Raw genomic sequence first — 72,089 nt, 5'->3', positions numbered from 1 at the left:
ATATACAAATAGAATAAGAACCAAATATTTTACAGATATAAATTTAAACTGAAATTATATTAGGTATTATATCATATCAATAAAAACATTATTTTTTTTATTTTAAATGATCTTCATTGTGTTATCATTATTATTTCTTCTATTCTTTTATCATCATAATTATATCTCATAAATATTTTATAAATTTAATGAAGAGGTATATATTTAATATATAATGCAATATTTTATTATATAATGTATTTTATTTGAATTTCAAGTGAATATTTTAGTATATATAAATAACAAACAAAAACTTTTGTATTTTATTTGCTTATTAAAGAATCAATTTGCACGTGATAATATTTATTGATTTTTAAAAATATACTTAAAAATTATTATCATATGTTAATTTTTAAATATTTAAAATAATTTGTAAACAATTCTGTTATCTAATCACATTACATATTTATAATACAAATAAAATATAATATAGTTATACTATGTAAATTAATATTTAGGACATTTAACAAATTAATGGAAAAATTATTATACTTTTTTCTACGCTACCCACGAGGTAAAATATATTAGCCCTTTTTTTTTTTAAAGTGGTATCCCCTGTAAGCCTATTCCACTTGTCCACTTAAAATATATTTACAAAGTATTTATTCAAATTTCAATTATAATTATTTTATAAATCCAGACGTTCGACAATTACCTTAATTCCATAAGATAAGTCGCTTATTAATTTTACAATGTCAATTTGTATTACCTTATTCTTTGTCTTTGCAGTCATTAGTTTTTTTTTATATTTTTTATCTTGATCTATTTTTCGTTTTTCTAACGAAATTTTGTCCATCGAATCGTGCGGTTGTTTTTTAGAAATTTTTGACGATAATGATTTTATACTATTTGTTGAGAGATATTGATTTTTTAATAAAATTTCATTACATACGTATGATAGCATTTTATTAGAGTTAGCGTACAAGTTCGCTTTTGACCGGGTTATTCGAACATATTTTAGATCTTCATTAGTGCATCTTATATCAATATTAGTTTTTAAAATCTCTTTCGTAATATATTGTATAATTGAGGTTTTATTTTCTATGGTATTAAATAATCTTCGAAGTGAGCGATAATTTGTAATTGTTTCAATGGATGTTACTTTATGATGTTCTAAAGGATTTTTAACTGAATTAATACAATTAAGAGTAAGAGTACAATTTAATATAATTATTTGCATTTGTTTAATACTATTAGTAGCCTCTTTAGAAACTCTGTCGGTTTGTTTATCCAAGCTTAATACAAAGTCCTTCTTATCATTGAGATTCGCCTCCACGCTAACATCATTAAAAGCTTTCTCGATGTCTTCTTCAATTGAGCTCAAACGTTTTGTACTCTTGAATAATTGAGACCAACAATGCTTTGTCTTGAAAGAGTCGATTTGCTTAGGAATTTGTTGCATATTTAACTTCTCTCTTTGTTTGATTATATCTCCAGTGCCATGTTCTATTTTGTTGGTTAATTCATTGAATTGTATGAAATTTTTCTTGAAATGAATGTTATATTTCTGTCTTGAAAGTTCAATACTCTCTTTTTTAGGTGTCATCATATTTTCGTATCTGTGATGATTTGAATGTAATAGACACTTATCATCACTCGCCACGATCTTTAGGTTGTCGAAAACGTTATTCATATTGACTTTCGTCATATGTTTGTAAATCGTTACCACATTCTTATCCTGTTTAATTATGAACATCAGACCTTCCATTATATGGTCTGTTATATTAGAATATGTCCCTTTTTTCCATTTAACGCCATTTTGATAAATAACATTATCGTTATTAGATGTTGCTTTAAGTAAATTCGTTTGCTTGATTCTACGGTTGTACGTCATAATTTTTAATGTTTTTATATTGCTGTTTTTTCACTTTATCAAACTCTTTGAAGTTATAAAATATAGCCTCCTGTTAGCCTTCTGCGACCGTAGAAGCTGAAATTATTTTCTGACTGAGCTTCTAGTTGTATTTATGACATGTGAAACATAGAGAAATTCTTATAATTCTAAACTTGATGGAATATTTTCTGAGAATTACAATTTATATCTATATTTAGCATCTAATTACGCATTTATTATTATAGATACAATTAAGTGCTATTTTGAAGCTTAAATTAAATTTATAGGAAGTATGGAATTATTTGTTGTATGAAGTGTTATTAAATTTATTGAATTCAGAATAGTAATTATTATTCATATTTCACTCAATACTAATTTTACTTCTATTTTTCTGTATTATATTTTATAAAATGAATATGAATGAACGTGAAATGCATATTTTGTCGTTAATAAGTATATTCAATTAATTTTATTGAAAATACGTTAAATTCAATAATTAAAAAATAATAAATAAAAATAAAAATAATTAATAATAATAAAAAAAAAAACAAAATTTATTTACAAATTAATTTAGAATTTTGTTAGTCCAAAAGGTCAATGTAACAAATTGTTAAAAATATAATTATATTTAGGATATCATTGTGTAAATAATTGTAATTTTTCATAGTTACAAATACAATTAGGCGACAGATTGCTTATTATATACATCGTTGTACAATTTTAAGTACTTCTTAAGCTCTCAAAAAGTTATAATTAAGATTTTGATTAATACAAATGCAACCAATATTAATATGTACGATATATTAATGCAAAATAGTCAGTAAATAATAGGAGCATATGCTCTAGTGAACAAATTTTCAACAGCTTTCCGAATTGGTTTCACATCCATTGAACAATTGTCGGTAAAACATGCATTTACCTGATAAAATAGTGAGAGGAATGCATAAATGCAAAATCAGTGATCGCTGTAAAAAGAGTAACTATTTCAAGTATAATTTTATAGTGTGGTGTGCGTAATTGTATGCGTTATGTTCAATTTTATTTAGGTTAGATATATGACTGTTATTGAAGCAATGTGTATATTGTTTAAATTAAAAAATCTTGTCATTATAAATATTATCAATATCATAACAATTATATTACAATTTAGTTATAATTAATTTCATTATATAATTATCTATGTATAAACAAACCACTGCAGATAAATTATATCAGTTTTTATTATTTAAATAAGAAAGCAATAAAGTTTAAAACATTCTTTTAGTTTTTAACATATTAAAAAATCATTAGTAATATTAAATTTAATTTTAAAAAGATTAGAAAATCTAAAGAAAAATCACATTAATGGTATAAAAAAGTTTAGGATTCGTAGCTTAATCGAAAAAAAAGAATTTACAGATTTAGCTTTTGATTAATGTTTTTGAAGATCTGTTGGTTTTATGCGATAATAATGACATTCATATAATTTATTATAATATATTTAATAATAAAATTAATTTTTCATACATTAATGTGCATAACTATTTAACTATATTAATATTTATCTTGTATATTCGTTTCTACAGGCAGGTATACATTATTCTTAATTCAGATATTAATAAAGATAAGCATTATTAAGGGTTATATTTACGCGCGCGCGCGCACGCAAAAATGCAAGCATATGCACACACACATGCAGATGAATGAATTTTACTGTCGTAAAATTAATAACGATAAAAGGTAAAGTTTTATTTCAATGTTTGAAAGATTTTTTCAACCAATATAATTGTCATTTATTTGATTTTAAAAGTACCGCTATGTGGCAATAGCAATCAGTAGATAATATTCAGTATGTAGTTATTGGATAGGATTTTTTGAAAAAGGTTATAAAGAATAATATAAAAGTACACGAAAGTTGAACATACGCTTAAGCTTTAATTTAGAAATTAGCCTTAATAACAATAAAGTTTAAATATGGCAGTAAATTTAAGATTATCGTTAATAAAAATGAAGCTTAGAAATAGTGCTATTTTCTCCACAATGTTTTTCCATTTAATGAAACTAAATATAATGAATTTGTAATAATTAAAGTAATATATGTTTATGAATTGTAGATAACCCAAAGGTCTATTCATGTTGGTGTATATTATTAAATATTTAATATTTATAAAAATGTATTCTTTGTACTTAAAAATTTGTAGCATATGAAATTAGTTAATTATGTAAATATTATGCTATGAAAAATATTTGTTGATATTTATAATACCTATGTATCTGGAAATAAATTTAATATAAACTAGATTAATTTTATTATTTAATCATTTGATTTATTCAAAATGTAAAAAAAATATCTTATCTGCACTGATAACATACATAATCTTATCTAAATTATAACTGTCAACTACAATTTATTGTGGGACAGATTTTATAGTTTTTTAATTAGATATCTACGATATATTTATTTAAAATTTTTAATTTATATTGTATTAAAATGACTAAGACAATTGCTGTAGTCGGTTCTTGTATGATTGATTCAATTGTGTAAGTTAAAAAGGATGGGTATATGTTATTTATATAAATTTAAAAAATTAAAGTATTAAAATTGATTATAGATATTCATCTCGTTTACCAAAGCCAGGTGAAACACTTTTAGGTAGTAAATATGAGCAAGGCTTTGGAGGCAAAGGTGCAAATCAATGTGTTACCGCTGCTAGGCTTGGTGCATCAACAATATTTATTACTTCAGTAAATAATTAAAAGTCTTCTTTTGGTTTATTTGTAAATTAATGATTAAATATTTCTACCATTGTAGTTAGGATCAGATAAAATTGGACAATCATATTTAGAAAAATTAAAACAAGAAAATATTGATATTTCGTATGCAAAAATCCAAAATAATAGCCATACAGGTGTTGCTCAAATTATAGTTACAGAGACAGGTAATAAGATTGTTAATTATTATTAAGAAGTTATTAACTTTTTATAAATTATATTCATAAAAACTCATAATTTAAAATTTTTTTTGTATTTATATTAGGAGAAAATTCAATTGTAATTGTTCAAGGTTCTAACGCATTATTATCTGTAAAGGACGTAATAGATGCAAGACAAAAAATTCAATCTGCATCTGTACTTCTCTGTCAGTTTGAAACATCATTAGAACCCATATTAGAAGCATTAACAATATATCAGGGACATGGTTTGTAAAAAAAATCTAATAAATATTATATAATTATATAAAATTAATTTTGATGAATACTTAACTCAATAGGAACATCAATCGTTAATGGTGCACCAGCTGTAAGCAATGTAGACCCAAATATTTTCAAATTATCCGATATATTTTGTGTCAATGAAACAGAAGTAAATCATGAAAACTTTAATTTTTATTTTGAATAAATTTTGACAAAAATTTGTAAATTTATTAACTTAAAAAATAGGCAGAAATTATGACTGGAATACAATGTATAACAATATCAAATGCACAGAAGGCTATAGATAAACTGTTTTCTCTGGGCTGCAATACTGTTATTATAACATTTGGAGCTGAAGGAGCAGTTCATGCTACTCAAAATAATAAAAAACTTGTACATACATCTACAGAAATTTTAAAAGCAGTGGATACTACGGTAAGAAATATTTTACAAGCCAGTTATAGAAAATTAAAAACATGAATTTTAATAAGTAATAATAACCAATTAACAGAGAATTAACAGAGAATTAAATCGCATTAAATAAGCCTACTATATCAAATTTTTTCGTTTATTATTAATCATCTATTAATGTTTTCTTTATTAAAGTGCAATGCAACTAATTGTTTACATCATTTTTATGAATTACATCCAAACATCATTATATATAATTAGGTTTCACAAATCTAAGAATTGAAAAATAAATTCATTAATGTCAGAAGTATAATTGAATTCTAAAAAAAAATTTTTTAGGGAGCTGGAGATGCTTTTTTAGGTGCTTTAGCTTATTATATAACATATCATTCAAATTTATCATTAGAAGAATGTATTAGAAGATCTAATAGAATTGCTGCCCAAAGCGTTTTAAAAGCCGGAACTCAAACAAGCTTACCATATAGAAAAGATTTACCAATTGAACTGTTCTAAATATATTGTAATAATTGAAAATCTTTAATTATCAGAATTACTTAAAAAAAGATTTTTCAATAAATAATTATTTGTATAATTTTACAATTCTATTTTAATTATTTTAATAACTCAAAGAAATTCAATATTTAATATATTAATATTATATATTAATATAATAGTGATATATCAACTTAATTTTTTTTTACAACTGGGATATATTTAATGTATTCTATAAGACTCATAGTTTATAGTATTATTAATAAGTAAATAATAGTGATATAATTAAAAATATGAAAATTGATGTAGAAAACTAATATTTTATTTGTACGTATTTTAAATATTAACAATTATAATTTCTTTTTATACATTTTTTATATATTTAATATTAAACTATCATATTATACTTTTAATCATTTTTATTTATCTACATTGTAAAAAATTTTAACTTAATATTTCTAGTTTGCAAATTCTATATTTTCGAGTTGTTGTATTTCTAGTAAGAACTATATTTGACTTTTCTTTTATAAGATTAAATACAGAAGAAAGAATAACATATCCTAATCCAATTCCTTTTGCTTCTTGATATGAAAATCCACCTTGTGTAACATATCCTATTACTTCCCTATCACAAGAATACCTTACTACTTTACAACAGTCTATGGATAACATATATTTAGTTTGATTTTCAATTCTATTTTTGTTCTCCTGCTTCAATTTTTTTCTAGCGAGCCGCTGAATTTTATTACGATTCAATTTTATTAATAAATTAAAGCTAGGTGATTTTAACTTTTTTCTCTTTTTCTTAGTTTTCTTTTTCATTTTTTTTGACTCTCTATTTTCACTTTTTAGTACTGATTGTACAGGTCCTGACCATGTTTTATCTTCGTTATACTTTATTAAGTCGTCTTTTGTTGGTATGCAAATGATTGAAAAATCTTTAGGTAAACCTTTGTTTTCATTTATTACTTTAATAGGTACAAAACAATCTTTATCTTTTATTAAATCATCTAAATCAATTGATGCATTATTTTTATCAATATTTTTATGAATATTTTTTCTTTTCTTTTCTAAACTCATGCAGATTTTTGTATTAAGAGTTGAGAGAATATGATTATCTCTTAAAATATAAAAATTGTCTACATTATTCCATTCCTTTATAAGTAAGCTCCATTCACAAAAGAATGGACTACTTATACCTAATTTTGTATAATTAACACGTTTATTTGAGGGAAGCTTATAATGCCTTTCAATTAACATAATTCTTTTTTTACTTGCTTCCACTTTGTAAGCATTAGTATCCGGATGATTTATATCTGGAACATTAAGATTTGGAGTTTCATATGCAATTGATTTTGATTCTCTTAACCCACCAACTCTTGCACATCTCAAAATAAGTGCTAACCAAAATGGCATTGACCAACCAGATGGCAGTATAATATCAATTCCAGCACCAAAATTAATATTATTATTATTTACATAATTTCCAGGCTTTTGAATAAAAATAATTGGTATTTTATGCATAATGTTTTCATTATAAAATTGATCGTTATGAACTCCAGGGACTAAAGATTGGCTTCTTAAATTATTAATGACACTTGTTGATACATAATTTTTAGTTACATAATTTCGTACGTTCGAGTCCCACAATGGACTTTCATTTGCTAATCTTGGAGGCACTAAGATACTTTCAGTTATCTGTGAATTTGATAAGGATTTAATTCTTTTTTCAGGTAAAAAAAAACGAGGATCTAGAACTGTTAGGGCTAGTATCATATTTGGTGGTAATTGACTTGGAAAATTTAAACCTACTAAATTATTAAACATATCATTTTGAACTTTAAATGTTTCTAAATTCTTTTCCGATTGATAGTAAATATTATACCATGTATTAGTTGAATATTTGGTTTTATCTTGATTTTTAATATCTATTTCACATAAATTTTGATTATCTTGAATATCCATTTTTTCAAAATTTTTATCTACTTCTACGCTCGATTGATTCATTACATCAAATTTTGAACGAATATGAGGTAGCTTGAATGCATCAGTCAATGTATTAAGAGTTAAGGGTCCAGATAGTCGAAATCTATTCAAGCAATTTCTCAAAATTGTTAATTGACATTCATTATTATTTGTATAGATAGGAACTTTAGTGGTACGAAAAATTTTTAATTCTGAAGACATTGTTTCTGCTTGTAGATCCTTAACTATATCTTGATCTTTCTCCACTATTGTATCAGAAGTATTGCTATTTGTTTCCAATACAAAATTAAAATTATTTATAATTTCTTCTAAGGTATCTTTATACAATGCAGGATGTACCCAAATCCAAATAGCCTTTGAACTACAACTATTAGCATTCCACATAAAATTTATATATCCAATAGGATGATATGGGTAACCATTTGCTTTATAAAACATTAATGTACCCTCCCTCTCTCCATTAATATAACATTTGGCACCGAATGTTAATTCATTTGGATTACAATGCATTTTTAATTTTTGCGTTAAAAATACTATAGGACCTGTAATTTCAATACATGTATAATAAGAGATATCTTGGATTAAGCAATGATTTATTACAGCTCGATAATTTGCTCTGAAACACCTATCATTTGAATAATTAGCCAACTTGAAGCCCCATTTTTCAATCATTTGAAAACGTTTAGCATGCCAAATGTGAGTTTCAAGCCAAAATTTATTTCTCTGCCTTCTGTTATATTCTAAAAGTAGATTGTATGGTCGTCTACGATACTTTCTTGATGGTCGTTTAGATTTTGGAGGTAGACCAGACTTATTCATTTGACTTAAATGACTTGCTCTCAATCTTCTAGGCATACGTTTAGCATTATGAGACATCACTCTACGTCTCATATGAACAGGTAACTTTTGAAATATCAATTTTGTCTGATGTGGATTTTCTATAATATAATACTTTGTTTAATAATTACCTTAGAATTATTATCATATACTTTTAAATGTATAATATGCAAGACTATCTTTAGAAAAATAATTTTTCAAATATTTCAATAATGAATTTATTAATTTACTATAATAAATATAATTTATTACAAATTACATATATTTATTTACATACCTAAAGAATAGGTCATTGCTGCAATTTCACTTGCTCTTGCCGAAGCAAGCTTAAGAATTTGGGCATTATCTGGTAATCTTTCGGAACCACCTAAATATTCATCAAATTGCTTTTTATCCGACATGTTGATAATTTCCTCTATAAAATGCAGATTATATAAATTTAATAAATAAGATATCTATTATTTACTTAAAAGAGGTTAGTATTTTCAAGTGCTAATAGGGCGACATCTGCATGGCGACCTATAAATATTCACTTACCCTATTTTACAAGAGATGATATTTGTATCTTTGAATTATTCTGAGATTTATTTATTAATCCAAATAAATAAATAAATAAATTTTTGTGTTTCTATCGGGAAAAAACGATCATTAAAGTAATTGATGAACTGAAATCAACATTATATTTTTAGTAAATTTACATATATTTTTTATAACATTTAATTGATAATTTCAAGTTATCATAAAGAAGAAACACAATTACTGACATCACTGTATGCTATTTTCAATGTAAGATAATTTTAAAGTCGGTAAATTTATTATTCTATTACAATTAAAATATATTGAAATTATATAAATTGAAATATTGTGAAAATGAACAATTTCTAATTTTTTTCTTCTTTTCTATAATTCTATCTTTTTTTTTTATTTATTATCTCATTATTACGGCATAATATTTTTATAATGTAATGATATTCTCTAGGTTGATCGGAACAACTTATACTATACGAACCTAAATTTGTACATGAATATACTTACTATCCTAAATCAATTCTATTTGTTTTTATTCATTTATTAATTTATAATTTCATTTACGTTTATTAGTATTTTACTTATATTATAATACTAATATAATATTTGATAAATATCCGCAATTAGTTTCACAATTTTTTAAAATGCTCCCCTATACTATAATTTATAAGAGTAATGATCAAACAAGTGTTTGATGTAGTTGGAAATAAAATGTTTCCCAACTGTATGAATTCAACTTGCATTACGAAATTTCATTTTAAATCTTACTTTTATTCTGAAAGTGCCGTCACACAAATTGTAATTGCTGATAAATTTGGTATTATTTTTCTATTTAAAAAGATAAAATAAAGATTTTATCGCAATATTTTCACTATAATAACTCATGTTCGTTTTTCTTTGGTATTTCAAATTTGTATTAAAGTCGTACACTTATCGTTGTTTAAGTAAAAATACTTTCTCCTTTTCTTTTATTTGTATTTTATTAATTTAAATTTATATATGTGAATTAAAGTATTCTAAATGAGCAATCATGTTCGCTTTATTTATATCATCGCTAAATTATTATGCTCTATACTGTTCAATTTTACAATCTTTAGTACTTTTCTGTTGGCATATTTTATGAAGAAGTACAAATAAGAAACAATTTATTCATGTGCACAGTGATAAGATGATTTTTTTATGCACTTAATAATAAGTTTATTTCTTTATGTACAAAGAAATAAGGTATATACGAACTTAAAATGGTATTGAAATATATATAATAATTATACTTATAGTCTATGAGAATCCGCTATACGTATAATTTAAGAAGAACAAAGTTAAAATTTAAACCGCAAACGAAGAACAAAGATCCGTTTCCTGTCTTTTAATTAAATTCCTCAACTTTATAGGTACCGGGGTTAGTTTAATAATTATATACAAAATTATACAAATCAAGAATATTATTTATTATTATTTATAGTTATTTGGAAGTATTGCTTATTATATATTTAAAGGTAAATTGACGCTATACATCTAATGTCAAGAATTGATAATTCATTCGGGCAGATATAATTCTATAATTTTAGTGATAATATATATACTACTGTTTTGTTGTAGATATATTTTTATTGCAAACTCGTTTAATGATGGAACTACTGTTCATAAGGCGTTCCTTGTATTTTGTTTTTGTCTCAAAATATGCGTAAATACTTATGCGACAAATATTTTTTTTTGCAAACAAGATTTTCGTTTTTACGTGTCAATGTTAAATCAATATTTAAAATTGTTATTCACAATAATTGTGTTTGAAACGTTTGATTTAGTAAATATATATTTAATATATTTTTAATATGATAATATTTAATATGCTTTTATATAACATTTTAGAATTTATCCTATTCTTTATTTAAAAATTCAATTATTTTAATTGTATAACTTATTAAAATTATTTCAAACTTATAATTAAATTAATGTTAATTCGATCGTGTTTTTGCAAAAGGTATAATTTTTCTGAAAGAGTTATGAGATCATATTTGAAATAACCTAAAATTCGAGTAATATAATTATATCTTTGCGCAGATAATAATATATATCAAAATAATAAAATCTTTTGGAGATAGACATAGTTATTCATTAGTTTATGCATTTATTCTGTCATTATTTGTATTTACTTAGTCCTATTATTATTATTGTTGTTGTTATTATTATTATTATTCTTATTGTTATTATTATTATTGTTCTTGAATTTTTATATATTAAAATTTAACTTTAAATTTTACTATTTAAAATTCGATTCAGATTAAAATATTTTTATTAATTAAACTATTATTAAATTTACCAACATGATAATATAAAGAAATTATTAACGTATTTTGGAATAGTACGTAAATGTAAATATTTCGATAGTAATTAAAGCATTAATATTATTAAAAATGATTCTATTAAAATTTTGACTATTATTTGTGGAATTCCATATGTACAACATAAATAAAGACAAAAAATTGACGTAAATATATATAATGCTTGAACCGAAGTTTTAAATTAAATATAATAAATTTCATAAAGTAATTTTTAAATTATAATTAGCATCAGATTTTTAATATTTAATAATAAATATGATAATACTTTAACTATTGAGTACTATATATGCCTTTAATTATCGTACTCATACATTATAGATATTCAGAAAATTCGATGAAACATAAATACCGCGTATATTATCAATATTGCAAAATGAATAAAATTGCATTAGTGAAGTTGAGCATGATCAGGTAACTAAAGTATTAAATTAAAAAAATTATATGAAGAATCTTTGTTGGACAGTTGAAAACAAATCATCTTTACACGGGATAAGATGAAAATCGGAGCATAATACAAAAACTTAAGATAAATTTAACATGAATAATTTAAAATTTTGATGCTGATTAATATAATATAAATAATGTTAAATATTCTGTTACTCGAACAATAATGGAAATTTTCAAAAACGTCGATTAAATAATTTATATTAATTAAAGATGCAAACCTGTATATTTTAAATAATTTATTTGTTTTTCAATTATTCCTACATGAATTATTAATTTTCTCGAAGTTTCCGAATTATACAACATAAAATATTTTGACAAAAATAAAGTTTACAAGTTATTTTGTTTTTACAAGTTATTTTATTTTCATTAATTGCAATTAGCATTGGATATATTTATAAAAAATAAAAGTAATAGAATTGTTGATATACCTGTGAGTATATTACCTTGAAAACATCTAAGTTTCTATTCAGATTTAACTGATATAAATATATTTACTCTGGGTCTTATATTAACATTTTAAATAATTTGAATAAAATTAATAAGTATATTTTTATTGTATAAGTTTAATTAAATATATTGGAAAAAGGTTTTATAAAATACATCAATATTTACCGATAAATCAATACTTATATATTGATTAAAAGTTTTCAATTTAATACTTTGTTCATTAATTATAATTGATTTTCTTTTTATATGGAATAATAGCTATATATAATGATTTTTTTATTACAGTGTTTGAATATTCAGTTTTTTAAAAGCATAATTGGCTTAAAATTCGAATTAACGTAATACAATAATTATGAAAATTGTTAAATACTTTATAAAATTGTGTTATATATTATTGATAATATAAATAATTATTTTATTATAATATTAAGTTTAGCATTATCAAAATATCCTGAGTGGAGCTGAATTATTCTTGTAAGTTTTTCAATACTTTGAAAATTAATAAAAATTTAAGGCTAAAACAATTTGTATCAGTTAAAGATAGACCCTTGGTTCCATCAAAGAAACCCTTTGCTTTTAATAAATAGTTCGAATGTAAATTCAGGAGTATTTTAAATATATATATTTTGATCAGACATTGTTGTATAGTTTCGAGATTTCAAATTATGTGACAACGGATTTTATAATACTATTACATCTATTTTATTTTGGTATAAGGTATAATTTAAATAATTGGGTTAATTTTTCAAATTGCAATAGTTAAACGTAATTAAACCGAGTTTAAAAAAATTAATTTTTAAATAATTAAAAAATTAGTATTATATTTTATAATTAATTGATTAATGTAATGAATGCTAAGTTATCTTTCATTTTATATATTTAATAATATTTTTTATTTTAAAACTTGAAACTAATTTGACTTATTTCTTAAAATTTCAAATTAATTTTATCATTAATATAATAACTATACTGATATGAAACATTTTGAATTTTTATTACAAAAAAGATGAGGTCAATTTATAAGCCTGTAACTGAAATCGGTCAAATGTTAATATTTTTAAAAATTTGCTATTTATGTACACACAAAGCAATTTACATAATTGTAATTGATATTTTGTAGCTGAAAAACCTATCATAAGTTTTGTCTTTTTAAGGAGATATTGAAATATTATAACGTACTATCATGTATTATTGGAAAAAGTGAATCAATTTTTTATAAATTATAAGTAAATTCAGATGTATTAAATGAAGTACAATAAGAAAAATATCAATTATGTAATTTCTTGTTCGTGGTTAATTATTAATCTGTATAATATAATGTACACTGATATTTCGAATAAATTTTTAAATATTTTTGATGTACAGGTTTCTGTATTCGCAATATATCAATAATGAATTAACTATTAGCATTAAATAAAAATAACACTATTGATTTGGAATAAGTGAATTTTAAATAATCGATTTAAAAATATAAATTTAAAAATTAAAATTATAAATTTAAAAAAAGAAATTACAAATATAAAAATTTAAATTTAGTAAAAAATTATAAAGCAAAAAATATATTTTTGATAGTTTTATTGAAATTGTTTATTTTCATTAAATATGTTTACTAAATAATGAATATTTGAATAACCCTCTATTAGCCTAGTACTGTAACAATCCATAATATAAGATCCAAAAGCCTGAACGATTTTTCTTGACGAATTTGAATTTACAAAATATTGAGTCATAATGCAAAATTGATTTCATACACTATAGTCTGATATCGCAGTTTATAAATTTTAAATAAAATTGAATAGTATAGGTAGATTATAACCTCAATTCAGTATGGTAGCAAACAAGAATCATTTACTAATTGGCCCTTGTTTGGTAGACGTAGGCCACTTACAGTCGGCGGGACTGAATTCTCCCATATGTCGCCGCCGTCTTGTTTCTTATTCTTACTTCGTGTATGCCTGTCGTAACAGAATTTAGTCAGTGCGGGTTACATGCGTGCGCGCGTATGTCGTTTATAAATTGTTTTCTTTATTTACTCGTCGTTGCTGTCATTTCCTTCGTTTATATTGACGTACTCGTTTTTTACTTGAAGTTTCATCAATCCGTGGATTTTCTGAATCGAAAAAGGCCGGAAGGTGGGTTTGTTTTGTAAAATATAAGTGAATATTTATGAACAATTAATTTACAGTGCAATTTTGTCCTATAGTTACGTGAGTTTTTGAGGGCTTGTTCTGTATTTTTTATTTTCACGTACTTTAAGGACACGAGAGAATAATCATTTTCTTGTCATTTGCTGTCGCATTTCAAAGCCCATTATTTCTATATTTTTTGTGCCTCTAATGTATGTGATGATGCGTTTACAGCTACGAAGTGCTCACACATTGACGCATTTAAACGTGCATAGCGGGACTGCTAACTCATGGTCAAAGCGAATGAGAAGTAGCAGAATGTATTTCTATCCTTTTCTCTTAGTTTTATAGATGTGTTATGTGTACAAGCAATTTTGACCGTCTTTTCACTAATCAATTTATTTTCATTACGTCGATGCATATACTTCCGTTTTAAAATGGTAAATTGGAACGTAAAACGCCATTTAATGTTGGCCAATGTCTGACACACTCGTATCTCATTTAATTGAATTAGTTATAAAAACAAGAATTTTATTTTAATGACAGCAGTACTTTACATTCTTTTCTTCTTTAATCTATGAAGTTTTGTTCTTAATACTTATATGCTTTGAACCTTTTCAAATATTTCGCAAAATAGTTATAAATATTAAAAGATAATATAAAATAAGTAAACGTTTGATACGATTCTTAAATCGAAATATGAATATATACTCATATTTATATTCATATTTAATTTTTTTTAATACAAAACTCTCAAATATTCGAAAATTTTATATTTTTAATTAATAAATATTGAGTTCGTTAATCTTTTGCTTTTAGTTTAATATAATTTATAAATTAAAAATTCTTTAATATTTTAATATTACATTTAAATTTTAATTCTTATTACCAAATTAAGTTTAGCATTAATATTTTTAGTAATATGCATCATTATTAAGTAATTTCGTTTATATATAACATTTTATTTATCTAATTTACATTTACTATAATATATAAACATTAACATTGTAGGTATAAATTTTTCTTTTACAATTTGTTATATATATATATATATATATATATATATATATATACATATCTGAAATATATTTTTAGTTAATAATATTAACATGTATAAGAAAATGAAAACTACATTTAAATTTGCTTCAATTTTTGATTTTCAAAGGTAAAACCAATATTTAATAAAATTGTAAACAAAATTTTTAATGACTTCATTTAGAACAGCAAAATGCCTGATCATTAATAATTAAACAATATATAAAATTATTAATATTTCAATCTAAGTAGCTTCCACCTTTTTATAAATTTTGTTACTTATTTTCATAATTTTATTACAAATAGTTTTGTTCTTATATTTTTAAAGTTTATTACCTCTGTTGAAGAGGTAAAGTTCAAACTCGATATTCAGAAACATCCGGCAGTCCAATGCAGGAAAAATTATATAGAATCAATGTAAAAGAGATTTAGACTATTGGAAGATATCACATTCATTTGTTTTAAAATGAAAGTCTTATGTATTATGTAAGGGTAATCGTTAAGACGAGGGCTGACTTTCATTTTCATTTGTTCATAAAACAGAGGAAGAGAAAAATTTTCAGTACTCATATAATAATCAATGATTTAAAAAAAACAACTTTATAATTTAATTGAAAATTATTATTTTTAAGAAGGATAATTTCTTATAAACAACATATTATTATTTGTTAATTAAATGTTTGGTTTTATTTTATGAATTAATAATTTTGTTTATATAAGAATCGATATTATTTCATTATTTATTGATAATGTTTCTTAATTTTTTCGAGATTAGTAGTAATTATTCTGACATTAAATTAGATAATTTTTTATACACTCTATACTCTATACTTTATATTATATGCGTAAAATATAATCAGCACAAATACTGTTACGCAATATTTTTTAGTTCAATTGAGTTTCTTATAATTTGTAATGAATCTATGAATTTATATTTTTAAATTTGTTCGTCCTCCTTTTATGTTACATTTTATGCGTTCTACTTGGAATTTGGGACAGTTAAGATGTGATTGATACCGAATTGTCACGAAATTGCAATCGGTTATGCAGATTTTCCATTTATTTGTTGTATATAAAATTAATTTTTTATTTTACTAAAAATACGAAAGTAACAAAGCTTTTATTAAAAATTTGTTTTTCTTCGTACCTTTTTTTAAAAACGAATTAAATTTTGTACTTCTTAATGAATAGTAAAATATTTTAATTTATTAATTAAGATTTTATGTTTATTAATATATTTTTTTATTTAATAATTAATGTTAACATATATTTTAATATTATATATAATAAATATATATTATATTTATTACAGTTATAGTAAATATAATATAGTTAATATAATAAAATAAACAATAATTATTAATTAAAAATTAAGATACATAAAGTATTTATTATGTTTATTCGTAAAAACTAAATGATGCATATTCGTAATAATAATTTATATAAAAACAATTTAATTTTCAAAGTAAGAGCTTTTCGAATGTTTAAATCTTTAATTCTATTTATTAATTGTTATATAATATTGAATTTTAAATATGTGCTTATTCTGAAAACGAATAAACTTTGATTTATAAACATTAATTCTCATTTAAAATGAAAGATAAAATTTAAAACTTAAGCACAATTATTACAATAATATTTGATTATAATAAAACTTATCGTAACATTAGATTAACAAATATTGCTGAACTCTAAGTGTTTAGAATTTTTACATATTTTCATCTTCGTAAGAAAACATAATAAGCTTGTTTTAAAAAATAATTAAAACTTAATTTTTAATGTTATTTATTTTGTTTTGCGTAGAAGAAAACAAATTATATTGTATTATAAAAAAAATTATAAAATCAATAAACTAAATTTAGTCATTGTAGATTTGTTACATTAAAAAAAATTAAAGACAAATAGAATATATTGTATTATATAAATTAAATAATGTAAATAAGAAATTAAGAGTGGATTAAGTAATATTAATATTTTTATTGATTTTGCAATATGAAAAAGTTAACCATGTTTTGAAAGAATATTATATTCTTATTGAATGTGCAAATAAATATTGTATTTATTTGTTTATAATTCCATTGCCAAATTATTTTTACGCTTAAAGAGCAAGATTTTTATTCCTTAATATCTTGTTTATTTTAAATTGAAATGAGACAGAAAAGTCAAATAGTCAATAAATGGAATGTTAATATGCTTCACATAATAGAAACTCGATGGCTTAAGAAAAAAATGCTTTTATGTTTTATTACGAAAAGATGATTGTAAGCATTTTAGTTACGTTTGTCAACACTTTTACTGACCGAACGTCACAAAATGTAAACTGCAAGACCTCGAAAGTAGAACGTGATTGTTCTAAAGCTTTTCACAAAATCTCGCCGCCAGTCCGTGAAAGCGCATTCGAATGAGCGAACGAAACAAAATGAATAAAAATCATGATAAAACATGTTGCCTTTTTTCAGCGTCGCCATCTCGTGTTCCGGTCTTCTTCATAACCTTATCAAAGCACGTATCGAATCCCCGATGACGAGGTTGCGTTTGCGCGCTTGTTGCGTGTGTCGTGCAGCGCGTAAGAGCGAAAAAGGCTGCGGGAGGGAGCGAGCAAGACGGAAATAGAATTCTCTCACCACGAGCCACGTTAATGCACGCACGTTTACATGCATTTATACATATGCGTATATATATATATATATATATATATATATATATATACAAGTGTATGTGTTTGCGTGCAACTTTGGATTTACATATGTACAGAGAGAGATAGAGAGGAATAACGCACGTGCGTGTATCGGTGATAGAGGAACTATGGAGGGGGAAGGGCTGCGTTGCGTATCGTGCTTTGTAGTAGGGAACGTGTCGGATAGTCGCCATCTTCAGAGGTCGGGCGAGTTTGAAGTTACAATTTTCTGATTAGCCCTTGGAGTCATCGGAACTACTTAATTCGGGGCTCCTCGGCAAACCTCCGCATTCCTTAATGTGTACGGCCTTACAGTGCTACATACTTGTCGCTGGGGCTAATTTCATGCACGCACGCGCGACGCTCGCGCGGCCGCACGCGCGCGCGCGCACATGTAGTCACATTTGCGAGCCTATCGCGCAAACACGTAGAGCGGCGCCTAGGAAGGGGCTGGATTATATATCGTCCGCTGTTGGCCGCTACTACAGTCCATGCACATCTATTTTCCTCGTCGTTCGCTCGCTCTCGGTTTACTCTCGCATGTAGTTCTGTCTCTCTTTCGTGTCATAGACGCTTAAGCAGTCGAGTCGAGAGAAAAAACGCCGTGTAAGGAAGTGCTCTGCTGCACGCGCTACGTACATTGAATATTGCGCTGCACGATTTTGCTAGGGGAAAAGAAAAAAAAAGCACACTTTGGGACGGACTGTGCGAGCAGTCGGGTGCGTGTGTGCGTGCGTGCGTGCGCCTGTGCGTAATCGCATGGTTTTTCCGTCGTATGTGCGATTGCCTGGTGTGGAGAGTTTAATATTTTGATCGATTTGTGGATATTTCGGAAGACACGACATTGTCGCATTTGCTGATACTGCAATTTTACAGAGAATCGCCGCTTTTCCTTGGATTAATTTGTCTCTGGAAGTTTAGTTTGCGAGGCTGTCGCGCTGCTTTTTGTTAAATCAGTAATTATTTTTAAAATAACGGCGCTCAATGCCTTCATTAATTCTGCCGTGCTGTTGTAAAAATATTGTGTTTTAACAAAAATTCGTTGTTGATTAATTTTATATATTGTAATTGGACCTACATTCTCGATTACAAATTCGCAAATTAATTTTAACGGCGTTCAAATTTCTTGCGTTTCATGAGTCTTGTGCATTATTTCTATGGTGAATATCTCATTGTTCACTTTATTAAAGGACACTCAATATCAGAGAGTTTTCGAGTCAGTTTAATTAAATTTTTCAGTAATTTATATTCTTGTGAGTGCAATTATGTGAGAGCATAGTTGTTTAACAAAATCTGATAAACTTATTGTAGCCAGTGAAATTAAAACAATATTTTAGTGTAAATCTTATCCGTGTTTTCTTATTGTGTACAGTGAGGGACAATTTCTTCAACAATGAGTTGTCAACGGAATTCTAGTAGAATTACAGCACCAGATGAATTAAGAGACATTCTTTTAGAATTCACTGTTAGTTACCTTCTTGAACAACCAGGAGATATCATTGATTATGCTGTAGATTTCTTTACACGCCTTAAGGAGAATCGACAAAATCAAATAATTCAGTCAAGCGGACAAACGTGTACTTCAACGCCAGATGAATCTGTCGAAGAAGGTAATTTAAAAATTTTCTTTTTACAAAGGATATCCTATAAGTAACATTAATTTTAAATTTGATTGCACATCGTAATTGAAGCACGATCTTAGATAATGAGTAATCAATCGTTTTGTCTTAGACGGCCATGGCATTTTAATGCAATATATTTATATAAAGTATTATTTTTACTTAATTTTGAATTTAAAACTAATTCCATCATTTTGTTGTAATTGTATTCTAAATATATAATTTTTAATAAATGAAAAATAAATTTGTATAATCTATATAAGAATTAGAGATTTATAAAAGTAAAAAGAAAGCTCTGTAGTAAGTCCACCAATATAAAAATATACCAATAAATTAAAATTTCTATTGCCTTGTAATTTAAATTCTCACAATACTATAGCAGTTATTCTTATTAGTATACCTTTAAGATTTATACGTTAATAGTAAATTAAGTAAGTTATATAACTAGTTTAAAAGTATATACCATTTATTTTATACACATGAAATCAATAGCAAACCATTATTTAACTATTTATTGTTGTAGCTTATTTTATAAAAAATAATATTTTATATTAAAATAATTACTCAATTTTTAGTATACTTGTCCAGGTTGATTTTATTAATTTTATTTTTTTGCACACTCAAGATTTACTCAAGAGATAAAGTTAAATCAAGTTCAATAAATATAAAGTAAAATATTCTAATAGAATTAAATTAACCTAAAATTATACCACTGGAATCAAACTTAACTAAAACAATTTTAACTATTGGAATATTTTGCTTTTGAATTATATTTTGTAGAAGTAAAATATTAATTATACCATTGAATACAAAAAATAAGTATATAAATTAGTTTAACAGATTTCAAGTTATTATAGATTTACATTGATGATATCAAAATTTTAACGGATAATATTTAAAAATTGAAAATGAAGTTTTTCTTACTGCTTTAGACTAGATATAATTATGTAAGCTTACTTTGTAATTTTACTGTATTATAGAATTCATTTCAATTTAAAAGATTTTCAAAAACAATGGGACTATAATTTTTATTGCAATAATGTAAAAGTAATTTTGAATATATTTTTCTTTCTATGATATAGTCATTTTTGATAGCTAAAATTTTTTAATTCCCTTAATATTCAAATAAATTTCTTCTAATTATTTCAATTAAAAAATTATAAATTAAACAGGTTCTTTTGTTGTATTGTAATGTTTGAAATAAGTTATGTATTTTTCAACTTATACTGATTTTTTATTACTTGTTTACATAGTAAGGTATATTAATAGGGTAAGCATGTTATGACAAGACATTATTATATTTGTATATTTTTCTTATTTTAATCTTGGAAATAAATTATGAAATTACTAATTTATAATTTTATAATATATTTTATCTGCAGGCATGCATTTTAATAATAAAGCTTATTTTAATTAGATTTTTTAAATGATGATTTTATTATTTAATTTTGCAGTTGAAAAAACAGTTGATTACTATGTCATGATGTTCAATCAAGGTATTGATTTCTATTATTAACCCTGGAATGCTATTCCTGATACATTTGATAATAAAAAATATTTTCAGTACTCTTCTTTTTTGATAAGAGTAGTATTTGTTAATTGTTTTAAAGTAATTATTGCAAGAAGTAAATATTTGAAAATTAATTTTTTTTTCTTTCCAGAATTAGAGATAGCTGTAATAAAAATTTAAATATTTTTATAATTGTTAATTTGGAGTATATTTATAAATGGTTTATATTACTATTTATATTATAAATATTATTATAAATTGATATTTAATTAAATGCAGAAAGTTTTTTTGATAAATGTTATTAATTTGAATTTATTCTAATTTATTATATCTATATTTTGTTTTGAAAAAATTTTGCTTTCATTTAATTTAATTAATATTTGCAATATGATATAGATAAATATAAATTTCTACAAAAACTCAAATTGATTACCAGTTTCTTTTAACTATTTTTTTTATTAGAAGATATTAGTATATATTAGAATTATTAGAAGCAAATTTGTTTATTATTGTGTTGTTTAGATACAAAACTACATTATATTAATGATTATTCAGAGTTTGAATTATCGAACTGAATTAGCTATGAGTAATTTACCTGTCCATCAAGTGTATAAATATGCACATCCGTATGTAGTAAAAGATCACAATAGTCTTAATCCATCAGATAATATTGTCTGATGGCTTTAACAATAGAACTGGAAATCATTCTACAATTTCCTTCTTTTTTTTTAAAGTACATCACTTGTATTTTAATGATAACGACAGAAAATACGAAATTGGCATTAATTAATTCAAATTATATACTTTTAGATTTCCTAAATAATATTGTAATTGATAGTTATAAAAAGTTAATCTTTTATTCAATATTTAGTTTGCTTTAGCAATTATTCTTTATTTTATTGCGATAATATAGTGGTTTTGTATATGTTATCTAATAATTAATTTTGCTATTAATCATTATGTATTTTATAATTTTATAATTCGAAATATTAATAATAATGAAAATAATATTTACTGATTTTTCTATTTATTTTTCAAAATGAGTGTAATGCTCGTATCATTGTAATGCTTCAGAAAAGTATTGCATATATATATATACGTGCACACACGTATGCGAATATAAGCAAGTAAATAAATAGGGAGTAAGAGAAAATTTGGTATAACACGTACCATACTAAAATGTATTATTATATATATATTTTTTGGAAAATATATTTTTATTTATTTCAATAGATTGTTCTATCGTAATACAGGTAAATTTATTTTTAATTAATGTTTATAATATTTAAAGATATTTATCGTTATTGTTATCTATATTTCAACATTATTTTCAAAATTATGATTCTTAAAATCTAAGAACATTGAATTATAAATTAGAAATGGAATTATATTTATTTGCATAATAAATATCGACAATATTAATTTACCAAATACAAAATGTTAGTTTATCTTTTACATATTATTTTCCTTTATTAATTATACAGATATTATTGAAATGGATATTGTAATTTGACTTATTAATCATTAAAATAATAATAATTATTATTATGCGTTTTTGTATGCATTTTAATCTTTGATAAATACGAAATTGATAATAAAATTATGTATTACATGTAAGTTTTGTTAATATTGTAGTAGCTTACTTCTCTATTTATATTATTTTAAATTTCTGTTTTGTTTTTTAAAAATCAATATCAATTTAATGTACAATGTGTTTCTCGTATTATATTTATATTTTAGTATACAAAATTACCAAAATATAATATATGCATACACAGTACAATATATACGTTGCTGTAGTTCATTAATTAATTTTGAATTCATTGAATATCAAACGTAATAACATACTGTGATAAGTGTATAATTTTTAATTAAAATTGAATATTAGCGCTTTTTATCTTCGATTGATTAAATATTTATATATTATTTCGAAAGTATAGAGGTAAAAAACAATATTTTATACAAGGTCTTATATTTTTTGAAAAGTTTGAAAATTAAAAATGAATGTTTTGAATATTAACTATCTGGGAAAACATCAATTAGCTCAATTAGTAATAATTGAAACGTAAGAATGTGGCATTTATAAATTAATAATTAATAAATTTGTTATAGAACCTCCAATTTGTAAGTTCGCCTCCAGGAGAAAGAGCGTTTTCACAGAGACTTATAATCCAGAAGAGGATGAAGAAGATGAAGGAATTAAGGTAGATTAAACAAAGTATTTTTTAATTTTATATATTTTTAAAATAAAATACTATATACCTATTTATTGTCAGTACTATTTCATTTTAAAATAAAATTATTAACTTAACGACGTTGAAACGAAAATTTAACATTTGATCGAAACAGGAAATGAAAGTTATATAAAAATTAAAGATATAAGACAAAACTTTAACATCATAATTATAATTTATAAGCTTTAAATATTTCGTTTTTAAGCATTTCTATAATTTAAAAAGAAAAATCTTCAAATATAAATGTCACATAATGCGATTTTATGGCATGAATTTTCCAATGTAAGACAAAGATAAGACATTAATTTATGTTAGTTTCTAATATCTGATGTTATGTCGCAGTTGTCTAATATTTTATTTTAATTAATGAATTACAAATTGATGTATTAAAACATTCTCTATATAATCTATTTGATTGAATAGTTGTTTAAGACTTTGAATTTGGCATTTTCCCCTATTGTAAGCAACTTTAATATAACAAATTTTGCTTCATTCTAATTTGAAATTACTTTTATTTGCGACATTAAAGTTTCTCTTAATTTATTATTTGTAGCAATTGAAAAAGTTATTAAAAAGAAGGAAAAGAGTGACATCTTTATCTTCGATATATTAGCTGATTACAATTTAGGATAATAATATCCGAGTTCATCGAAATTATTACCACACCTTCAAATATACTATTCCACCTTCAAGGACATAAATGCTTAGTAATACCGCAACGTTGTCTTCCCTATTTTTTTCCTCTTTTCTTTTGTCATTCTTAAAAAAACGATTTAACAAGAGACGACGCTTCATTATTATGTAGAACATCATTGTTTAACATCACAACAGATCATTGTTGTGCATCTCTTTAGTTCTTGTTGTTTCTTCCCTGTTATTCAATTTTTCTAATGCCTGATCTAGTGACGTAAAAGAAGGTATTTTGCATTATTTTAATATAGCTATTGCATTCATAATTAGGTACATAGTTATTAATTAAATATTATTCTATATAACAGTACAACAAGTAATTATAGACGTACTTGTATTAAACTCCTTATTGAGATTGAGATTAAGAGTTCGGATTTGAATATTCCGAAAATAAGAATAAATGTATGCTTTTTGATCACGGGCGCAGTCACGTGAGATTGCTTCTCGATTTAAGCACGTCTTTCTATTCTTTTTTTCGAATTGTCTCTTCGCCTCTCTGGCTCTACTTGTTGGCAAGTAGCAATGGTATGATGAAGAACGAGATATTGCGAGAAACATTGAACAGGATGTACTCGTGTAGGATAACACACATGCACACACGCACACGCACACGCGCGCGCGCGCAAATATACACACACATATAATAAAATCTTTTAATAAAGATTCGATATTTTCTTAATAACAATACATTGTCTTGCAGAGTGATCGTTGTTGCACTGTGTTTTTTAAATTCTACGTGTTTAGCAAATAACATGAATTATAAAGTTTCATTGTGATCAACTATTTTTATTTTATGCAGTTATAAATTATTGCGTTAAAATTAATTATATTTGGAGTGCATAAAATATTTATTTTTAGGATAATTATAAAGAAAACAAAAATATTTCTATATATTGAAAATAAAAACTATTATTTACAGTAAAAATCTTATATCTTTATTTATTCAAAATGAAATTTATAAGAATATGATTGTAATTAACAATGAATATAAACATTGAATTCTTAAATTAATTTAAGTTCCTTATTAAATATTACTTCTTAACTATTAACAGATTTCATAATATATTTGATTAATTCATGATTATATATTATTGTGTATTATTATATGTATACATTTTTTTTATAAATTTTTTATTATAAAAATTTACATTATAATTATATTCAAAAAATTACAAAAAATATTAATTGTAAATATAAATATTAATTAATATTAGAAAATATTCATTCTTATTTATTATTTATAGAGAAAGTGACAGTGAATTTGATTGGAATGCAAGTTAATTTCATAATATGAGTGAATAGAATAAAGGACTAAAAAACTTATGAAAAAATACTCAAATAAAAATTGGTTTAAATATGAACGCGATATTGCAGTGTAACGTGATGAAATTTTTACAATACTGTGATATGTGGAAATTAAAAAATTATTCAAATCATTTCAAATATGTTCATATAACATATATTTAATATATACGTATATTTGTGTAATAACAATCCATAATTTAAAAAATATATAGTTCAAATATATAGTATTTCTAATAAATCAAATTGTTGTATGATTGGTATAATTTTAATAAATTATAAATAAAATAAAAACGTACTTATATGTATTCATTAAAATTAGTTTTATATATTCTAAGAATAACTATATTAATAATGAGGTAATCAACTATATTAATAAAATGAGGTGCGTAATTTAAAAAAAAAAATTTTTTGTCAAAAATGCACGATCCAAGTTTAAATGCTAAATTTCTTTTTACTAATAAATAAAACGATAAGTAATTATTTTAAGGCAATCGACAAAAAAATTGATCTTATTTTATTAGACACAACTACAATATTTACCGTTAGTTTCTAATCTATTTCAAAACTGCATAAGACATAATATACTTTTCAGAAAATATTTTACAAATAAATATTTGATGGATCAATAAGAGCACGAAACGTCATATACTTATACAATAAGAGATTGTATGAAAATACGGAAAAATAAATGCAACAGTTATTTAATATATTCTCCATGAAACTATAATATGTATATTTCTAATAATATTGTAGTTATTACCAATATGATAAACGCAGATTCAAATTAACTGTCTAAAAAGATCATTCAGTTTTTGCAGAGTATGTAAATAAAAATATAATATATTCATTGCAAATTAAGAAAAGAAACGAATATTTTAATATTTTCTCATTATAAATTTATGTATGGTATCATATATATACAAAATTTAAAAAGTATATTAAAACAAAATGGAAAACCAAATTAGATACTTTACGAAAACTTAAAAATTAAGGAACTAAAGGCAATATTTAAAAATTAAGAATATAAACACAAATGCTTAAATAATATTAAATTAAGTTAGTGAAGATTTCAACAATATTCTAAATTCGTTTTATATTCTTCGTGCCAAGAAATAACAATTAGAAAATTTATCTATAGTTCATTTAAATATCATTGTGAATATTTCAGTCGATATTTATATTAAGCAAATGGTTGGACACGCAATATAAATTTAAATAACTCAATTACCAATACCAAATATTCTAATGCAGTATTTATAATGATATTATAAGTATATTGTGCATAAATAAAATAAAAATATTGTAATTAATTATTATTCCACTCAGAAGTATCGATAAATTATAAATTATAAATTAATAAATAAATTTATTTATTAATCCTTAATAAACTAGGATACTTTGAAGATTTAAAAATTATGTGAACTTTTGGAATAACAATAAATTACATTAAAAAAAAACATTGATTAAATATAAACACGAATTTTTAGTTAAAATTTTTTTTAAATAATTGAATTGAATATGACACCGTTAAACGCATTTTTTTATATTGTTTTACGGTTTATAATAAGTTAACGTTAAAAGCTTTGTCACTATCAATATACAATTTATTAACTTATGTAAATATATTTCATATTTAAATATTATTATAATCTATTTAAAATTGATAAGTATGATGTTTATAAATACTTTAAAGCAATCATTTTATAAAAAGACTTATATTTTAACTAAATAACTACAGCATAGGTGAGCATCGATTTAAAATTGTTTGAAAATTTGGATGATTTTAAATAACTGATTTGAAAAGTAATAGATTTTTCGAATTTTTAATAATAATTAAAATAACAATATAATTGTTTGTAAAAAAATTATAAAAAAAAAAAACAAATATAACTTTATATTAAATAGCTCTGTAATGTACGGCAGTTATTTTTTCTACTATTATTATAACTTGAATTTATTGGCTTGTATAATTTTTATAAAAAAAATTTCGATAAAATAAAATAAAAATAATATTGAAAAATAAAAAATCAAATTAATTTCAATGTTAATTTTTAAATTTTTATTTAAATGTATTAGCTTGAGAAAATAAAATGGCTAATGTGTATACAGCCATACAATTATTTATATATATAATTATATTTAATTACATAAACTTTATGTTAAGATTGCAAAATTGACTGTACAAATGCTTTTGATTGATTCATAATAATTAATTAAAAATAAATGCAGAGTTATTTTTTAATATTATTCATTAAATATATATGTAAAGTCATGTTTGGTCTGAATCTGAGATCGATTTATTCATTGTAAATATATTGATTAATTACAAAACATATACATATACTGTAAGCCTGTCTAGCTCTTACTCATACTATTTATATTTATTGTAATTACATGAAAAATATCATGGTTTTTACACTTGTGCATAAAGCAAAGGCAAAAGCGAAAATCTATTATACGTGTAAGTTATATAGAACATGATTGTTAATGTTGTGATATAATTTATTAACTAAGAACTTATTTCTAATTCAATGAATTTCTGATAATATTATACTATGTAATTTTTAATAATATTAAAACTTTATTTTGATAACAGAAATAAAAAATATGTTACCTGAATCATTTAATGAATCAGTATTGCTTTTATACGGGTTTTTAAACATTGTATTTCACTTAGTGTTTTCAAAGATTTTTTTATAATATTTTTTTGACTCTTGTTCATTATACGTTGTTTGTTGTGTTTTATGTAAGTGTTTTACCTATATTTTTGTTTGGTTTATGAACATAATTTATAATTGTTTGTACATTATTCCTAATTTCTTTATTCTAAGAAGTACGCAGTTCTTAACGAATTAAATAAATGAATGACATATTGTGTAATATTTAAAGTAATAAAGTTATATAATAATATAGTTCTCACAAAGCTATTTGCACTCAGTGAGAAACGTAATAGATGCATTTTGCATAATCGACAAAGTACAAATGTCGTCGTTTTACAATGTATTATATAGCAATAGAAGGTGCTGCATCAATGTCACTACTTCGGCGTCGAATATTAAACTACAGTTATAATACAGTTGAATACAATACTATAGACAATTTTTATAATTTCTTTAGTTATGGCGTAATAAAATTTTCTCAAGTTATTAAGCTTCTTAAGTTATTATGCTTCTTTTAATTTAGAATTTAATTCATATTAGAAAAAATACGATATGTACAAAATTGCATTTTATTTTAGCGTAAAACGAAAATTTGAAAACAACTGAATAATATAATTGTTTTAATTCGAAATGTATATATTTATGTTTCGTTATTAAATGAAAAACTCATTTTCGTATAAACAATATGAAAATTGTTGTTTTGTGTAATCATTTTTTTAAACATACTATTTTAAGACGAAAATATTAATAATCCACTTTAATAAAACGGTGTTGTTATAAACATATTTAGGTTCCTGGATTTACCAAATTGTATAGTATGAACGTGCTAACTAGATTATACGATTGCGGTCTGGAACGTTATAATAAACATAAAAATTAGTTGCTTTCAGTATACAATTAATAATACTTTTCTCTAAGTTTGTTTAAAAATTTCTGTAGTATTAATTATGTTAAAAAAATAAAATAATTAATGTTTTTTAATACGTAATTTCTATATTAATTAATCGAAGAAATAAAATTATATTAAAGAGACTTTGTCTAAAATAATACCAAAATATAAAAGTTATATATTTATATTTAGATAATTATGAAAGGTGAAGTAATAACAAAAATAGTATTTAAAAAATTTTGTGTTAGAAAAAAGTATATTTAAAAATGAATACAATAATAATATAATATTCTGAAGATATAATTCATAGAAAATTTTATGATTTTTTAAATAATGATATATTTACTTTGAAATATTATTTAAAAACTTGAGCAATAATTTCATTAAAAATACAAATTATGCATATTTAAAAATTTTTAAAATGACGTTCGAAAATTTTCAAAATTAACATTAAACAATTTTTTATTGAAAATTAAATTCAGAATAATCTTCTATTTGTTTTAAAAATGAATGTTATATCTGAAGAAATTAATACTTTAGACAATATTTCATAATAATAATAATAATAATAATAATAATAATAATATTTTAAAATATGAAAAGTGTATAAAAATAAATAATTTTATATTATGAAATATAGTGTTACCTAGAAATATGATTTATGATGGACAAAAAAACTGATTAATAATAATGAAACATTCTATTTAAGAATCTTTAAATTATTTAAATACATAACATTTTCCTAGTTTATTATTATTCTTTATATGAACATAAAATTATATTCCATCGACGAAAATTCTTTTTATAAGTAAAGTACAACTATATATACAATTTTATAATAAAATAAAGAAATCTTAGAAATAAATGTTATAGTTTCTTTCATACAAGCTATTTTCTATTTCAATTTTATTTGTTTGTAAAATTGTTATATATAAAATTACTTTGAATGATTTAACTATTTATTCACTTTAATTTTGAATTTTTTCATAATATTGTAACGATAATTTTCTATAATAGATGTTGTGAATTATTAATTCCATAGATTCATTAGTTCAAAGTGTATAGATTCAATAATATCACTAAAATTCAATAGAATTTTGAAATAATAATAATCAATACAAAGAATTTAGAGATCATGTATTGTAAATTATGAATTACAAAATGCTTAAACCATTTTAAATGATTAGTTATTGATATCGATATTTAACACTATTCAAAATTTTCGGTTGCTTTAATCTCCGATAAATTTTGAATAATGTTTAATATTTTTAAGAATGTAACGTTGTAATAATTATAGTCGCTATCCTTTTTTAAACAAGTCTATACTCAAACTACAAATTAGGTTAACAGTGTCAAGGTATGTACTGTAAAAAGACATCGTAGTTACATTTCTTGGGAAAGGTTAACTTATGTACTTTTGTATATTAAAACTCTTAGAAAGTGTAATAATTCATCATACGTTTGGGGTTATTATAGATAAAAAAGAATTTTGTATTTATATTAGTATAAATACATTTATTAATTGAATTTTTATTTTAATTATAGTGTTTTTTAAAATACATAAAATGATTGTAATTTATCAAAATGTTTAAATTACTCATCTCATCTCCACGGAGTATATTATATTTATTGACAAACTTTTGCCAATATACTAACTAGTAAAAGCCAGAATATTGGATTTAAAATTAGTAGAAATTATACAATCTTGTTTATATAATTATTTGCCTTAATTAATATAAATCTTTCTTAGGGATAGCTAGTACATTATTTTATATTCTTGAGATCATACTATTGCATAGGTAATAAATTAATATTTGTATTATTTGTGCGAAAATCTATATCTTTATCTATTTGAGTCTTTCTATTATTAAGAAATTATTCTGAAGAAAATAATTCAGTATGAATGTTTTATAAATATGAATTATCACATTAATCTATTCAAGGTATAAATTTTCATTTTTAGCGATAAAAGAAAAATGGCATGATTTCTGTAGATTTTATATTTCGTATCAATATTTTTACGTCCGTGTTTTTATCATAATAATTTTGGAATATAAATGTGTCTCAGTCCAAACATGAAATGTTTGTATATTTTCAATATACATCAATAATTTTTGTAATATATATGAGTGGGTGCCATTTAGTCTTGAAAGAATTTACGAAAAACCTGAAATATAATTATATGAATATAAAAGAGAGAAGAATTCGTTTCTTGAAAAGAGTTTTTTTGTGCTTTTTAGCTATAATTATTTAAAATAAAATCTTAAAAAATTCTTTTTTTTAAGTTACAATGAAATATAGTAAGTAAAACGTAGCCACAATTTAACATTGGTAATTTAATGATAAGAAAACTGATAAATCTTATTTTCCGGACATTACGTACAGTGTAAAAGAAGCCCTTTACTATTTTCTTTATTTTGATTTTCTTCCTATTTCATTAGTAGTTCTTTATTACGTCACAAGCCATTTAGTTCACCTCCCTTTCTCTTTCGTATATGCTACGCTCGATAATTTCAGCGCCATGTTTACTCAACATTCTCACTCTATCTCTTTCTCTCTTTCTCTTGCTCTTCTGCAGCATTCACAAATTTCAATTACACCAACTGATCGATATATGCACAATACAAATTTTCTCTCGGCTTCTTTCCGTCTCACTTCAATTCGCACATGATAAAAAGATGGAAAGGTACGTCAGTATATAGAAAAATAGAAAAAATAGAAAAATAGAAGACGAGTATAATCATCAACTATCTAATTTGCTAAAAAAGATTTCATTACGTTTTCTTATCCTTCTCTTAATTATTTATATTGTTATTAATCGAATTTTGAAAAAGAGTATCGTACAGAATTTATTACATTTTTTCTTTTTTTCCCTCATGTTTACGTAGACTTATTTTCCTCTTCTTTCTTCGCTTTTCTTCCATCTCATCCCGTATCAGTTTTATAGGCATAGCTATTTCTCAAAGTGTGAGTAACAAAGTGTAGGCACCATACTTGGTTCTGTCAATGTGTACGTGAGTGTCACACACTGCTCGTGTGTGAGCTTGTAAAAAGAGGCTCTTTGCTTTGCCTGGCGACGCTTGTAATTCACCTTTATGACGTCAAAGCACGTGCTCAATAACTTAGGTGTGAAATATTCTGGTAATATGTTTTATATATATATATATATATATATATGTATATAACGGGATAGAACATAAAAGAAAATATTACAGCTAGAGAGGCATGTACGGTGTCTATGCACAAAGTTAGAAGGAAGTGGTAAAAATACTTTAGCGATACTCGTATCTGCCAGTATGTTTATTGATACGATACACGAATATCACTAAATTTTATTCTTTTGAACACTGAATTGTTCGGTTATATATTGTATGAAAAATTTTAATTGTTTTGTTTGGATTAATACTAAATTTATCATTAAATATCTTTCAGACATTTATTAATATGCAAATATTTATAAATTTATATACGTATCATTTGTTTAATTATAAGTGATTATATAACTGTTACGTAGAGTTTCTGTTTACAAAATTTTCCTTCCTTACATTGTTGATTTTGCATTAAAAACAAGCTAGTTAACGATAGTCATTTATTCCATTTATCACGTAAGGGCAAGTAGATTAGATATGTTTCTATCATTACATTGTTTTAACAGCGATATTTTCAATTTTAGTTATATTTTATGCGAAAAATTACATTTGTAAAATATTTTTATTGGTAATTAAATACCGGATTTTTTCAAAAATAACCAAAGTTTGTATATTACCTCTAATATAATTTTTACTTAATTAAAGTAATATTCTGTTGAATTTAACGTAATAAAGTATTTAGCATTTTAAAAGCTAAATAATTCCTCATATAAACTGTTTAACGGCTCGTTATTCAACTTAGAATAATAATAGATATATTATTAATAATAATACGATCGTAGTAAATTTTTTAACAAAAGTTTTCACATTTGCCCGAAAAAAGCAACAAGGGCACGAGAAAATTTTATCGTCTATTGTGTTTAATCATAACAATAATTCATTTTACGTTTAGGTTGTCCAGCCAAAGAGCGATGAGCAACGACAACGGCTCAGTGAGAGCGTTCGAAGTATTTTCCTTTTCCGTTCCCTAGATAAGGTGAGCTCGAATAAAAATAAGCAACGAAAGAAAAAGAGTGTCACTTTTAGAATATCTGTTTGTACTACTAATTAAAAACTGCTCTTGATTTTCAGGAACAAATGGCGGGTGTGCTAGATGCAATGTTCGAGAAGACTGTTCAAGCTGGAGAATTTATTATACGGCAAGGTGACGACGGAGATAATTTTTACGTCATTGAGAAGTACGTATCTTCCGTAATAAACTTTTTATGGTGGTATCATGCAAGAGATTTCTGTTTGATGTCTGTTTTAATAAAATGACATTTCCAGAATGACGTAATTACAAAACGTAATAATATATATATTTATATATATATATATATATATATATTTTTTATAATAGGGTGTATTAGTGTTATAAGGCACACATTAAATGCCTAAAATTTTAATATTAAATGAAAAAAGAAATAAATAAAGAAAAAAGTGTTATCTGGGTAACGACGTCGTATCCGAAGCATGTAAATTATAATGAATTACGTTAAAACAAGAACGAAATTATGCAATTCTGTTATTTTGTTATCGCAGAGGTAAATACGAGGTGTACGTCAAAGACGTGATGATTCATACTTACGACAACAGCGGTGCTTTTGGCGAGTTGGCGCTTTTATATAATGTACCCAGGGCTGCTACTGTTAAGGCTATCAGTCCTGGTACATTATGGGCCATGGGTAGACAAACATTTCGGCGCATACTCTTAAAGTCTGCTTACAAGAAACGCAAAATGTACGAGGATCTCATTAACAAGGTCCCAATGCTCAAGTCGCTTGAGGTAATGTTTGTTTTTGTTAAATAAATTGACTTGTAATATTGGCTAAATAGGATCAGCCAGAAATAACGGCAAGAAAACGCATTTTACAGGTCGCAGAATAGCAAAATATTACTAAAATGTATTTTAAAAATAACTCTTGCTTTATTTGTTATCACTAGTATATATGCAGTTCTGAAATAATGTTTAGTATTTTTTCGATATATTTTAATACTTTTTTTATGTTTTCAATTTCAGCGAGGATAATTTATGCATAAAAAACAAATTATACATGGGTAACTTAACGTTTAAAAAAATTAATATTTAGTCACGTTGTTTGATGTAGTTTAAAATTATTTTTTCTTTGAAGCTTTTTAGCTGTTAATAGTAAATTAATTAATTCTGCATTTAATAAATTTTATATTACATAGTTATACAAATAATAGTTCAAAAATTAAATTGCTTTAAATGTGTATGATAAAATTTTACAATAAATTTTATAATACAAAAAATTAGCAGTAGCCTTTAATAAACGAGAAAATTTTAATAATGTAAAGGTTGTCAATAATATGCTTGATTAGAAAATAATTATTTGTTTTATATTATATAAGAAAAATATAACCTTTTGTACAAAATATTGACATAAGCTAAATGAATTTTTTGAAATTCCATAAATTTATTAAGATCACACAATTATAGTAATTATTTTTTTTACTAAATTGATATTTAATTATACGTATTATAATCTTGTAAATTCATCTTTTTATTTATATATACAATTTTTCATTATCGTTTCTTTAGACTTACGAGCGAATGAATTTAGCTGATGCCCTTGTTCCTAAGCACTTCTGTGATGGAGATCAAATTATTAAGCAGGGTGATATAGCTGATGGCATGTATTTTGTTGAACAAGGTTTAGTCAGAATTACCATCCTTGGTGAAAATGAGAGAGAAGTTGAAGTAAGCTTGAGTTTTGAATAACAATTATTTATAATTTTCACAATATGTATTTCAGTAATAGAGACAATTGTGTTGCTTAGGTAAATCGTATACCAGCTGGTGGTTATTTGGGTGAGCTGGCACTTGTTACACATAAGCCTCGAGCGGCTTCTGCATATGCTGTTGGAGTTGTAAAATTAGCTTGTAAGTTGCATTTTCCAATTAATTATATTCACTATTTTTTACATTGATTTTGTGATTGTATACTGATTTTAGATATATTTACTAATGAAATTGTATTTATTGCTATAATCGCACTAGAACATTTTTTTATTTTTTTGATTCAGTTATAGTGATAAATTCAATTTAGATATTTAGAATTATTTATTTAGTTAGAAATTAGTTATTAGATTATTTAGAAATGAAAAATCATTTTATAAACTGCACAAGATTATCGACGATTTTATATATTGGAATTGGAAAACAGTAGCTTAGTTAAAACAAAACGAAAAAGAAAAGAATTTGCAATAAAAAGAAAACAACTATCTATTTTCAGTCTTGGACGTTGAAGCATTCGAGCGTCTACTAGGCCCGTGTATGGAACTCATGAAGCGCAATATAGAAGATTACGAAGATCAACTAATTAAAATTTTTGGCAGCAAATCTGAAATATCTGATATTCGATGAATCTAGTGCTCGTATTATGACTCATATAATCGCTCTATCAAAACAATAAGATTCCATAGCGAAACACAAACTCTTACTGTCCGTTTGTGAAACTTCATCCATATACTTTTCAAGTCTTTTTATGATGAAGCTCGTATGACTGTCCTCTAGGCATTGTATCATTCGATCATTAGTAGTTGAACCATTTGCATCTACTATTAATTAATATTCAAATGTAGAAAAAAAATAATACCCAGTCTTTTACTACGTACATCATGAAAATATTTTTAAAGACTGTATTAGATTGGAAAGTATTACAGTTTTTGTAAGATCAAAACTTCGTACCACGGATATATACTTTTTTTTTTTTTTTTTTTTTTTTTTTTTTTTTTTTAAGTTATTAGTGCCATTGTCATTTTTGACTTATAATATCTTTGGCGTTACAATCGACATAATGCCATTGTAGAGAGAAACAAAAAAGAAAGGTAGATAAATGAGCAATTGTCTTTTAATTGAAGTCGGTGCTAAACTGTTCCACGCAGATACGTATAGCGAGCCGCTGGCAGAGTTTCGCTTATTTCGTATTAGAAAAGCCCAAAGGAACATTTGTTATTGAAAGTAAGATTTCTAAAGAAAAAAAAAAAGCGAAAATAAATTGCTTTGTATAAACTAAAGAAACCAAACTATTGAGTTTGTAGCAGGGCAAAATTAGTGATAGAGTACTGAACATATCACTTCCCTGCTTCACGTGATTTCTCCATTTTTCTCTATTTTGTTTATTCTATATCTTTCATATTCATTAATTCACTGTATCATTCATTGTAAGAATGCCCATTATATAATATCTTGAGTCGCGAGAAAACTGAAAACTTCTTACTTTAACAACTAGTCGTTAGCGATAACTTACAACTTCCCCTTTGAAAATATCTTTTATTCAGAACGTTATTTCGATCGAGTCTGTAAAATTCGAGATCACTGAAATAAATGGAATTGTTAAAATTTGCAGAAAAAACGATATAAACAATTTAAATCTTGTTCATAAAATGATTATTGTCACAAATAAACTAGGTAAAAATTTCGAATAGCATTTGACATTAAATTTTAAGAGAAAACGTTGACATTCCGATTTGGCGTATTTTGGACGATAAATAAAAGGGGGTAGGAATGTAGCACTATATTCACGTATACTATGTCATTATTGTGATTCAATGCTATTTTCTTCTATTTTCACTTATAATAATTTATTTTTTTATTTGTGCATAAAGTTAATATAAAATTCTTACTAAATTATAAAATAAAAATAAAATAAAAAAAAATTAAACTAAATTTAAGATGATATGCCCCTAACGATACCAGAATGTAATGTAGAGATCAGAATTATAAAGAGAGAAGTAGAGTTACCTATGAATGTCTCATTCTGGAAAATAAGAGTGTGTGTTTAGGTGTAGAGATTGGCGATCCAGGGATCACGTTGGATACTTTTACTGTATGGATTGGTATCTACAAAGGAAGTCGTAGATGGAAATTATGAGTTTGTCTTCTTTATTCATTGGAACATCATTTTTTTTTTTTTTTGTTATGTCGTTGCTCTACAACTGTTTAAGAAGACGTCGATTATTACGGTGATAAGCAGAATGATACGTACAATGAATATAGCGAAATTCTTGTTTTAAGAAACACCCTCATAATTATCACATTCAAATGTATTCGAATACGAATTATCATTCTTTCTATTCAGTGACCAGTTTTTTTTATATTTTCGAGTTTTTGCTCGTTATGTTCGTGATTTGTTCAGTAACCGATTTCGACAGCCTCGCAAGCAAGAATTTAATCAGGTATCGTTGGTGTCACTAATTAAACAAATACTAAACTCCTACTTAATGCATTATAAGATAATATCCCCAATACATTTATGCCAGGTATGATCAATGTCTTTAGATAAGTTGACGATCTTGTGACCCTTAGTTTTATTGACCTAATTATTGTAACAGCAGTGAGTTGTTCTATTCAACATATGTATGTCAGGTGCAAAGCCAATTTTAAATAGATTAATTGCTCTCCATGTTGCGAAAAGAAATCATTGAAGTCAAAGACACCTTGACTCATGTTTTAAGTGTTATTATTCCGAGTATTATTTTATTGGTCTTTTCGAGAGATCGTATCTAAAAAGCGTGGATCAAATTAATGTTAATTAATCGCTTACACGACTCTTTGTATTGCCTCATCGGCTAGTTGAGATACGATGGCTTGAATATCTAAAGTGCACAGTCACTTTTCAATTTTCAAATTGGACTACTTCGCGTAATATATATATATATATATAATTGCCGCATCTGATATCTACATTAACATCACACCCCGTAATACACGCAGGACATCGAAACACGCTTCGAAGAGCAGCGGGTATAGAAGAATGAGATACAATCTTTTTAACTTGTCCAATCCAGTAACTCCCTCTGAATTTACCTTAGCAAATTTCTCTTCCATCGTAACAAGAAACACGCTATACATAATACAATATAAAAATTGGGAATTTCATTGCCTATGCGTTACGGGTATTGAAGTGCAATTGCTTTTTATAATGTAGCATTTCAAATTACCGATCAAATATTTTAATTAAATATTCTTTTAAGATGCGTATGATCGACTTTGAGTAATTTGAGATCATCTTCTTGTCTCTTCTCTAGTCGTTTGTTGCGGAATTATTAGTTTTTTTTTCGCATTTCGTGGAGGCCACATTCTCTTTTGGTTTATTATCAGCCGACGTACCGTTTGCCTTGGGTTCATAAATCGAACTTTTAATAATAAATGCAACTTGTAATTCCCATAGAATAATCGTCGGCACAAGCAGTCTCCTATTCTTATCTTCGCCTTTGCAGATCATAAATGTAGTCTTTGTCTCGTTAAGTGGAATGGAGATAGATATTCTTAAATTTACTAAAAAATTTTAGGAGCTATCCGAGTGACGAATGAAGCAAGATCGTTTTAAGATTGATGGTTACGCATGTTAAATTTGTTGCTTTTATATTCTGAGATTGTACACGTTTGGTATTTGCCCGGGCGGAATTTAATTCCACTTCAATGCTTCCATAATACGGAAGTGGATCGAACAATGGTCTTGTTTACTCTACAATTACATGGAAGACTGGATGTGTAATTCGAGGTTAAGGATTTTACGCTGGTACTTATGTTGGCTCCTTTCATCTTAATTATTTGAACCTTTATTCTGATAATAAAACTTTAAGTATTTTTATTATGTACATTTGCTTTTTTAAAGAATATCCTGGGTGCGATTTAGGAAGATAATTTTATAGAAAATGATTATTTGCTCAACTTGCCTTGTAAAATAAATAAAGATGAAAAACAACGTGAATTCCTTTTACGCATCAAGTGTGGTTTAAAGTTAAGTTGTGTCTTTTAGATAAAAATGATATAACTATTTTATTGCATATCGAAAAATTAAAAAAAAAACAATTTAGTTTTTTTTTTTGTTTTTTGTTTTTTGTTTTTATTGTTAATTATATTAAATAAAAGCAAAGAGTTTATATACGGGAGGCTATATACGATTTAGTTGATATGAGAACAAAATGGAAGAAACGGAAAAGGGATTTGTTATTTGTCGAACCCTATTACGAGTTTGACGTTTTTAAAGATTTATATAAAGCAAAAGTGTGTGCACATTGCTACACCTAACATTGAGTGCCGAACTGGTAGAGCGTCTTGTATGTAGGCAAAACGCATTCGGATATCCACCTTTTTCGTTACCTTCTAAATAAACGTTTCTCGTTTATTTAAGCCTTAAGTCTACGTCATTTTTAAAATAATACTTACCGTATATATGTAATTAAACTTTTCACTTTCAAATTACAATTAAAAAAAAAAAAATATATACATATATATATATATATATATATATATATATATATAAGAAAAAAGAAAATTACTGTAATTGATTGAATAACATTTTTAATAATATTCAATATTCTATATAAAGAAAAGAAAGAGTCTATGTCTGAGAGGCATTATTATATTAGTTGAACGCGAAAAAAAATTAAAATGCATTTTGCATGATTGCGCGTCGCTTATGTAAAAATCGAGTCTGTCCACCTTTTTTTCTTCGTTGCAGGACGAGGACTTTTTAGGGAATTGTAGGACAATCATTTCCATTATATTGATCAACATAAACAAATTATCAAACAACTTTAATATTTTTTGGATACACAATTAAAGTCGCAATATTTATTTTCTTTTTTATTGTGAATGTCTTGGCTTTTAAAAGTCATAAGATTTTTTTTCACCAAATTAACACTTTTATATTTAAAATTATTTAAAATTAAATTAAAAAATGTATGAAACAATATATTGTACTGCCCACCGAGATTTGTCGTATTATCATGTGCCATGATTTATATTTTAACAAATTTAAAAGGCGCTTTTAAAACTGGATATTAATGTAATCATGGTACATGCACATTTCCGGTGTAAATGTATTTATTTTTTTTTTTTTTTTTTTTTTTTTTTTTTTTTTTTTTTTTTTTTTTTTTTTAATGTATTTATTCGCATATTTATTATATTAGTTATATTAATCTTAACGATTTTAAGCGTCCATACGCAACATACATGCATGGATAAAACACACGTACGCACGTATACACAAAATTCATACGTACATATGCATACATACGTGTATATGTATAAATGCATGATATACTTTTTTTTTTTAATTTTCCAAGATAATATTCTGCCAAACACATTACTTTCATATAACTATTTTATTATATTATAGATCGGTGTCTATTAAATAAAATATCTGAACCAAATGAGAAATAAAGAACTTCATTTTTAATTTTTAAAATATGCGGAAAAGCATAAAATGCCATGACTTGATTTTTAAGCTAAATTTTTTGTTATAGCTTGCGAATAAAAATTTACAATGAGTCTAAACATATTCAGGGGCGATTAAAATATGAGTAAATTAAAGAAGTTAACTTTAGCGCTTTTGTTTAAATTTGAAATAAGTAAATAATTGTTTTTAAGACGATTGCTTAAAAAACTTTGAGTAACGACAAGTCAATAGATGCAAAAACATGCAAGAAAATATAAAAAGAAATCCTAGTCATTTTTTATAGTGTAAATAAACTAGTGCTTTAACTTAAAAAAAAAAAAAGAAAGAAAGAAAGAAAAAAACGTACAAACTCGGACATGATTTACTTATAGCAACTTTAATTTCATTGCGAATAAAAGAGCAAAAACACTTCGATCATATGGCGCTATTCAACACTATAGTCTTAAAACTTAAGCGAAGCCTTGACCACTTCCGAATTTCAAAAGAGAAAAAAAAATTAAACCAATATATTATAAGAAGCGGAAGAACATAATAAAAAATAAAAAAAAAACAAACAATATTAAAGAAAGAAAAGTATGGTTATATTAAAGGAAAGAAACTTTATTTTTAAAACATAAGTATCTGGCTACGTAAGAAAATTATAATTGCGAATGTTTGCAAAAACCTTGAAAAAGTGCATATTGTATGTATAACTGTAAAATTCTTTTAACAAAAACTAAAAAGAAAAAAGGAAAAAATTAATTGCCGTGGATAAACATGTGTGAACAAATAAAAAATTTATGTTATATATCGTGGTATAAGAATGACTGTAATTCCTTATTCCTTCTGCTATACATATAATATATACATTTCGTATTGTTGGTCGCATTTATGTACAAAATTTGACTATATTCGGTAAATCCTCAGTGTAACAAAGAAAACAAGAGAGAGAGGGTATATCTTAATATTACTAGTACACATCCATGTGAATATCATCCTTACCAACAAATACCTCTTTCTTCTTTTATTATATGTTTTTCCATGCATTTATCATTTAATGATGCTATTGTTTTTTTAGCATAATAGCCTATTATATGTAGACATACAAATTCCTGAATGCGGATTTACATTGTGAAAAATATATTTATAAATAAAAATCGTCACGTAATTTCTTAAAGTACCTTTCTACGGATTTTTCATGTCATTTGATATGCTATGCAGGGATATTTTTATATATATTTTTCATATTTAGTTGTTGTAAAAATACAGCAGTATTTCTGTGCAATGATCGGTTTATTATAGAAATTTAAAAATCCTAGTAAATTAATTTACAAGTTTTTTATTTATTGTATCGTTTGATAGATAGGTAACGATATTTTAAATTCCTATAAATGCCATTTTATTTATACTATGCTTAAAGCTTATGAGATGGGTGAGAGTGTTTTATATATGTAATTACTTCTCATAATTTAAGAATTACGTTTCTTTTTAAATCATTGTTATATGATTTTATCTTTTTTATTATACTTGCCTTATAATGCGAGATTGGATTTTAAATATTCATAATGGGCAAAAGATCTAATTTTTTTTAATAGAAATAACTGCACAGTGGAATTTTTCTATAAAATAAACAATAAAAGTATAAATAAATTTTAAAAGAATGTATCATTGCATATATTTAAAAATCGCCAGAGAGAAAGATAATTGTGATCTATTTATAATGCGTGTTCTAATCTATTGTTGAGTGAAAGAAAAAGGATTTCATATATCGCGTCTCAAGGAATCAGCAATTAAAGTAAAGCATCAACAGTGAGCCAAATTTGAGAAATTCATCATGGGAAAAAGTCTAAGATTTCAGCGAATAAGACTATCAGATTTGTAATACAAGCGTCCTAATACAAATTTTAAACTGAATTAAACAAAAATATTTATAAATCCATTAGGAATTTATATTATTGTTTTTTAATTCCTAAATGAACAAATGGTATTAATATATATCAGAATATGGATAAAACGTTTTCTCTCAGTTTTTCTAAAATTCATATCTATCTTGAAAATAAAATTATATATAAATTATAAACACAAAAAAGTATAACCATTGATATATAAATAATTTATAATATTTAATATACATGTATCTGTTCATATATAACTTTTGGGTATACAATATATGTAATGACATACTTACAACTCCACATAATTATAGGTATTTATGCAAAGATAAATGTTTACATATAATTTATGAAATATTCATGTGTAACCAAGTATTAAAAAAAAATTCCATTTGAATATATATATATATATATATATATATATATATATAATTTATATATAATTTTTTTTATTACAAGAGCGATGCAAAAAATTATATAACTAAGAATTCGCAGATCATTATGATTGATGAAATCACATTTAGCTATAAAACAGGAGATGTGATAAATATAAATTCGATGCTTTCATTTAGTTAGCATAAAATTATCCCGTATCCCAAACAAGTGTTCTTTACGATTAATTAATTGTCATTATCTCATAAATGTGACAAAATTATTTAATAATAAATTGGTAGAAATATTTTACGGATATACATGTGCAAGCGCTCAGATAAATATAAACGAAAAACGATAAAAAATCGTACGAGGATAATATTAATGAATGCATGGTTAATATTGTGCGATTATTACGTTATTAAGTTTATCAATCGAATAAATAACAAAAATAAAAAATTTAAGCTCGGACACTAACATCATAAAATATAAATTTAATATATATATATATATATATATATATATATATATATATATATAATGCTCAGTAATGATTACTTATGCAGGATCCATGTCAGTAAGCTTATTTTCATTCGTTCATAGGTTACAATATTTAGGCTCGTCACAACAATCGATCACGCAGATTTTGGACAATAGATATATTAATATAAATTGCATCTTACAAATGATTGAGAAGTGCAATCGTATTAACTCCTTAATTGTTCAGTTCCTCGTGGGGAAAAAAACCGATTATAGAAATGCAAATAATTCGTCCAAAATAGTCTCTCAATATCAATTAATTATATTTACACGAACAATTTAAAAAAATACCATCACGACTAGTTTTAATTTGAACTTAAAAATGAGAATACCGAATGAGCTCATTTACTTCAGGAAAAATAGCGTATTTTCAGCTGAAATTTTGATTTTTGTGACATTTTTGTGTTTTATTAATAATTTGTTATATATTATTTTCTAAGAATAAGAATTTTTAAAATGTGTTTTTAACGAACATTTGGTAGTAAATACGTATTCATTTTTCTAATTTAAGAAAAATTGTAATGTAGTTTCGCCTCGTGTAATGCAATGCAGTGCGTTGCTACTTATAAAAATATGAAACTACACGCATATTACTGCCAATTGTCAATACCACATTCAGTAAAAATCGACTCAGTCTTATTAATCATTATGTATGCATAATGTGTAGTAGTATAAGTTCTTATTGCTTCATAAATATTTTTAACTCATCCTATTTTATAAAAATGAAATGCTAAAATTGTAAAAGATGCTAATAATATGACTAATTCGAAGTATTTTTGTTATTATAGTTTTTTGAATTAAATTATAAAAAGTACCTAGATACTTGAATTCTACTGTTTAATATGAATATCTTTTTTTCAGGTCTAAAGCAAATAATTTGTTTATTAATCATTTATGATAAATTATATTTTATGAATGATCTTCGAAGAAATTTTAATAATGCAATCATTACTTTTTAATAATTTTATGAGTAAATTATAAAATACATATATTGGATATATATTTTTAATTAAAATTGATTCGATATAATTAAATTATCTTTGAATATTTTAGTTCAATGTACACAATAAAATTAAAAAAAAAATTCAAATATATATTAAATGAATACGTTAAATATAAGTCAATGTATAATAATGGTAATAATTTTAGTCATATTATTTGCATTTACATGTAGGTAATAAAATTGATAGAATAATTGTTTGTTTGAGTGATTGCTCATATATATATATATATATATATATATATATATATATATAAATACATAAAGTATAAAATTTTATTGACGAGTGAGTGATATCAGAGATAAAAGAGAGTCGAAACATCTGAAAACTTAAGTATTGTATACCTAAGTACTTAAATAGTCTTTCATTTTATCAGAATGGTTTTTCATTATCGATAACGTATTAAAAATAATATCACTTGCAAAAAATACGACTTAGATAATAAGTAAACTATATTGTAACGCGGCTCGACGATGCAGCTGGTCTGATATCGAGTATCACCATATCGTTTATTAATTGAAGGGAGTGTTACATTAGCGTTAATTCTCATCTTCCTCCCTTTCTAACTTAAAACCTTCTTTCTAAAATGATTCGAATTCACGTGGATAATGATGAAAAAAGTAAATATATAAATATATAAATAAAAACTTATCTACGAAGAGTAAGATTCATATTTTATGTTTATTGTGTAGGTTCTTTGACTGTTTGTGAAAGCAAGTATAATTGCTAATCACTCATGATAAATTAACTTCATCGCTACTCGAATAGGCTCAATAACAACATAATAATAGCGTAATACAAGTAAGCTCGCTTCTGATTTTTTGCCTCAACCTACTGCTTTTCAAATGATGGATTATTCATTTAATCGCCAACATATTTATTTTTAACTTAATAATGTATCTTCATAAAAATTCGAACGCATTTCACAACAGAAGCTGCGACCTTATTCGAGAAGCGACTAATAATGAAAAAATATATACATAATATAATTAGATAGTGTAATAAAAATTAATATATAATAAATGAATGGACCCTAAAAATATTTATTGTTTAATATTGTTTATTTTGATATTATTTACAGCTGTGTTAATAAATTGCCTATATCGTGTACGAATATTTTTCTTATTTAATTACTTTAGCTTGGTACTGATCCAACACCATAAGAGGAATGGTGTTTGTGATAACGGTTTTTGGAATACCAGCATACTTTATAAACAGTTCTAAAAAGTGCACCCCAGTTATTATCTCCATTTCAAATTCATTGCTCATTTTTGTACTGTAATAAATAAAACATAATTGTTAATTAATGTTGTTTATGGCATAAATAACTTTGATTCGCTTTTTAACCTGTCTGATATCACGAATGATAAGACGTATTCGGTAATATGCGTGACATATTCATTTAACTGCAATATACCAAACTGCTTCAGTACTGACTGAACACCCAAGATAAATATAACAGCATCTATTGGATCTTGAATTTTTTTACTTAATAGACTAGCTAAAAGTTATAATAAAATAAAATTCCAATTTTATGAATTTATGAATATACACCAGTATTCAAATTGGGTTTACTTACCAGTATTTTTACAAAAGTACAATTTATGAAGTTGCGGCACGGAAAAAAGAAATATCACAAAATCTATATTTTTAATATCTGGCGGTTGTACATAAATTTTGTTATTTACATCCGTAATACCGGCCCATTCTAATCTAATTCGTAAATCATTTAAGAACTCTGAATTTTCCCATTCCACTTTCCTTTCTTGAATTTCAAAAAGAATGGCACTAAAAAATAAGACATTAATATTTTGAAAAGTTCAATTTTTTATTTTGAAATGCATAGAGCTTTTACTTATTTAATGTTCGAAGGGCGGATTCCATATGCTTTGCTTCAAATTTACAAGCAGTATTAAGTTCATAAGCTATTTTTTGCTTTAAAATTTGTAGATGACCAACTTTCAATACTGAATCCAACAGTGACGACCAAGCTTTATTAACTAAGGTATTAACAGTTGTTAAAAACTTTCCTCTATTGTCTATTAGAAAAGCATATAAAAATTATAAGTTATTTGTTTTAATTATTATATAAATCTAGCGATAAATAATTGAATTACGTTTTAAATTTTCTCCATTTTGAAATAAAGTTTCGCATTCTTTTAGAGCAACTGCCCAGCTTTTATTCTTAATGCCTTTATCGATAAATTTAGTAATTTTTTCCATTTCAACCGCAACTAAATGAGATATCATTTTGTCCAATCCTGAGAGTCCAGGGACACCTATTGCTTGTAAAATCATTGTGAATGCTTTGTGAGTTAAAACTTCAGTTTGAGTTTTTAGATCGAACCAAGCCAGTGCATGTTCTATATAAATGGTTGTTCTGAAAGTTAGTTGCATATAAGATTAAATTGAATAATGGTATTTACAGTAAAAAAATTTCATTTAAATTATTTACTTAGGATCTGTTATACGCATTATTTCTCTAGCAAGTCGTCCCATAAATGTTAGAGAATTTGAATCTGTTGGAGCTAAATGAGCGTTTATTTTGTCCTCAGGTAAATACGTCCACATTTTTCCTGGTGTCCATGAAGATCCTCTGCATTCTTCTTCAACAGCGTTATTTATTATATACGTAATCTAAGGAAAATATATAAACTATTAAAATTTACTAAAATTTATTGAAATATTTAATATAAGCAAATTTATTATATTGATAAATTTATTTTACATACTTCTTCGTGCCAGACTTTTAAACTATTGATATTTATATAATCTTGAATATATTGAAAGGATTTTCTATATCCGTCCATAACTATTGATAGTTCTTGTAATTTGTTCATTAGCATACTCTGAAATATATTTCTATTAAATTCCATAAATTATTTATATTTAATATATAACTTTATTTATAGTAATATAACCTTAGATTTTCCGTCAAAAATGAGACTATTATGTAAAGCCAGAGTTACTTTCTTTACAAGTTCCTGTCGAATTCCATCTTCTAAAAGTCTATGGGAATCAACGCGTAAAATTCCTAATGAAACGCTTCTTAAAGATAACATACCATTTGTAACAACAGAAACTGAATAAGTTAATTCTGCCATCTGAAAATTGTATTTATATTTTTAAAAGATTTATATATTATGCATGTAATTTATTTATTTTACTTTTAGTCTCTCGTTCAACTGTGCATAATCTTTAATTTTATCTTTGTATAATTTAGTTGGTATTTCATTAAAAATGTTTGTTTCAAGATAAACAATATCAGCCAGTATCGCAAAAACTGATTCAGGAATTATTTGTAAAACGCGTCTAGCGTAACTTTCTAATTCTCTACTGTAATATTGCGATACAGAAGCTAAGTCTGCACTCCGAGCTTGATTAATTCGTAATAGAGGCATTTCCAGAGCTGAAGCCATCTAAAATATGACAATCTAATTAATTATTAATATTCAATTTCCATTAAATTAGGCTGAAAAAATTTACTTTTAAAAATAAAGCTTTTAGCTGAATTACTGTGGCAGGATTTTGTTTTATAAGATCTTGCATTGTTGGAACAAAAGTCTCCATTATGTTCCAAGCATAACAACAATCCGTGACAATATTTAATGCAATCATTGTATCTTCGGTCATTGAACTTGATCTTAACATATCGTGCAAAATTTGTCGTGTTTCTTTTAAGTGCTGTGATATTTGCAAATTGCTTTCTAATTGATGGAATTCTAATGTTGACGATATAAACATTGTTTTTATTTTATGATCTATGAATATCAAATAGTACATATTTTTACAAATCTTTACCTTGTACTTCTTCTAAAGCTTGTAATAACTGCATAATTTTTTTCCCATCATCTTCAATTAATGATTCAATATGTTTACTAATTTCTTTAAACCAAGCTTCAAGCGTTTCATTTTCTTCTATATCATCCAATCGTTTATTTCCATTAAAAGCATCTGATAATTTATTGATGCGTTGTATGCATTTTTCTTTATTTTTGATCCACTTATTTTCCTTATCTTGTAATAACTAAAAGGTTTTAAACAATTGAATAAAATACAAAAATGTTAACATATATATTTATACATATGTTTAATTGTGCATATGTACATATGAATTACCTGCTTGTATAGTTGTTTCATATTATCTTCAATTTGTGCTGTACTTAATAATAAACGTAATGTATCATTTGCAGAATATTTACTCTCCTGTAGTACTATTTGTTTAAGATTTCTCGAACGCTTCAAGTCTTCTGTGAGAATTGTTGGAGTAGCAGTGTGTAAAAGTAACCAATGTAACGTAACATTGCACTCTCTAATAAATTTTATTACTGATCCTATTGCGCTTTCATCCAAAGATAAAGACATTTGTATTTCTTTAGTTTTCTTAAGATTTTTCTATAAAATGCAATAATCATAGATATTGTAAGATATAATAAAGTTTTTATTATAATATAATTATTGGTTTATTAACATAAATTATTAAGGAATTGAAATTCTATTTATAACTATATCAAAATTTGTTTTATAAATGTTTTAATGTATATAAAATATATAAATCATTTGTAAATAAACATATTCGAATTCATATTAATAAAAAATATTTTAAATTTAAAAATGACCAACTAATACAATATTTTTAATTTCAGTTTTTTTATAATACATACATTTTTTGAAAATATATTGTACTTACTTCCATTTGTTGACCATATTTTTGAGCGATTCTTTTAATGTTTGCATTTTCTAAAGTATTATTTAAAGCAGTTTTGGCAGCTTTATATGGACTCCACCAATCCCATAAATCAATGACTATACCCATATATACACTTATGACCCAAGAATCGGGAAAAAATCTATCTACAACTTCCCTCATTACTGCTGACTGCGTATGCAATATTGATGGGCTAAACGATAAAATTATAACTAACATAGATGCTTGATTTGCTAATGCTATACTTCTATGGTCAGGATGTGGGAATGCATTAGTCTGATTATAAATTTCATCAGTACGTAGGCGAGCTATAGCAAGATCAATCAGTGATTCATTAATCGGTACTCTCCTAAAAATGAGAAACATTTGTATGCATTACATAACATAACAAATGCATTTAATTTATAAAATGAAGTTTAATTTATTAAATATCTTAAATAAGTGTCTTTTTCTTTAGCTATTTTTTTTAATTATTTATTTGAAATATTAAAAATACTTGACTATAATATAAAAATATTTGGATCATACACAATTTAATGTCTTTTAAATCACTTAAATCTTTTAAATACAAATTTCAAATTCAAAATTTAATAGACTATTATATACAAGTTAGTACTTCTGTAATCAGCTAAATTTTAAAAATTATTGTAATACTGACTGAAAATATGCTTCAGGATAATTTTGAGGTCGTTTAAACGATCCTTTAATAAATCCAGTAGATCGAAGTAACATACATACATCATCTACTCTTGTAGAAGATGCTCTTTGTGCATTGTATCTATAATAAGATACTAATAAACGTTCTCGAATTCGACCATCAAAGTAACAATCAGCAATTAATAACATGATGCCATAAAGATAAATAGCTTCACACTAAAATAAAAATTTAAATACATAAAATAAAATAATTAATGATTAAAAGAAAATAAATAATTTTGAATTGAAATATTTAACAATTAATTGTTTTCCTTCTTCATTTAGCATTAGTGATTCCGTAGATTGTTGAATATAAGTTTCATCTTCCAACTCATCAATATAACTGTTAAGATCTGTTACATATTTATGAATACTTTCGAATCCTAAGTAAAATCTTGATAATATTTCAGAATAATTATCACGTAGTTTTTCATCTAATTCTTGAAGCACCTTAATATTAAATTATTCTTATTGTCGTTATTATATACATATACATATATTCTTAAAATAATTCATCGTAAAATATTATGAATACATACAGCGTCATTTTCAATCTTTTGTTCATAAGAATTTGCTGCTTTAAAATAAACAAAATCTGTTATTATTGCACTATATTTTTGTACATAATGTTTTGAATCCAATCTACAATAAATTAAAAAATAAATTAATTAATTTAATATATTTTTATTAGATATAATTTATTATAAAATATTAATAAATATTTTAAACTTTTGCGAGAGAAAAATTAAAATAAATGATTAGTTTATTTTCATAAACAGAATAATAACAATAACCTATAAACTGGAGGAATATAATCTTTTAATCGCATTAGTTCTGCTATAATAGCATTTCCTCTGGCAACAAGCCGGAGCAAATTTTGCCCACAAGCGTTACCCATTGTTAAAAAATCTGCCATCATTTTACAAAAATTAACTTTTTAAACAATCAATGAAACAGAAACATTTTACATTTTTCTTCAACAACAATTCGTCTTCCCTCAGTTCTATTCGATCGCTAATAGATTGCGATACTCTCAAAACTTCTACAATTTGTTTCTTGCTATGATTACCCCGTTTATACGTAGAGACGTATAAAATCGAATAGTACGGTGTAAAAAACTTTATGTAGATTACAGGGATTTCCTCAAGGTTTTCTATAATCGCAGATAGTAACCATAAAATGCATGTCTACAGATAATGTGTATATAGAATAAGTATTTTTGAATTATCAGATATTTTAATAGAACAAATTATTTCTAAATGCGATAAAACTCATTGTATTTATAATTAAGCTGTATAAATAAATTAAATAATATTACGTGATAAAAGTTTATTAATTTACGTATGCACTTGTGCAGAAAATATGTTATCTACCTTTATAAATTATATATAATAATTTAACCATTAAATTTAATTAACTAAATAAATTTTAATATTATTCTATAAAGTGATAAGTATATTTTTGAAAATATCAAAATTTCATCAAATACTTTGTATTGTAAATCAGAGGTTTCTCCATATAAATACGAAACTATGTATATATGTATATATATGTATATATATATATATATATATATATATATATATATATTCTATTATGAGGTGCATAAATTTCTTTAAATTTATAATCTGATGTTATAATATTATTTGAATTATTTGAATTACAATTTCAATAAGATTAGATTTCATACATCTTTAAAATTATTAAATAAATCTTAATAATATTAAAAGTTAATAAGGGATCGCAATAAAAATATTTTCCAATTTTGAAACTCAAACTTTTGACTTTTGAAAATTTACACTAGTTATTATAGAAAACCTTAAGAAATTTATATTATTTTATGGATTTTCGTCATATGCGTAAAATACATATTTTTTGACATTAGCGAGTTTATGATCGCACTTATATTATGACGTAGATATTTTAATGAAGTATTAATTTTTTTAATTTCATAAATTTCAACTTATAAAATGGACAGATCTCATTAATAATTGATTAAAAATACTACCAACTAACTTTCGTTTGGAGATGTGTTATTTTTAAAAATTTACACTCAAAAGCAATGGAATATGTGCATATACGTATGCGTAAGTAGCATTGGAATACAATAGATTTCTATTTAACAATACTGTATTACAGCACATGAATATAATTATATGTAAATCTCATTTTCTATCATTAAAAAATAGATTTTCTTATTTGAACATTCTGAATTGAAAGAAGAAAAATAAGATGAAATTATAATATAAATGATAAAAGCTTTTAAACGTTACTTTAAACGTAATTGTATTTTAAATAGATAAAAACGCGAATAAAAAATAATGTAAAAAATAATAATGATACGATTAAAAATAATTCAAATTAAAACAATAATGCTTTCTATTTATTCGGTATTGCGATAGAACGACCAATTGGAATTTTTTACCTAATCGAATGAACGCCCTCTGCATAGTGTCACGTAACTATAAAGGAATTAATTTTTACAAAATCATCGAATTACAATGTGAAAATAGATAATACAGGATTAGCCCACAATGGAGGTGCATGATTAATAAATGGAAATTAAATAAGCCGTAATTTTTGCACACATTTTCATAATAATTGCTTAGGTAAAAGCCGTGTCATGAAAATATCCCTATACGAGTGTCGAGGTCAACCAGCGGATCGTAAAGACTCGCCTTTTGAGTATCCGCCATTTTTACGCGACACTCGTCGTGAAACTGTGTCGGTTCTCTCGTTCTTTCAATTTTCTTTGGGTTCTCGCTTTCGTTTTGACGAGAAAATTTGCGCAGGTGGCTATGCAAAATTGCAGATGCGCGAGTGTTACCGGGTAATACAGCGAGTGAGAAAGTAGCCATGAGTTCGAGCTCTGTAGAAAGACGAAATACCACGAAATAACAAAACTCTTGGCTGTGCCATTGGGGATACGCGCCATCTGGACAGTACCACACCGAAGAAATTATGGAGGTAAATATCATATTGAACAATTATAGTAATAGATTTACTGAAAATTTAAATTTTTATATTTACTTGTATACGTCATGGTCATTGATGATAGCCGCGGATTTATTTTGCAGGTACCCAACACTCTTCTTTTAGATGACGTTCGATAATGCTCTTCCACTGCGGTTGTTAATGTAAATTTGAGGTTGGGCAGAATATGAATATTAGTAATTCTGTCTTCATAAATATTGAGAGCAACAACGGTACTGAGGATGTAGCAAATAAGTTTATGAATTTTGATAAATGAAGAAACCCAGTCGGAGACTCGGTAAAGTCAAAGTGCAGTCAATACTTTGAGCACAAATTTCATTCATGAAGGACCAAAAATGGCATCGAGTTTTAAGGATTCAAGAATAGTTGATACATCAACTAATTGTATAAATCTAACTAATAAACTTAATAAGAATTCTGATTTAAAAACTATGAAGTCCATTATTGATGAATCTTACGAAGGAAATTATGGTATATACTTTTTTTTACAAATGAAAATATCGTTTATAAATTTTTTTATACAATTTTTGTAATATTTTCAACATAGTTCAAGCTATTTAATATGAGCTAAATACTTTTTGCTTATCAATATTTATTTTATATACAAGTAGTTTAAATATCAATGGATTGTCACATTTATATAACATTTTTATCAAAGAAAAAATACCTAATATTTTTAATAATCATTAATTAGCTTAGAAATATTATATTTTAATATATTATTTTACAATAAAATAAATGCAATTCAAGAATTAAGAAAGAACTTGCTTAGACATTCAGTTAAGTGATTTAAATTTAATTTACATGGTTACAGAAATTAGATAATTATAATGTTTATTCTTGTTGATAGGAATATTGAATAGTAATTTATAAAAATATTACATATTAATTTAAAATTTCGTTTATGGGAATATGACCGGTGTCGTTTAAAATTAATAAGAAATTTAATTTTATACGCGCTTTAATTATAAACTAAGTTTCACTTAGATTATTTAAGTACACGACGATATTGAGAGATAAATAAAATAAATTTTTTAAATATTTCAATATTTTTCAATATAAGGTTTTTGCTTTCAGATACACATATTTCATCAATGGAAATTTTGAAACAAATTAAATTATTAGATAATGTAGATCATAATTATAGTGATCCATTGTTAGCAAAAACTGAGAGCCTTGAAAACATTGCTAATATTAGTTCTAAAAGTAATATTATATATTCAAAAGTAACTCATGGAGGAAAAGATAAATATATCGGATTAAAAATAACAAATATAAATGATCTTAAAAAAGCAACTCCTCGTCTTAAGTTACCAGCAATATTGTCATCGACAGCTGTTAAAAAAAGTCCTCCAGTACCTGCCGAAATTAAAGAAAAATTGTACAAATATTGTCGTACTTGCGCGGGACTGAAAGTTCCGTTAGTTGATATATTTAGTGAAAAAGGAATTCAAATGAGACTTAGTCAACAAATACAGCACTTAGAAGACATCGATAAAGATGATAGCTTATCGACTCAAATGTGTATGGACTGTATTTGCGATTTGAAAATGAGTTATAAATTTTTTATGCAAATAAAGAAAGCTGAAATGAAATTAAAATCAATTTGTAACTCATTCAATGATTCTATATTTAAATCAATTCAAATAAATACAGACAATGATTCTATAGAAACAATTGATTCAAAACCTATTGTTTTAAGCGATGAATCAATAACAAAAGTGGATAATGATGTAGAATGTAAAGATATTAAAAATGAACTAGGAGATTATTCTTTTAGTAGAAATAATGAAAGCATTAACGATGAAAACGAATCTATTGAAGAATTTGATCCTGATAATCCTTATGATCCAAATGAAAATGAAACGATTAAAAGTATAGATTCTGAAATTTGTAGTGCTGATATCATGGATGAGAACAAAACGACTGCCTATAGATACGATGAATCATTAAATGCCTATGTTAAGATTGATAATGTTGATAAAGATGAAGTAATAATAAGTAATGAAGAAAAAGTTAAACCAGAATATAATAATGTTAAAACAGAGCCTATTATTTCGGGATCTTCAAATCAACATCCAAAAATGCCCAACATATTAAAAAGAAAATCTGTTGGAAATACAAGTGATGAAAGTATCGATAATATTAGTAAAATAAATTTTCAAAAATTAAATATTGGTTTAAAGGATTTAAAAATTCCAAGATTAAATCTTCAAGATACTGTGAACATAAAGACAGAAGAAAATGGTATTATGTACGTTACAGCTAAAGGCTCAAAACCTAATGAGATGCTCTTAATAAAAGTAAAAAGGATGAGTAAATTAGTAGAAAAAAAAAGTGACAAAACTCAAAGTAAAAGGAAATCAGATTCAAGTATTGTGCACAAGATATTTCCTAAATATGATAGCCATAGTGAAAAGGGTAATTATATTGATGAGCAAATAGAGCAGTACAAAAAGAGAAGGGTTGAAGTTTTAGGACAAACTGCTAATGTTTCAGAAATAAATGTTATGGAAAAGGAATCAGATATTAGAATTCCAACTAACAATAATGCAGCTGATCTAGAAATTGTTGATTCAGAAGAGCAGGGACAAATTGATGAAGTAGAAGAAATTAAGAAGGATGACATTGATAATATTTCACAAGTGCTTAAAGAGATGCCAGCTATTGCTCCGCAATATGCATCACGCTTGGAAAAATTGAAGCAACGATGGAAAGATATTAAAAAACGACATGATGCAATCAATAAAGATTTAGCAGAAGATTGCACCGATAGGTTGAGGACAATTTTAAGGCAGAAAGATGAGTATTTATTAGATTTTATTAATTATTTAAAACAGCGTAAAATCGTGGCATCGCGTTTAAAAGATGAAGACATTATTTCATTATATGAAGTAAAAAATAATGTAATTTTGGAAAGATTACCATTAATTACTACTACTGATGTAGAAGATAACGTCGACCCTTTTGAATTAAAAGAAGACTACCAATGTGACTTTTGCGACCAGTCTTTTCCAAATAGAGAAATGGAATATGAACACGCGAAAATTCACGACTTTAAATTAATGCATTACTGTGAAGATTGTAAAAATGAATTTTTTACACATAAGGCAAAGCGTGCTCATAATATTAAATGTGTACAAAAATTTTTGTGCAATTATTGTGATATGATTTTAGTATCAAAAGGTAAAAAACGCCAGCACGAGCAGAAGCACTGTGATGAAATGAACGGCCAACTTTGCGATTTGTGCGGGGAAAAATTTAAGCACCAAGGGACTTTAGATCAACATGTAAAGTCTCGACATATGCAGCTTGAAAAGATTTACAAATGTCCGCAGTGTACAAAGAGATTTGCTTTTAGGACAAAGTTAACCTTTCACTTAAAATCCGTACACACAACTAGCCGAGCTTTTCTATGCGAGGATTGTGGATCTGATTTTAAAAATCCCGCTAGTTTGAGGCATCATAGAATTCGAAAACATCAATCAGTAAATAATAAAAAAGAGTGTAACATCTGTCATAAATTGGTTCCAGTTTATAGCATGTCAAAACATATGCACACGCATAAAGCGTATACTATTGAATGTCCTCATTGCGATAAAATGTTCAAGAATACGTCGACCCTGAAGCAACACATAAGAATCCACGAGGATCAGCGACAATATAAATGTGACCTGTGCGGCGTTGGATTTAATAGACGCGACGGCCTGAGATTGCATTTGAAAGTTCACGAGAAAACCGACAGCAGGGGACTAAAGGAATGCTCGTGTCAGGTTTGCGGTGAGAAGTTTCCAAATCACTCGATGCTTGTGATTCATAGGAACCGCACTCATAAGGACGGTAGGAACTACACTTGTCACATATGCAACAGGTCCATGATCTCTACTCGATCGTTGGAATGGCACTTGTCGCATATACATAACGAAAGAATGCCGGGTATCGTGAAGGATGATTCAAGCATCGACGCCGAGACTAAGCGAGTCTCTTGCTACCATTGCGACAAGACATTTAAGACCGAAATGATACTGCGAACTCACGTGAAAAATACTCATGTACAGAAGGAGCCCGTGAAATGTCTGGATTGCGACTTAATGTTTACGTCTGAGGTGCGTTTGAAGCACCACATGATGATAACACACAATCGTTTGGAGGGTACCTTGGCTTGCCCACATTGTCCTAAACGATTTGTCAATCAGTTAAGATTGAAAACACATATGATTTCTCATTCTGATGAGAGACCGCACAGTTGTGACCTTTGCGGTTTTATGTTGAAGACAAAGATACAGCTGATTAAGCACAAGCAAAATAGACATAGTAATGAAAGACCGCTTCAATGCAAATATTGCTCGTGGAGATGTAAGCAAGTCAGTGCGTTGGTTTGCCACGAAAGAACTCACACGAATGAGAGGCCTTACAGTTGCAGTGTCTGCAAACAGAAATTCAAATACTTGGGTGATAAGAATAAGCATGAAAGACGACACGAGAGTCTGGGTGGTTCTGGATTTAAAAGAATCGTTACTGGAAGGAATACCAATAAAATTAATCGAAAGAAAGAGGAAGATTCACCGGACCAGGATTCTGAACAAGAGCAGGATGATTATGAAATAGATCAGGATGGAGACGATGATTATGAAGATCAGGATGAGAGTATAAAAATTAATAGAGGAGACTACGACGAATCACAAATTGTAAAATTCGAGACTGGAGAAATTATAGCCGAAGAATCCGAAGCATCTTTTGAAAGGGTAATTCTTGTTTTATTACCCTAATTTCAATTATACTATTTTATATAACTATTTACATAACTATTAGTGTATTAAATTTATTCTGTAATATTTTATTATTCAGTTTCACCCTAGCAATAATTTTCATACTTTTATATTTTAGTACTGATAAATGAAAATTTTGTTATATTATTCAGTGTAGATGATTATTAAATATTGAAATCGTCATTTATTACAAATAATTAAACTTCTTTTATTATTTTTAGATGTATGTTGAAGACACATCACAAGATACAAATGATGCGACCGAGGTTGTAATGGGTATGGAAGAAACAACAGTTTATACCGAAGAAGTTACAGCTGATCATATTGAACCTGAAATAATTACTAGTGATATTATTGATGAATCTATGTTGCAGCCAGGAACTGTTGTTCATCTTCAACAAGAAGATGAAACAGGAAAAATTCAAGTGATACCAGTCATGTTGTCTTTGCCTGATTTATCAGATGCTGCATCTGAAGTTAGTTTAGCAACAGCTTCTATAATGTACAATAATTAAGAATATATACAATAATCGTGTGTTAAAATTTTTATATTATAAAAATTGAGACATGCATAAGATTTTTCAAGTTCTTATGCAAATGTGAACTCTATAAAAGATAACACAGTGTGTCAGATCGGTTTATTACAAGATACAGAAATTTTGGAAAATGAATTTCACCGTGTAGGTATATTTTACTTCTTTTTGCAAAATTATAAGTTTTATGTATCACATAAGGTATCTTAGTGAAACGTTTGTTTTTTCTTGTATTTAATAGTCATTTATTTATTAATCAATGAGGACTTTTTTAAAAATATTTGAGGATCATACATTGTACATTTACATAATCTAATTCTGTTTCTAAAATATCTTCTAAAAATGTTCCTCTGTAATCAACAATGTAAGTTTAAAGAATATAAATTTTATTATGCTATAAAGACTACTTGAAGCAAAAGAGTGTATAAAAGTGTAGAAGTATAATATAGAAAATTTTGAATAAGTAGTGCTAAGTTTTTAATAATTAAACATAATGTCACAATTTATTAATGACTGTTATTTGTAAAAAAAAAAAAAAAAAAAAAAAAAAAAAAAAAAAAAAAAAAAAAAAAAAAAAAAATCATATTTTTCAGTAAAATAAAGTTTTGCTAATTATTGATGAAATTTTGTTTGAAATTGTAATAAAAATTTTAATATAAATTGTTCTAATTATGAATTATGTATTTCTGAAATGGATTTATTTAAAATTTTAAATATGTAAATGGTTTTTAGTTATACAATATTTAAAATAATTGTTTGTGAATCTGTAGCGTTACAGCTACGAAGCATATTTATAATGCAAAAACAATAATGTAATTATATCAGAGTTTTAGTAAAAATTGTTTTCTTATTTGTAATTATTGGGGAAATTTATAATAAAATAATGCCCTTTACTTTGTACATTTTATGAACATGAAATTTACATTAAAAAATCGACGTGTCTTAAGTACAACTTCACAATAATGATTTTGTTGTTACAATAAAGATTTAAAATATTAAAAATTATTTAATCTCTAATAAATTAATTGTCATCAAATGTTTATACAACAGTGATAAATTATGTGAAAACTCAAATAGTATATGCGAATATACTTTTAAACATAGATAAAATATACCCGTCTTGTTGAACCCATTATGTATATATAAATATATATGTATATATTTATTTATATTTATATATAATAAACTCTCTTAAATCTGTATAATATTTTAATAGCATTTAAGCAAGAGGAACTCTTTTTATAATGCATGATTTTTATAATAAATTCTCGCATTTCCTCTTTGTGCAAGACAAATCGTCAAGTATAATTTCTTTAAAAAATCTTTCTCTAAATGGAATGCAAAATTATATCATATCGCTAATCATTGCATGCATACATACATACATGCATTGATGTACACACACACACACGCGCGTCCAATGATAATTAAAAATAATTTTTCAGTAAATTGTCATCCTCGTTTGAAAATGTATATAAAACTTTATAAAACGGAGTCAAATTAAAAAATTCTTTTAATTAATTATTATTGCGAGTTTACGTCTTGATAATACTTTGCAAGAATTTCCCATGCTTTTGGAGCCATAAATCCATGCGGTGGTAATTGTCCGGCTTTAGCCAAATCTATAAATAAAAAAATTAATATTTCACATTGTTCCTGAAATTATTGTAAAATTAAATATTAAAAATGTTATTAATTGAAAAATAATTGTTAGTAATGATATAATTATTCGAGAAACGAATAAGAATATCAACAAATCAACATGATAATTCGAACGTCAAAATCACCCAATTGCAGTAATAGTTAGTTTATTGAATAAAGTTCGAGAAGAAAAGGACATTACTTCTCATCTTTGTTCCCGATATGAAGTCGAAATCGTTTTTTCGACTGGGATTAAAAAAGGCCATCCTTTTGTTCGCGTTGTCGTAGGCTGCTACCCTGAATGGAATAATCTCTAAGCTTTGTAGTCCCCGAGCCATGGAAAGAACCTTTGCACCATGCGATGGATCGTAAAGGTTGCCATCGGGTGTGGAATATTTGTTTGGATGAAGAATCCCAGCCGGATCCCTGCCAACTATGTAAAAATTTGCACCTGCGTTCATTCTCGCCTTCGCGTGCCATTGCACCTGTGTACAAAGCAAGAATTTTTTCCACGAGTAATGCAATAACGTTTGCTTGGTTTATCTAGAAATACCACATTATCTATTTTTATGACGCATTTATGAAGCATAAAGTGCCTTTGTGTATGTGTCAAGAACGTTTGAAAAGCGACATAAAAAAAAAAATCTGAATTATTTCAATATTCCTTGATCACGTAGCGAATGCTAACGTTTTTAATTTTTCATCGACGTGCGATTTACCTCAATTGGTCCGGCGTACAACATTGGGCTAGGAAAAATAGCTAATAAAGTTGTGCTGGCGTCTAAAATGCCTTCGTCAAGCACAGCTTTGTGTTGACGAATACGAACTTCTAGGGGCACATCGTCATCTTTTGTCCAACCGCCCAATGGATGCAATAACAGCAATGGATTTTTGAAGCCCCTCTCTTCTAATAAGCGTCTTCTTGTATCCTATTGAAAAGTACTCGAAGTTAAATTATATATATATATATATCTTTTGTTATGCTATTGAAAAATACTCGAAGTTAAAATATATATATATATATATATATATATATATATATATAATGTATTAATGAATATTATCTTGTTATTCTATTAAAAAATATCTACACGTTGCTTGTTAAGTATAGTATCTACGTGTAGGATGAGAGAGCTTAAATAAATATATTCATTATTACATTTGGTTCCGAATTTTTACTCGAGTCGTTCAATGAAACGTCAACGGACAGTGAAGAGTGACGAGAGTCACCTGCATGAGAAGCGCGTGGCCATTGTGAATGGGATTCCTGAGCTGGAACGCGAATACCGCGTCGGCGTTCATCCTCCTACATTGCAATCTAATTTCATTTGGCGTGAGTCTGTACATGTCCAGGCCGTCGTTCCACTTGATGCGCTCGAAAACCTCGAGGTCCCCGCCGAGGAGCCACTCTCCCGACTCGTGGATCATGCGTACCGAAGGGTGGCCAAGATCGTTCGTGCCGAATTGCCAACAACAGCGCTCCTCCTTACGATGATAATAGAATTCCGGCCGTCTGAGGATCGCCAAGATTGTGCCGTTATGCTTGAGGCTAATCGCCATTAAGCCCTCTAGCCGATTTTTGTCTTTGTCGCTCACCGCCAGGACAATTGGCACCGACTGGCTTACTTCCTTCCCGTCGTGTATGAGGCACTTTAAGTGTTGAACCTGCGGGCGAGAATCGTTTACCTTTAGCGCCACATCCGGTTATTAATCGGACGTTTTTATTAATAATGCCTATCGATACCCGTTGCACATTTCAGCTTTTGCAGCATGATTTTATATCGGTGAAGCATTAATTTTAATATTGATTATTAGTGATACATTTATATAACAAAGCATTTTTATTTATAGTAGTAATGATAATTGCTAACACAAATTGGTATTAAATTTTCAATGCTTATGTAATTTGAATAAAAAATGGTCTACAAACTTTAAATAAAAACGTCCGAAGTTACAAGTTTTCTTAAAAAATATATGAGCACGCACGTATGCACACATACTTTGCCGTTATTATCTAATTATTACCTAATTATAATTTGCTTAAATTTTTTATTGAACATTTAAGGAAATTCGTGATAAATGACAGATTTTTCTAATCGCATTATGCGTTATGTTGTTAGTTTAAATTGAAAATGAATCGAATTGAAATAGATAGGCATTTGTGATAAAATCCATATTAGATAAAATAATTTGAAAATGAATTTCAATTGTCGATCAAGGTAATCTGGCAAGCAATACCTGCAGGTACTCTTCCTCGCGCATGAATCCGGTGAGAGGTGCGGCCCAACCTTCGGCGAGCACCTGCAGCCACTGGACGTCGATTTCGTTAAGATCGAGGCTCGCGAGACACCTTGCCTCGTCCTTGGCTTCTTGGAGCTTGGAGATAGAGAGAAAGAGCTCACGCACCGGTGCGCCAGGTTCCGAGATCTCGGGTATTATGCGCATACTCTGAAGGAACCTCACCACCGTCAAAGCAGACTCTCTTGGGGTACACTTTTCGGTGGTAACGATTAAGTCAGGATTGTTGGGCCTCTCGTACATTTGGTCAATCCCCGTGAAGCCTTTGATCGAGCCTTCGCGCGCCTTTTTGTACAAACCTATGATTTTTATACCTATTATTAGTATGATTTTAAAGCTATTTTCATTACGTACTTTCATTCCACTCGAAGCCCAGAGTTATAAAGCAGTGTTTTTAAAAATTTCTTTCATTAATTAGGCTTAATTTTCCGTGTACCATGTTTGATCTTTATTATACTTTATCGCTAGTTTCATCGAGCATTATTATTAAATTTCAAAGTACTCTTATCGCCTTTTCATAATTTCTGAATTAATAATGTTTCTACTTAATGATTTTATAATCATGCCATGGACGTGAATGAAAGTATCTTGTAACTTAATGGAAATTTCAGTTATTTTGAAATCAATTATAACAAAATTCCTCGAAAAAATATCAATAATTTCATTCGAATATATTTGCAGTGTCTTCTTACTAACAGTGATTAAATAAATGAATATATCCGAATTTTTCTCTTCGATTAATAAGCTATCTTTTTAAGAATGAACGAGAATTTTGGAAAATGTCAATATTTAAGTTGTTTAGAACGAGCTATTATTAATGTATAAAAATTTGCTTTATATACGTGCGTACAGTCGTATACAATATACAGTTATGATAAGGATCCATTTTAAAGCATTGACTTGTATTGTTAAAATAAAACGATAAATCTTATGCATTTTTCCAAAGCGATCGAAAATTAATGGATATATTAGATTTGGCCGAGATGAGCGTAGCTGCTCAGATTAAGAAAGCGCAGTGCGAATATACAACGAGCCAAGGTAGATAAAAGCCACCAACCTTTGACATCCCTGGCTTCACAGACGTTAAGTGGCGTATCAACGAAGACCTCGAAGAAGGGTAGGTTGAATTCGTTGTGTATCTGGCGCGCAATCATCCTGTCCTCCTCGAAAGGCGAGACGAAGCTACAGAGGCATATTTGGCCGCTGTCGGCAAAGAGCTTGGCAACCTCGGCGACCCTGCGTATGTTCTCTTTCCGGTCGACGGGACTGAAGCCGAGGTTACTGTTGAGGCCCTTACGTACGTTGTCGCCATCGAGGCCGTACGCCGCTATTCCCAGGTCCACGAGGATGGCCTCGACCTGGAAGGCGATCGAGGTCTTGCCGGCCCCGGAGAGCCCCGTCAGCCAGACAGTGCAGCCCCGGAAGCCCCGCACGGTGCCGAGGATACGGCCGCGCTTCATCCGCGACACGTGGTGCGCCTGGAAGGATACGTTCGTGCAGGCCTGCAACAGGTTACGAGTGATACCCTCGTTGCCAAGTGATATCTCCAGCCCAATATCCCCGCACGCTAAACCGCCGCCGTATCTGCCCCTGGGCATTAACCGTCTAATGTTATCCCACAACCTCCGCCTTTTTCGATCGGTCGGAACTGTATTTTTTCTTTCATTAGTTTTTTGCTTTGTCTTTACTTCGACACTTTAATCGAGCTTCTATTATTCACTAAACGCTTCGCTTGTTTAATTTTATAACTAATATTTCAATCATCGGCCTTTTTCTCGCATACTTCTAGTGTTACACTTGCAATCAAACAAATTAATAGACTTTCGTCCATTTAATTTTGTAAAATAGATACTTTTTCGTACTCATTCGAATAAGTTTTATCATACTATAGTTAACTGACAACTACTACGATATTGTTTATATTGAATAAGTACGAATGAGTTTAACTATAATATTTTAAAGGTTACTTATTTGTAAATTCAGTAATTAAATAATAATACAAAAATTAAGTATGGGTTCCATATTGCAGAATGTATTTTTATATAATACTTTTTTTCTCTTTCTTTTAACAATGATTTGTAATGTTTTAATCCTATAGTTAAAAAGAAAAAAAAACTGCCGTTGAGTAACAAATATATAAACGATTTTTTTCTTAATAGAGCCATTTATTACGAAATGGCACTAAGCTTCTCCACTTATTCCTAAATAAAAAGGTCAAAACCTCATGAATATATATTACATTTAAATATGTAATATATTTAAATTTTAATTTAAATTTAAATATATAATATACATAAATATATCTAAACATATATATATATATATATATATATATATATATATATATATATACATTCTATAAATATACTATTATAAAGCTATTACATTTTTGAAGTTATTTATCACCAACTAGCAGGTTTTTCTTTATATTTGACTATTTCATCGATACTATTATAAGATTAGAAGTTTTTTAACTAACATTTGTTTCTAAAAATAATAAGATTCACAAAAGCCAATTGGAAAAGCAATAAAATAATAACAAGTTTATTTGTCAATATAGTTAATAAAGTTAAATCTTCGATTTTATGAAAAGAGACTTTTGTATCTTAAATCTTAAATCGATAAGATTTTGGATAATTGAAATTAAACAATACAAATATGATTGTCACTATCGTGTATGTAATCGTACTATGATCTGACCGACATTAACGATATTTTCGTAATACTCATTCATTTATAATTGCAATTAATTTCTCTTAAACGTAGAATAGTATGGTGCACGTCATTATTACAGCCAGGTTGAGCATTCGTCATCTAATAGCTAAAAATATTTCCCATTCAATATTATCCAGTATTAAACACGGCACAATGTGGTAGTTATTTCAGCATGAATGTTAACATATCATTTATGTGCCAGTATGTACGTACGCGCAGATGTATGTAATTGGATACTTCCCTTGCATTTCTCGCACATTTCGAATATGGCTACTCTTGGTTACTCTATCACCACGTTCGTAATTGGGTTTTTCTTGCCAATACATTTTTAAGATAAAGATCGATTGATTTATATCGTTAAGTTATAATCGCTCAAATTATGACGCGTTATATCGAAAGGGTAAAAACATGCACGTACATTCCACAAACGTACTAACGCGATTGCATTCATGTTACGTGCAATGTTACGTGTTCCCCTAGCATCTCACTCGGTAAACATTATGTACAGTTGAATCATTGCATTCGTTATACTTGGTGTTATCATTTTTGTGGATTCTTTTTATTATTGTATTTAAAGCTATCCGTAGATAAAATGGTATTGGGTATGTATTAAGACTTAAAATTTGCCTGATGCATATAATTTTAGACGATTTTCTGCGGACGTACATGAAATCGTTAATGATAATATTCCGAAATATTCGCTTCGGTAATTCGACAAAATAAAAATTTTAAAATGTCTAATTCTCATTTTGTTAAGAAAATACTGTTCCATAAACTTGTTTATTTATTTCAGTAAATATCATAACACAAAGATTTTACTACATCATAAAAGACAACCTATATTTTCAATTCCTGACAAAATAAGTGTCGATTTTGTTACTTAATTTTATTACTATTATTCGCAAGAAATTGCATTTCATATAATTACTGAATGTCGATTTTCATATAGTGAAAATACTCGGCTTCGACTTTATATATATATATATATATATATATATATATATATATTAATAATATATATTTAATTATTTAAAAATTGTATTAATTATTTTATGGAGTAAATGGATTAATTTATAAGTTATTAAATAGTATTGATAATATCATAGTATTAATGAGTAAATATGTAAATTAATAATTTTTTAGAATTAATTAAAAAGTCATGTCTTTTGCTGCTTATTACCGATTAAATTATTGAAGATTGCATTTATCCAACATTTGACATGTCGATAAGTATTGAAAAAATAGGCCCAAGAAATGCAGCAATCGGTACTCGATAAATGAGCAAATCAAGAGATTTAGGTATTATGCCGGAAGAAACATCGTTTAAGAGATCGTAGTCATTTATTTCTAAAACTTCACTTTATGATACATTTGATAAATCAAAAATTGTATCAGATATATAAATGATAGTTGACGCACTATTACCATGGATAATAATGAGTGAATACTGAAGAAAAAAACAATTACTTTGAATTATTCCACTGTCAATATGTACTCTACGATGAATCCACAAGTTTTTCATTTATTATTTTATTATTTATTATTATGGCAAAATTAGAATAAATTAATTAACTTAAAAAGGACAAAGTAGCATTTAAATAGTTTATGCTCGTTTAATTAATATTTTTTTTTTTATTTAAAACCAACGGCATTTAATATTGTAAATAATGGTGTATGTTCAGATTGTCTTATTTTACTATTCACTTTTTTTTATTTGTTACATAAAATTAAATACGGCTTTGTATGACTCATATAAAAGAGTGGACAGATAATAAGAAAAACCTTGCTACAATTAAACTATCGTAAGGCTGAATCGTGTTAATTTATGCAGTGCTATTTTAGTTTATTTTATACAGAAGTGCAATAAATATTAAAATTTTATTGAAAAGTAGTATTAACGTAAAATTATATATCATACGTTGTAGATATGTACGAAAATAAAATTATATATTATACGTGTAGGTATATGTGAGCATAAAATTGACTATGCATAATAATTCCTTATCAAGCTTATTTCGATGAGCTTCAGGAATTTAAAACCTAAATTTGATCCGAGACTTTTACCGTTTGGAAAGTAGAACAATGTACTTTAAGTCCCATTTTCTTTTGATCATCGTACAAAGGAATAGAGATATTAAAACAATAATAAAAGTGATTTTTTGCTCTTATTCTTAGCACATATAAGATTAGTCGAACGCATAAAACTGTATTTATTATGTTTTTTTAGAAGAAAAGTTTTGATACGCCATTACGTGTAGTTAAATGTATGCTAAATTTATTTATGCACGAAATCGCATTAATTAAATTATGAATATTCTATGGCAAATAGTATTAAAGACATTTTGTTGTAAAAGCTGTTTTTAAAAATCTTCTTTATCTGTTATTATGTATGAGAATTTAGATGTATTAACGATTATCGATATATTTCAATAGAATATATTTAATTAAAATATATGGAATTCAAATGTTAAACATATTAAAAAACTTTCAATTATTTCCGTTCAAAGAACAAGAATATACTTGCATTTCTGTTTCTTTAAAATTTATTATAAATTTTCGCTTTCACTTGTCTGAATATGTAGCTTATTGCACATAATTATTTCAATACAGTAATTACGAATTACATGTTATATGAACGGCTTTCTGATATCCATTAATATATAAGATTAATATTTAATATAATGCATAATTTTTTTCTTCAACGAAGAAATGATTTAATTTTAATCTCTACTTTCTCTTTTTTATCTTGCCTCTTAGTTTTCTGTACCTTCGCTTATTAAACTAAATTATAATTATACATTAAAATATTATTCTCAGTATTAAAAAAAAAAAAAAAAATACTACAAATAAAAATTTTATAATAGTAATTTATTTAACAAATTTAGTAATTATAATCTTATTATAGATGACCAAATAAATATTTTACGCAACGATAATAAACTTAATTTATTGTATTGTAGCGTTTAAAATTTATAAAATTTATAATGATAATTGAAATTTTTAATTCTGCTTAAGCCTAACGTGTTTTATTTATCATATCAATGTATATTATTTGAATATTAGATGTAACAACGACAATAATCTTAATAATTAGAAACTTTTAAGTTTTGCGTGTAAATTATTTATTCTGTTTAAAGAATTCAATATATTTATTAGAGTTCATTATTTAGAATACAAATTTGACATATACATTCATTACTTATATATAAAAGTTAAAACAAACTCATAATTTTCTTATATGACTGTATTAAAATTATAATATTATAACAGCCATAACTAATATATTTCTATATATTATATAGATTTTTTTAAATAAGAATTGTTAAAATAATCATTAATTTTTAAATAATCATTAATATATATTTATGAATTTAACATCACATTATGTAATATGAATTTGTACTTATCTATATCAATTGCTAATTCATTATGCGATTTATATTATCGTAAAAGTACTAATATGATTTGTGGCTTATTGACAAATACAAGGCAATTCAAATTTATTCAAAGTTATTTATTTTATTATTATAATTTTCGGTTAAATAGTAAATTCGTTACTTTATTAACATAATGCATAAAATTTCGTAAAACTTAGGTAATAAAATATAAATGTATCTTTTCAATATTGGAGTAATGAAATGATAATTTTTAATGAAATTCACAAAATTAATTACCCATTGTAGCATGTATTTCACTTTACAATATATAATCATATTAAAAGATGTAATTGTCAATTAAGCATGTTAATAATAAAAACAAATGTTGTATTTGATATTCTTTAGAAGTAAAAGGTAGCAAATGGGTCGAGTTTACATTAAGCATTGGTGAAGATGGCAAGGCAATAGAAAGTAGAATCACATATATGTTGAAGAAATCAACTGAAAGCACGTGTGAAAGTATGTGAACGAAAAACATGTTATTCGGAGCTCTTGGAATCTTAAACTTAAATGGAGCGCACTTAGTGTGAATATGACTAAAAGGCGCGTATAAGTGTGTGCAAGCGTGCATGCTTTCAGTTTGTAATTTTCGTACCCCTTATGTGCAGCGATAAAATTAAAAATCGCTCGTTCGCGCTTTAAACGGTTACGACTATTATTGATTTAAATTTAATTTGCAATTGCACTTACGAAGAAAGCTATAGTGAATTGTTCTCATTTTTTACATAACAATATTAATAGCCCATCTCAATTTAATTTACAAAAATTATGACTTCTACTGTATTTCAATGTTTTAAATGTAGTTAAAAGCAATTTTTACACGAACATTGTAATATGTCGAAATGCTTTTCGCTCATTGTATCATTGTAAATTCGTTATAATTAAGTAAAAGATAGTTTTAGGAAAGAACGTTACCTCGTAAACAGGTGCAATTGATCGTAACAGTGTTCTTTCAAGTGCGGACTACACTTATGTTAAAAATTCATCAGTAGTCACTTTTGGCACAATTGCACGTTAGGTATCAGGTATGCGGGACGAACTGCTTTGGCAGCGTTAAAGCTTAGCCTTTCTTTTACCTCATCCCTTTAAGGATAAAATCGCTCGAATTTGATATGACTGGACTCGTTTATTATAAACAATCACCGCCGTATTTTTACAGACGAAGGATAGAGGATTGGCGCAGGTAGACAGGTGATAGAGCGTGCGAGAGCCGATTAATTAAAACCTCGTAGAGATATTATCCTCCGAGATCGGTGAAGATATTCTTTCGCGTTACCTTCCCTCACTCTCACTCTCATTCTCACTTTCATCTTCCCTCACTCTCACTCTCACTCTCACTTTCATTCTATCTTTCTCTCTCTCTCTCTCTCTCTCTCTCTCTCTCTCTCCTTCTCAATCGTACTTTAGCGAACACGTAGGGATAACGTTGTGACTGACCCGGATACGACTCCTTGGGGGAACTCGATGTTGGCGGCGCACACGTGAGATGCGAGAGTGCGTGAGCGGGTGGATACGACGGAAGGGCAGGGTAGCCGAGTGGGGTAGAATAAAGTGGGGTGGGAGGTATCGGGCGTCCCGGCGGGGTCGCGCGCACTGTCGGACGAATGAGTCTGACCGTCATGATTCTCTCGTGAGTTGCCTCCTTGGTGCCGTCGCTCGTACGTGGCCCTGGACAGCTTGGACTCTCTCCTCGGATTCTTCTTCGGCAGCAGCGATCACGGGTGCGTGAAGTTCGCTGAGCTCGCGATCCTCTACGTAGGCGGCTATCACAATTTTGTGAGTGTTGGCGCGTGCGTCACTCGCGGCTGCTGCTGCTCGCCTGTGGTCGGGGGCCGGATGGCGGCGACGGCGCCGACTGGCGCGCCCGGGTGCGGCAGCCGTTCGAAGCTTCAACTGTCAAATCGCCCCTCTTGTTAGGTACGAGCTTTTGGAACGGGGGCGAGGAGTAAAGTAAAGTGGGTTCGATGAATGGCCGGATTCTACGAATCCGTCACTCGTGCTTGATAACGTGTGGCGGTGCGCGCGGTTGCTACTATCGTTCTGTGGCCCTTGCATTGAGGCGGTGGTGGGGGGTTCTCCCCTCTCCATTTCATTACGTTATTATTATCATTATTGTTACACGGGCTTAGCGATCTGCGGTCCAGAGTTTTGTTTATTAAAGCTATTTATACTTGATGCCATTCGCATTTCTAGTTTTCATGTTGAGCAAGTCACTTGCATGCTTTTATGGATCCGGAGATGTTAAAAATGTTGTTAAAATTATACATTATTCATAATTGATACTTTCATTTATTTACTCGCATCAGTTTGATTACAAACATTGACATGAGTATTTTAAATATCGTACATTTTACTACAACATTTTTCTGCATTATTAAATATTAATTTATACAATATCTGAAAATCAATAACAATAATATTAGCAACGATAATGATAATAATATTTACATAATGCTCTCTTAGATTAATAATACTAATATCATTAAATAGAATGAATTTAATGATATTAATCGATAGAAAATGTATTGTGAATTATTCCAAAACCTGTATCTAAATTTGCGAATAATCGTATTAATTAATTTTAGTAATTTTAATAAGTAAATAATGTTTTTGTATTCTTTAATCCTATTTCAAACAGATACATGTATAATAATTTTAAAAAGATAACCCCATATTTTCATTAAGACCGAGTGTTAATTGAGTGTGAATAAAATCGATTTCTAAAACCAATTAATATCAAATAGCTTTCAAATTCGAATTAAATTCTACAATAAATCAATAAATCATTCTACAATATTGAAAAATAAAATGTGCAAGGTATAATTTTTTAACACTTATGCATTAAAGAAGTATTAAAAAGTTTATAAATTCGTTTTATAAAATATGCGATAAATCTATTAGAAGCAGAATTGTTACTTAAAAAAAAAAAAAAAAAAAAAATTTCGAATAACACTGTAAAACAATGATTCAGTAAATTAAACTGTATTCTATATAAAATTTATTTATGTGATATTTATGAATCGAGTGTGAGTTAACAAAGGTAATGGAATGTCCGCAAGTAATTCATTTATTCTTAGAAATTCTGATCTTTCTCGATATTAAAAACGAGAAAACGTAATTCTTGTTTGCGTTACATTATTAATTAGAAATAACTTTTCTGTGTGTGCGCGCGTGTGTGATAATAATTTATAATAATAATTGCATAAATAACAAAAAACAAACATCTACAGTTAAAATAATTAAAGTGAGTATTGTATCAAAATAAAAGAAATATACAATGTAAATAGAAGTTTATAAAATGATTATTAAAATTGGCTGTTTAAATTAAAAGAACACTAAAAATAATTGATAGTATTCATTAAATGTAATTTGAAACACATTTTAATTTTTTGGTTTCTTAAATTATTACAAATGATTACAAATTTTAACATTTTAATATATATTTTTAGTATTTTAATAATTAAGTATATTAATAAATCAATATATGTTTCGGTCCATATAAAATTTATTATTTCTATAAATCGATGGATTTTCGAATCTTAATCACTTGAGAATTAATAAAAATTCTTGATTATTATGCACTGATAAAGATTTATTAAAAGTATTTTATGCATTGTATAAATGCATTAAACTGCTTAATAAAGTATTGATAATATATTTAAATTTTTAGCGAGAGGCTTATTATTTATCAATTTACCCAAATAGTTAATTTTAATTTAGATTAATTTTAAATTAATGCACTGAATTTATCTATATATAAATCAACAGAAATCAGCCTTTGCACTAGTTTAAATATCATCAAATAAAATAAGCAAGAAAGTATTTCTGAAATATGGTTAAGGTAATCGCTTGTGTTTTGTAAGCACTTCCACAATTTCTGATTGCAATCATG

At 26.3% G+C, this 72,089-nt stretch overlaps 6 protein-coding genes across 8 annotated transcripts; 3 read left to right on the top strand and 3 right to left on the bottom strand.

Moving 5' to 3' along the window:
• Positions 1-4,239: 4,239 nt before the first annotated feature.
• LOC105367290 (ribokinase) lies at positions 4,240-5,998 on the top strand. Its single transcript, XM_011505946.1, has 7 exons — positions 4,240-4,393; positions 4,465-4,597; positions 4,665-4,791; positions 4,890-5,051; positions 5,124-5,215; positions 5,293-5,481; positions 5,797-5,998. The coding sequence occupies exons 1-7, from the start codon at positions 4,344-4,346 to the stop codon at positions 5,968-5,970; spliced, it is 927 nt and encodes a 308-aa protein (XP_011504248.1). The 5' UTR covers positions 4,240-4,343; the 3' UTR covers positions 5,971-5,998.
• A 384-nt stretch (positions 5,999-6,382) lies between these two features.
• On the bottom strand, positions 6,383-9,278 carry Pop1 (POP1 ribonuclease P/MRP subunit). Its single transcript, XM_011505945.1, has 2 exons — positions 9,050-9,278; positions 6,383-8,873 (listed from the first exon to the last, which is right to left on the bottom strand). Exons 1-2 carry the CDS (start codon positions 9,171-9,173, stop codon positions 6,394-6,396), a joined length of 2,604 nt encoding a protein of 867 aa, XP_011504247.1. The 5' UTR covers positions 9,174-9,278; the 3' UTR covers positions 6,383-6,393.
• A 9,273-nt stretch (positions 9,279-18,551) lies between these two features.
• Pka-R2 (cAMP-dependent protein kinase type II regulatory subunit) lies at positions 18,552-35,973 on the top strand. 3 transcript variants are annotated; one of them, XM_011505943.1, is made up of 9 exons: positions 18,552-18,675; positions 19,747-19,984; positions 23,616-23,707; positions 33,323-33,406; positions 33,502-33,608; positions 33,952-34,195; positions 34,973-35,131; positions 35,212-35,314; positions 35,667-35,973. In XM_011505943.1, exons 2-9 carry the CDS (start codon positions 19,768-19,770, stop codon positions 35,795-35,797), a joined length of 1,137 nt encoding a protein of 378 aa, XP_011504245.1. In that variant the 5' UTR covers positions 18,552-18,675; positions 19,747-19,767; the 3' UTR covers positions 35,798-35,973. The 3 variants fall into 3 exon arrangements, with proteins under 3 accessions (XP_011504245.1, XP_011504246.1, XP_011504244.1); XM_011505944.1 differs by lacking the exon at positions 18,552-18,675 and adding an exon at positions 19,109-19,534; XM_011505942.1 differs by lacking the exon at positions 18,552-18,675 and having other exon boundaries at positions 19,545-19,984.
• Positions 35,974-45,432: 9,459 nt separating this feature from the next.
• Positions 45,433-50,768, bottom strand: Strump (WASH complex subunit strump). The gene is made up of 17 exons (XM_011505940.1): positions 50,605-50,768; positions 50,350-50,452; positions 50,069-50,260; positions 49,773-49,987; positions 49,097-49,463; positions 48,526-48,801; positions 48,208-48,433; positions 47,893-48,128; positions 47,574-47,825; positions 47,328-47,510; positions 47,139-47,255; positions 46,862-47,043; positions 46,524-46,786; positions 46,262-46,445; positions 45,986-46,194; positions 45,754-45,907; positions 45,433-45,682 (listed from the first exon to the last, which is right to left on the bottom strand). Exons 1-17 carry the CDS (start codon positions 50,727-50,729, stop codon positions 45,529-45,531), a joined length of 3,438 nt encoding a protein of 1,145 aa, XP_011504242.1. The 5' UTR covers positions 50,730-50,768; the 3' UTR covers positions 45,433-45,528.
• A 2,123-nt stretch (positions 50,769-52,891) lies between these two features.
• Positions 52,892-58,573, top strand: LOC105367286 (uncharacterized). The gene is made up of 3 exons (XM_011505939.1): positions 52,892-53,275; positions 53,882-57,549; positions 57,795-58,573. Exons 1-3 carry the CDS (start codon positions 53,140-53,142, stop codon positions 58,086-58,088), a joined length of 4,098 nt encoding a protein of 1,365 aa, XP_011504241.1. The 5' UTR covers positions 52,892-53,139; the 3' UTR covers positions 58,089-58,573.
• A 1,008-nt stretch (positions 58,574-59,581) lies between these two features.
• Positions 59,582-69,492, bottom strand: Papss (3'-phosphoadenosine 5'-phosphosulfate synthase). The gene is made up of 7 exons (XM_011505938.1): positions 69,113-69,492; positions 63,103-63,547; positions 61,986-62,344; positions 60,978-61,412; positions 60,467-60,676; positions 59,950-60,232; positions 59,582-59,728 (listed from the first exon to the last, which is right to left on the bottom strand). Exons 2-7 carry the CDS (start codon positions 63,503-63,505, stop codon positions 59,631-59,633), a joined length of 1,788 nt encoding a protein of 595 aa, XP_011504240.1. The 5' UTR covers positions 63,506-63,547; positions 69,113-69,492; the 3' UTR covers positions 59,582-59,630.
• Positions 69,493-72,089: the final 2,597 nt, after the last annotated feature.

This window comes from Ceratosolen solmsi, unplaced genomic scaffold, assembly GCF_000503995.2.
Source record: "Ceratosolen solmsi marchali unplaced genomic scaffold, CerSol_1.0 scaffold7, whole genome shotgun sequence".
Lineage (NCBI taxonomy): Eukaryota > Metazoa > Arthropoda > Insecta > Hymenoptera > Agaonidae > Ceratosolen > Ceratosolen solmsi.
Note: the sequence above shows the minus strand (reverse complement) of the source record. Positions and strands in the feature narration are given on the sequence as shown.

Coding starts and splice junctions, on each gene's coding strand:
- Papss (XM_011505938.1), bottom strand. CDS start 63,505: ATGAAGCGCGGCCGTATCCTCGGCACCGTGCGGGGCTTCCGGGGCTGC. Junction 62,345..63,102: donor TGAAGCCAGGGATGTCAAAG/GTTGGTGGCTTT, acceptor TAAAAATCATAG/GTTTGTACAAAAAGGCGCGC. Junction 61,413..61,985: donor GCGAGGAAGAGTACCTGCAG/GTATTGCTTGCC, acceptor TCTCGCCCGCAG/GTTCAACACTTAAAGTGCCT.
- LOC105367290 (XM_011505946.1), top strand. CDS start 4,344: ATGACTAAGACAATTGCTGTAGTCGGTTCTTGTATGATTGATTCAATT. Junction 4,792..4,889: donor AATTATAGTTACAGAGACAG/GTAATAAGATTG, acceptor TATTTATATTAG/GAGAAAATTCAATTGTAATT. Junction 5,216..5,292: donor TTTGTGTCAATGAAACAGAA/GTAAATCATGAA, acceptor CTTAAAAAATAG/GCAGAAATTATGACTGGAAT.
- LOC105367286 (XM_011505939.1), top strand. CDS start 53,140: ATGGCATCGAGTTTTAAGGATTCAAGAATAGTTGATACATCAACTAAT. Junction 53,276..53,881: donor ATCTTACGAAGGAAATTATG/GTATATACTTTT, acceptor TTTTGCTTTCAG/ATACACATATTTCATCAATG. Junction 57,550..57,794: donor CCGAAGCATCTTTTGAAAGG/GTAATTCTTGTT, acceptor TATTATTTTTAG/ATGTATGTTGAAGACACATC.
- Pka-R2 (XM_011505943.1), top strand. CDS start 19,768: ATGAGTTGTCAACGGAATTCTAGTAGAATTACAGCACCAGATGAATTA. Junction 23,708..33,322: donor AAGAAGATGAAGGAATTAAG/GTAGATTAAACA, acceptor TTTTACGTTTAG/GTTGTCCAGCCAAAGAGCGA. Junction 33,609..33,951: donor AATTTTTACGTCATTGAGAA/GTACGTATCTTC, acceptor TTGTTATCGCAG/AGGTAAATACGAGGTGTACG.
- Strump (XM_011505940.1), bottom strand. CDS start 50,729: ATGATGGCAGATTTTTTAACAATGGGTAACGCTTGTGGGCAAAATTTG. Junction 50,453..50,604: donor TATATTCCTCCAGTTTATAG/GTTATTGTTATT, acceptor AATTTATTGTAG/ATTGGATTCAAAACATTATG. Junction 47,256..47,327: donor TTTTTGACGGAAAATCTAAG/GTTATATTACTA, acceptor AATATATTTCAG/AGTATGCTAATGAACAAATT.
- Pop1 (XM_011505945.1), bottom strand. CDS start 9,173: ATGTCGGATAAAAAGCAATTTGATGAATATTTAGGTGGTTCCGAAAGA. Junction 8,874..9,049: donor AGCAATGACCTATTCTTTAG/GTATGTAAATAA, acceptor ATTATATTATAG/AAAATCCACATCAGACAAAA.